The 70463-nt window shown below is 53.4% G+C and overlaps 1 protein-coding gene across 3 annotated transcripts; it reads left to right on the top strand.

Moving 5' to 3' along the window:
• The first annotated feature begins 10997 nt into the window (after positions 1-10997).
• On the top strand, positions 10998-51125 carry ANGPT4 (angiopoietin 4). 3 transcript variants are annotated; one of them, XM_005304910.4, is made up of 9 exons: positions 10998-12060; positions 38033-38188; positions 39044-39165; positions 41372-41604; positions 43913-44028; positions 44412-44513; positions 45360-45526; positions 48141-48271; positions 50637-51125. In XM_005304910.4, the coding sequence occupies exons 1-9, from the start codon at positions 11746-11748 to the stop codon at positions 50795-50797; spliced, it is 1503 nt and encodes a 500-aa protein (XP_005304967.2). In that variant the 5' UTR covers positions 10998-11745; the 3' UTR covers positions 50798-51125. The 3 variants fall into 3 exon arrangements, with proteins under 3 accessions (XP_005304967.2, XP_065422348.1, XP_065422349.1); XM_065566276.1 differs by lacking the exon at positions 10998-12060 and adding an exon at positions 37592-37659; XM_065566277.1 differs by lacking the exons at positions 10998-12060; positions 38033-38188; positions 39044-39165 and adding an exon at positions 39789-39926.
• The last annotated feature ends 19338 nt before the right edge of the window (positions 51126-70463 follow it).

Genomic DNA, 70463 nt, shown 5'->3' on the forward strand with positions numbered 1-70463 from the left:
AGGTGACCCAAAAGGAAATAAACAGCGATAAAGGCAAGGTGCTTATGTGAGGCTAAAGAAGAGTGGCTGGAACTTCTCCCTCTGCTCCAGTCAGGGGCCCTGGCTTTTGGAAGCGTCACTGATTTAAGACTATTCTTTATGCCTAAATGTTCCTTTCTGGTCTTTCCTGCCTGGGAAGTTTCAGTAAGGGACCTGGAGACATTCTCCCTCCTTGCTGCAAGGTGTGATCTGTTCCACAGACTAACTTCAGAGCCCAAGGAAGTGCGGGGGAGGGTGCCCAGGTCTGGCTAGCTACAGCCAGAGAAGTAGGAAGGTTGCACCATCAGCATCCAGGATGAATGGTCCCCACAGAGCGGTGGGAAAGGATTATGTTTGCTTTGCTTTGATGTTTTGCGGAGCCCTTCCGTCTCTCCCGAGGCAGCCTGCTAATCCGGCCTCTGGGTGTGAGAGCAGAGGCAGTGGTTAACCTAGAACAAGGATACACATAACTGCATTCAGTGGGACCCCTTAAGGAATCCATGAGCTCTGGGAAAAGAGTCACCCTTCTGGGCTTTCAACTAGACCTGCCAAAAGGTGCAGGGAAGTCACACAACGTGGGCCAAAGTTTACACCAGTGAGGAAGTTTCCAGGGCATCAAAAGGGAATGGACAACAGAAGGGTCGCTTGTGAGAGCAATAATAATGCGAATCCCCCTCGCCCTTTGTGCTCGACTCTCCCCTTACAAAGCCTTGCATCCTAGCCAGTGGGGCACTCGGCCTACACTCAGTCATACGCCCGTGCCACCGTGCGTCCTGGGATTAGAGAATTCTAGAAGTGTTGGGCTGGAAGGGACCTCAAAACGTCGCTGAGTCCTTCCCCCAGGACCAAGGCAGGACCGAGCAAACCTAGACCATCCCCGATAGGAGTTTGTCCAAACTGTTCTGAAAAACCTCCAATGACGGGGATTCCACAACCTCCCTTGGAAGCCTATTCCAGAGCTTCACCACCCTTAAAGTAAGCAAGATTTTCCCAATATCTCCCCTACCGCTCCCTTGCTGCAGATGACGCTGAATTACTTCATGCTTGTAGAGTAATATGCAAATTAGGCTTCCTCCGTATTGCGCCCCTTTGCATTTTATCCCCGGTTCAGGTAGGAAAAGCCCGACAGCCAACAACCTCTGTGTGTGAGAGCGTGTTTGATGTGCAGCTTCTAAATCATCCTGACTGTCCCTTGTGGGCCTGACCTCTGAGTGCAAATCTTTCCTCCAAATTCCTATCTGCTACTATAACCCCGCAGATTCCTTCAGGCTGTTTTCCATGCGCTTTCCTGGAGAATTTGCTGCGGAAAGCAAGAGAGTTTTCTCTTCCTACAGCTCCCAATGCAGAGCCGAGAGGAGCAGCCAACCCAAATATCCCCCACGGGGCAGATGAATGAAGCTGGTGAGGATCTCTGCTAGCCAGCTGAACTGTGCAGGGCCGACAGGATGGGGGCAGGCAGTGTCTTGTCTTGACACATTTCTGGAAATATTCCTGGTAGCATTCGAGCCCTGAACAACCCCTGCTGCTAACATAGACCATGTAACGGGAAATCTTTGACTCCAGCATTTTTTTCTCACTTCTGTTGCAATCTCTGTTGACAGATTAGATGCCTAGGGCCAAGTCTGCTCCGTTTCCCACACATCCTTGCTGGAGCCCCCGGTGCAGTTCAGGTGCAGCTGGGAGAAGAATTGAAGTCCGGGGGGCGGGGGGTGATGCTGCAGCATTTGGCTCAATGTGTCCAAACCGGAGCAACCGTTAAAAGCTTTTCCTGCCCTTGAGCTTTCTAAGCGTCACCTCCCTTTTGAAGGCAGAGAATTTCCCCATGACCTGAGGGAGCGACTCTAGAACGAGGAGTCGTAGCCCGCACGCTCTTAGCCGCGCGGGCTAATTTTCATGAGAAGAAAGTCAAATAAGTCAACACAACCGGCAAGTCAACAGAAAACTCCCCGGCTCGGGGGTCACCCAGCCCTGTGGACAGAGCCTGACCATTCCCCCCAGGCCTCTCCAACAGGCCGTCTTTTCCCCTGCTCCTCACTAACTGCAGGGGCAGAAGGAAGCTCAAGTCAAGTTCGTCCCGCGGTGACCTGTGACTAGGCACCTCATCACAGTCATCTCTAGGGCCACGGTCCTGCAAACAGCCATGGCTGTGAACAGTCTCTCTGAAGTCAAACGTGTGACGTCAAGCCCAGGCGTTGTCAGACCCTACAGACCTGCAGGGCACCATTTTGAGACATTTGCTCAGAATAACCCTGATCTTTGCTGTGCCTCCTTCCACAAAATGCACCCGCCTTCACTTTTGTTGTCCCAGTCTGACCCTCGGAACGGTGGCAGCAGCCGGTGCCGTTCCCCATTCTGTTCTCCTCAAAGTCGATGGGAGTTTCGCTGTTGACTGAAATGGGAGCTGGAGGCAGCCCAGCAGGTAATGTGTTTCGGGGTTCAGACCATGTGACAGCCTGGATCTGCTGGGAGCTGTACATTTGGCATGGTTTGGATTACCCCATGGATTGCTTGGCCTCCAGATTGTTGAATTTGGGAATGGATGGTTTCATGCACACGCCAAGCCTCTGCCTATTTTCAGCCAATAAAAGCCATCGGTGTCCACAGTTTTGCCATCGCACCAGTTCTAATCCCACCAAAGGATGCCATCGGTTCTGCTCTTGCTATGCTGTGTCCCCAGCGTTATGCCCCTTTCCAGTACAGAACTGATCCATCATTCCCCAGCAAATGGATCCCCACCTACTTCCTGGTCCCGAGCAGCATATTTTTATTGCAAATAGCAGATGGCTTGGGTAGTATTTAAAGGATCGTCTCTCTCGCTTTGTAGCCTGGGAAGCACTAAAAATGGCTGCTTGGCCTGATTAATAACTGACGTGAAACTCTGTTGTATAACTCAGGCACAGCTCATCAGGCCCAGCAGTTTCCAGGATGAATAATCCAACTCATCGGATGTCACAATTACTGAGCACGTCAACCCAGCAGAGAGGCCAAATGGAGCCAAATTGGATTTTGCCTTAATTCAGCATCTTGAATTAATAACACTTAGGGTGACCAGATGTCCCGGTTTTATAGGGACAGTCCCAATATTTGGGTCTTTGTCTTACAAAGGCGCCTCTTACCCTCACTCCCATCCCGCTTTTTCACACTTGCTGTCTGATCACCCTATTAACACTGTGTGTTTTCTTTCTCCGATTGAAACTAAGTTCTTATAGACGACGTGGGAGCCTGGGGGTCGCTTTGGATAATATGCTCCAGTGCTTCCCAGTGGCAGATTGCAGAGACCTGCATGGTTAAGGTTAGAAGCCAAACAACAGCATCATGAGGTAGACGTTATCCACATGTGACAGATGGGGAAACTGAGGCATAGCTGGGCGTGGTGGAAGGGGCTAGTTTTCACATTGCCCCCAGTTTGGAAGCAGAATCCCTGCTGCTGCCTAGTGCAGGCAGAGCTGCCAGTGGCGTGATACCCCTCAGACCCTGCATGGCCAAGGCGTCCGGACCCCTCAATGAGCAGCATTTTCCTCACACCTGTGTCTGCCGGGCTTGGGATGAATCCGGCAATTGTTTGCATTGCTGAACATTTCAGGGGGCTCCGGATTTTATTTACTGGTCCATTCCGGCCCTTGTGCAGCTTGCCCCAGGTTTGCTGGGGGCAGAGACAGCCCCCTGCTTGCATCCCACTCAGGGAGGGGCCCAGTGCAATCCCTGTGAACAGGGGAGCATAGAAACAGCTCCTTCCTTGCACCCTGACATGGGGGGAAGCCCAGCGGAGCTGGCTGTGCCGCGGGGAGCAAGCTGTGCTGCCCCATGGGCCACATGCACTCTCCTGATCTAGACTGGGGAGGAGCTCAGGGGCTGCTAAGGCCCAGTGCTTCCCTAAGCCGCTGGACCCCAGACATGAGGCAGTGACTGGGGCTGTTTTGAATGATCGAGTGCAGCCATCCTGGGTCTCACCAGGGGAATGTTTACTGTCAGGTTCATACCAGTTACTCCACCCCAAACAGCCGCCCCCCTACTTGGCTAGCTAGACCCTCCCTGGGGATTGCTGGCGGATGCTGGAGAGCAGTATCGTTTTTGCAAGCATTCCACCCTCATCCCCTGGCCTCCATGCCTTTCCTTCTCCTGCGGATCACTTCTGACTCTGGGTCACTTCCCAGCTTTGCTGCGGGGTTGGGGTGTACTAGGTGCCGCTTCTCTCCTGAGCTTCTTTGCTGTGGTTAGCGGAGAGTTCCAGGCTGGCTGATCAAGGAGAGCAGAATTTGTCCCCGTGCGTCCTTAGGCGAGTAGCCATCCCCATCGAGTTGTCTCCATACAAAGCAGAATCACTTGATTCTGCAGGTCTATGACCCAGCTGTTCCCATCTGATTCCGATTTCTCTCGCCGGTGTGAGTGGCTCCTTCAGCCAGTCTCCGTTAGCTCTTCTTTTCAGCCCGTCATTCTGAAACACAGGCAGGAAGGAGGCAAAACCAGTAGGCTTTAAGGCAGGGTGGGCGCTCCGCCCTTGGCTGCCCCCCGAAACGAGGTCGTCATAGGTTTATAAGCGGCACAGACTTGCCCAATAAATCAGTGACATGCCTGCGCTGCAGCTGACTCTTGACAGCTTGTGAAACGGTTATTACAAGATCTGGAGCCAGATCCCGACCTCACTTACAGCAGGGTAAACAAGAGGTGTAAAATGGGTGGATGTAAGGTCAGAACCAGACCTGCTGTCCAGCCCAACCCGAGACAGTTTGGGACGGGGGGAGAATTCCAACCCTCAGCTGCTTTGAGGAACACCCAGGAAACGGAGGACGCTGTTATCCAGCACCACCCCGGGCCGATCCCCGCTAGGTACAAAAATGCATATGCCCCTATGTGCCTCATTTGGGTGTGCAATTACCATGACGACCACAGGCGCATCCTGGATTTTCATGGCTATTTACACATCTAGTGCGTTAGTCCATGCGTTGCGTGCCCCTACTGCCATGCAATTGGGTGCATGAGCTTGTGAGACATAGACACTGATTTTAGATGGGTCTGAAAGAGTGTCTGAACACAAGTAGTTCAGAGAGGCCCAAGGCGCCTCTGTTTACAACAGACTATAGGGAGAGAGAAAGGTGTTTAGGGAAGGGGTGCAGAAGTAGGCCAGGCATAAAGAGAAAGTCTGGGCTGACGAGGACCCAATCCTGCACTCCTTACTCTGGCAAAATTCCCTGGTCCAAATTCATCCCCTGGGAAACATCAGTGGGGATTCATTTGGCCCAGTGACATCAGTGGGCGTTTTGCCTGAGAAAAGGCAGATCAGGGTCTGAGTGAAATGACAGGAATCCACAGAAATGGCCAAGCACTGAGAACTGAGGCTGGTTTATAACTCGGCCCTCCCGCTCCCCCCCGGCGGTATTGACAGGGTCCTGCGACCAGAGGGAAACCGGGGGCCAGCTGCAGGTTAGGTGCACAGTGCTGTACACACAAGCTGGGTCGCTGTGTGTGCAAATTACCAGCACTGCCCATCTACTGCGCCATGCCCCGATATCTGTGCCTAAGGGCAGAGCCAGCACATGCAGACTGGGCGTGCAATCTCACAGGTTTCTGCAGGGTTAGCCTCACTGAAAACCTGGCCAGGGGTGTCAGATGAAAAGACAGACGGAGATTAATGCCCCTCTCCCTCGACTGGGAGGACTCAGTCCATTGGTCTCTGACAGCTTGGCGCTGTAAGGGGCCCTTTCGCCCCGGGGGGACGTGGTTTAAAAATAACCTGGCGCTGACCGCAGCAGGTGTCATTAATCACACGCTGGACTCCACTGCCAGCCCTGGGGCGAGGCAGGCGCCAAGGCTGGGGCTATTTTAACTCCAGGGCCGATCTCAGGCGTGGTCGGGGAGCTGTGACGAGGGGTCGGCTGGTTGCAAAGGATGCAGAGAAACAGGCTCCGGCCCAGCAGGTTCTCGGAGCCCAAGCTAGCACCACGCCTCATGCTGCAGGCGGGCGACCTGCTCTTAGTGTGGCTGGGTGGGTGACACTCACCCCGCTGGGCTGGCCAGAAAGAAAGGGGAAGATTCAGCATAATGCACAGAGGAGGGCAGCAAACCCCACGAAACTGCCGGCTGCAAGAAGGAACCGCTGTGCCGAGCATCTCAGAGGGTGCGAGGGCTGGGGTAGGGGGTGGTGCGAACATGGGGTTTCATCTCCCTCTCGGCACGATCTGCTCGTCTGCTCAGCAGAGTAAGGCCGGGACGGGGAAGCAAGGGGTTGCTCCAGCGCAGCACCCTTCGCACAGGAGCTCCAAGCCCTTCGTGGGGGGCAGTGGGTGAGCCCCCGGGGCTGAACCAAACCCCAGAGCTGGAAATCCTTCGGCTTGGGAGAAATTCCCACCAGGGTGTGAACTCTGTGGCTAGAGCGAGCTGAACCGGACCCCGGCAGCCCAGACACCCCTGCGTGAGCCTCGGGGAGCTGTGATCCGAACGCAGATCCACATATCACAGCTACGCCCCCCACCCCCACCCCCAGCTCTGCAACGAGCCGAACCAAACCCCTGGCTCTGAGCCTCCCGGGACTTTGGGGAAATTCACGCCTGGATCCAGATCCAAACTTTGCAGCTGGGGCCTGTCTCTAGGCAGCAGAGGGGAGGAAGAGATTGCTCCATATGGGTTAGCGGGCGGGAGGGGGGCAGGGGCCCTGCAGCAGAGGAGAGACGCCCCCTCCCCCCCAGCAATGGCAGTGGTGGAGGGTTATGTCCCAGTTGCAGAGCCAGTGAAGGAGGGATGAGTCTAGCTGCTCCCAGCACAGGGGAGGTCAAGCGTTTGCAATTCAAATACTTGTGTTTGCATTTTTGGTGGGCTTTTCTCCTGCCCCAGAGAGAGCTAGGGCTGGGGTCTGAGGGACATGAAATCCAGCCTCCCTAGTACAGAGCAGCTGCCGGACAGTGCAACTGCTGCACGGAGCCTAGATCTCGCCGGGTGGATCTGGCCGTGGCTCCCGGACCAACAAAGCCAACAGGGAGCCGAAAGCCGAGCCCCGGGGGCCTAGCAGAGTCTGTAGGAGGCAGAGCCCCGGTCACGGGCTGGCGGGCAGGCCGCAACCTCCTGGAATGATCCACTGCACCTTTCAGTGCGCTGGGTCCTCTGTGGCTGCAGAGCTCTGGGCAGGGCTAGCGAGAGGCTGGGAACGGGCGGCAGGGGATGGTCACTTGAGGATTCCCTGTTCGGTTCATTCCCTCTGGGGCACCTGGCATTGGCCACTGTCGGGAGACAGGATACTGGGCTAGATGGACCCTTGGTCTGACCCAGTCTGGCCGTCATGAGCGGTGCATGAACCGCTGGCTGGGGGAGGCTAGCCCCCCAGCCCCGCCCCACCCCTTCCACGCTCCCCAGAACCCAGAGTCACCCCACTGCGGCCGCCACCCCCACCCCAGGCTGGCTAGTGCCCACAGCTCCCACAGCCCCCCCCAGCCCGGGAAGGCAGGCAACGTGGCCCCAGGCCCTGGAGCCCAGCAGCACCGCCTGGGGGTGGGGGTGGAGTGTGGGTGGGGCCACACCTGGCTGTTTGGGGAGGCACAGCCTCCCCCAGCCTCCCTTACCTGCCACCCACGATGGCCATTCTCATCTTATTATCTGAGCCAGGGGGCTGGGGGGGGAGCTGAGGTCACTGCTCCCCAAGGCAGCCTGGGGTCCCCGCTACACAAACACCATCAGACGACAGCTCAGTTTGTTCTCCTTCCAGACACGGAGAGCCTGGCCTGCTCGAAGGGCCACTGTGAAGACATCTCCCGTTAGCAGAGGTCAGGGTCTGATGGCAGTGGGCAGGGGCCAAAAACACCCTCATAAGCTCAGCGAGAAAGGAGGCGAGGGCTGGCCTGGTGAACAAAGGGGCTTCACGCCACTTGGGCTACTGTTTCTGCCCGCCATGCCCATCCCTGAGCGAGGGCAGCTGGGTGTACGGGGCACTCTGCCATCACCCCAGGCCTGGGCCCTCGACGGCATGGCTTGTTAGTCTTCCACAAGGCGTGCATGGGCCAAGCTCCCCTGGTGTAAATCCATTCACGTCGCTGGCGCGGCTTCTTCTCACAGCCCGGCTGGGTCTGGCGCACGGTTTGTGATTGCTTTGACACACTCCAGTGCGGCGGAGTTGCGCCAGGGCAGGTGTATTTAATACCCAGGCAGAGCCTTGTGCCCTCCCGGGCCGGGGCTCAGGAAATACGCCCATCGTCGTCTGACAAGCAGGGAGGGGATGAACGCAGCGGTGGTGCGGGGCAGGCGGGAGGGAGCAGTGAGCAAGCAGCCGCATGTAACGAGGCACAGACCCGTCTCGGTGCAGGACAGAGGGGATTATGGCAGACGGCGGCACAGACGGCTCTTGTCAGGGATCTGTCCCCCCTTCTCTGGCCTGGTGCTATAGCTAATTACCAGGGAGCGTCACCTCCTGCCCATCAGATACTGCCCGTTAGGTGCCCTGGGTAATTTTCCCAGCAGTAATGCAAACAGGGTGCTAACAAGAGGAATTTGGGCCCCCGGCCCTGCCACCCCGTGTTTGTTTAAGGAGTGGTTTGAAAAACCGGCGAGGGGAGAAGGGGGACGAGTGGACCTTGGAGAGGAGGGAGGGGGCGAGAGTGAGGGGAGGTCTGATCGAAAGCTAGTGGGAAAGACACGTCAGGGCCCCGGGCGGGTCTGGCCCCTGCCGCCACCCCTAGCTAGAGCAAAGCCAGCTCTGAACTGCCTGAACTGCAATCACACCTCCTGACTGCAGGGTAGATGGACCCTCTCTCTCTGGCAAGACCAGCATCCCTTCCTCGGGGGTTAAACCAGCATTGGAAACCGCTCCCCCCTGCTCTCCGCAGCGCAGTGGGCCAGCCCCACCCCACTGCAACTGTTACGGTCATTCTTTCTGCTGATCATGCAGAGTGCCAGGGCGGAGCTGGATGCTGTACACACCCAGGGGGAGAAAACCCCCTGCCCCAAAGAGCTTACAATCTGCAAAGACAGCACCCCTTCCTTTGTCATATCCCCATTTCACAGACAGGGAACTGAGGCCCACCAAGCTTGCAGCAGGATTGCCAGGCGTTTAAGGGAGTGAGCTAAGAGCAGGGCTGATGCATCCCCTGCAAACGCCCGGTGTCAGTACAAATGGAGCCTGACTATGGGCAGAGCCAGCTTTAGGGGCGGGCGAACAGAGCGGTCACTCTTGTTGCCAGCTTCCAGAGATGGCAAATCAAGATGTGGGGGGGGGGGGGGGGATTTCCCGGCTGCTGCTCGGAGGAGGGAGGGGGGTGTGCCCTGGGCAGCAAAACACCAGAATACCTCGGCCTGGTGCTGACAATGGATGTTTAGTACAAGACCAAGCACACGGGCTGGAGTGGTTAGGACAAGACTTCAGCAACATAAGAATGGCCACACTGGGTCAGACCAAGGGTCCATCTAACCCAGTATCCTGTCTTCCAACAGTGACCAGTGCCAGGTGCCCCAGAGGGAATGGACAGAACAGGGAATCATCAAGTGATCCAATCCCTGTTGCCCATTCCCAGCTTCTTGCAAACAGAGGCTGGGACACCATCCCTGACCAGCCTGGTTCATAGCCATTGATGGACCTATCCTCCATGAACTTATCTAGTTCTTTTTGGAACCCTGTTACAGTCTTGGCCTTCACAACATCCTCTGGCAAGGAGTTCCACAGGTTGACTCTGCATTGTGTGAAAAAAATACTTCCTTTGTTTGTTTTAAACCTGCTGCCTATTCATTTAATTTGGTGACCCCTAGTTCATGTGTTATGAGAAGGAGTAAACAACACTTCCTTATTTACTTTTTCCACACCAGTCATGATTTTCTAGACCTCAATCATATCCCCCCTTAGTCGTCTCTTTTCCAAGCCGAAAAGTCCCAGTCTTATTAATCTCTCTTCATACAGAAGCCGTTCCATACCCTTCATCATTTTTTTGCCCTTTTCTGAACCTTGTCCAATTCCAATATATCTTTTTTGAGATGGGGCGACCACATCTGCACAGAGTATTCAAGATGTGGGCGTACCATGGATTTATATAGAGGCAACATCATATTGTCTGTCTTATTATCTATCCCTTTCTTAATGAGTCCCAACATTCTGTTGACTTTTTTGACTGCCCTGCACATTGAGTGGATGTTTTCAGAGAAACCTCCTTCCCCAGCCACCACGCCGGCTCCTCGCTCCCAGCTGAGATAAAGCAGGAATCCTTCTAAACATCCTGGATTACAAAGTGCCCTCAAAGTCCCCAAAGCAAAAGGAGACAAACAATATCAAACAGAGGGATCAAACTGCTGCCCCATGCAAATAAGCAGAGTCATTGCGGGGAAAACAGCTGGCAGAAGAACTGGGTCACTCGAGACATGGGGCTAGGAGGAGTCCTGGGCCCCCTGAATCCAGGGCTATGTGGTGGCAGGGCAAAGGGGTAGTTTGCCTCGTTCCCCCCCATTTGAGAGGGCCCCACACCAAGTGATGTTATGACCTGCTGCATGGGCTGTGGCGCCACCCAGGTTTGGCCTGGCTGCCCCTCCATGATAGCCCAAATCTGTGTGGCTTTGTGACCCTCGCGATACTCAGAGCAGGGACAGCACTCCCGCTGCAGGGTGAGTCCAGGGCGGGTTTGCTCTTCCCCCCAGGACATCCCCTCAGAGCTCGGGGCCTGGTTTTGCCCCAGGCACCCAAAATGTGCGGCCCTTCCTGAATCGCACAGCTGAGCGTTCGGAGTTCTCTTGCTCATGCCACAGGGACGAGCTGCTCCTTTCTCGTTGGTTCCTCCAGGACAGGAGTTTTACTTCTAAAGAGGATTTGGCAGCCCCGGGAACGACCTGAACGACATCTCTAAGGGACCCTAAATCACTGGTGAAGTGCCCTCGCTGGAGTCCGTGTTCCCCTAAGCTCTAGGGCGAGCTCTGGCCGGGATGTATTCCCAGCGGACTTTCCTTGCAGCGGATTCAGTTAAATACAGGCCCCAGCCTCCTCAGATAGTATAAATAGAAACAGGCAGGGAAATATATTTGCCTCCATGTCACTTCCCTGCACCCTGCAGGGTCACAGCTGGTGCTGATCAGGGAGGGACAGACTGGGAAATGCGGCTGTGCTGGGACCATGGGGGAGAATCTGAAGTGGGGGCTGGTGGGGTGGGATTCGGGCTGGAGCTGAGCAGAGACCTCATCCCTGCCTGCAGGATCGGAGAGTTTCTCTTCTCATTTCTTGCTGGGGTCACTCCACGGGTCCTCAGAGGAGCAGGCAGATAGCCAGGGTCCAGGCAGAGGGGAAGGGGGGGGCAGCTCAGGGGAGGGACAGAGGCAGGGTGTGTGTGTGTGTGTGTGTGTGTGTGTGTGTGTGTGTGTGTGTGTGTGTGTGTGTGTGTGTGTGTGTGTGTGTGTGTGTGTGAACATTGATGATTACATGTGAAACTTGAGCTCCCTGCAGTGGGCTAAGAAAGAAAAAAGACAGAAGTATTGTTTTCAAACACTGTTTTTTCCCGCAAGAGGGCCAAGGCTGCTGCCTAGCCAGGAGAACGATAAAAGGGCTGGGAGGGCTGGGGCTGCTTCGAGGGGCGAGGACGGAGGAAGTGCCAAAATTACATTATTTAGACTTCGTTTAAAGAGCCCAATAACTTGTTCTGTGCAAACAGTGGCTTGAAAACTGCAGCCGGCAGAGCACTGGCCCGTCCCGCTCTGCAGCTTTCGGCGAGGACCAGGGAGTGTGGGGTCTCGCCGGGGCAGGGTGTGGAGCAGCTGGAGCAGAGGTCTCGGAGCACCATGCACTGTGTAAATCTCAAGCTGGTGGCCTTTGCCTGCGTGACGGTGGCTTTCTGGGCGGAGGGCGGCCAGCGGAGGGCGACGGGTGGCGGGAGCAGGCGGCGATCCCACCGGGTCCAGCAGGGGCAGTGCAGTTACACCTTCGTCCTGCCCGAGGCCGAGCCGCAGCCCTGCCCGCCGACGAGGGCGACTCTCCGCGCCAACACACTGCAGGGGGACTCGCCCGCCGCCACGCTGCAGACCCACAACTGGTCCGCACAGCGCGTGCAGCAGCTGGAGAGGGTCCTAGAGAACAACACCCAGTGGCTGCTGAAGGTAAGGGGCGCACCTGGCCAGGGGGGTGGAGGGGCCACAGTGGGGAGACAGTTCTCACCACCACTGCCATGCCCCTCGTCTCGTTGCCCTCAGGGCAGGCGCCCTGACGCTCTGGTGATGGGCAGGGAGTGGAATGGTGAATGGAGGGATGATGGGCAGAGGGAGTTTGATGAGTCTGTGGGCACAGGTTTGGGTCCAACTTCCAAGCCCTTTAATGATCTGGCTCCCAATCATCTTCCTGAGCTTCTGCCCCCATGAATTCTAGCCCATGCCCTGAACCTCGGCGGGATAGGACTGTCGCTACCTGGGCACCACCAGAGCTATGGGATAGCTCCTGGTTTGACCCCCAAGTTAGCCCCTTTCAAGGCAGGTTGGAAACACTGGGTTGAATTCTGCACTGGCTTATGCCCCTTGCCATCTCTCTGGCCAGGTTCATCTCTTGTGCAATTTCACTGAGCGTAGTGGGGTCTCACGGGGGAGCACTCCGATCAGAATCGGGCCCCCTTGAGTCCAGAAGGCTTGTTTCGTGCTTTAGTACTTGTTTAATGTTTCATCTTGATGTTGACTGGTGCTGGATTCTCACATGATTTCTGTCGCCTGTAGCCCGGCCATGCGTTCATCGTACCCTCGGCTCACCTATTGATTTCATGCAGGATCTGGCACCGAGTCTATTTGGTTTATTGTAAAACACCTGGGGAATTCTGGCAGAGCGAGGGACGGGGGCTGGGTCAGACCTCTGGAACGTCTCATTTTTTTAAACGCGAGGTTTTGCAAAACGTTGTGGAGCTCCGTGAAGCTTTGCTTTTTGTGAGAACAGCCAGTGCAATAAACGTGGGTCTAGCCCAATAGATGCTTGTGTCAGGCAAACAATAAAGGCTGCGACTGGTCAACGTGGACACCAATTTCCCACTAACATTCCTGGCCATGAGGCAGCCGCATCCCCGAAGAGGCATTGCAAATCACAGCCAAAGGGTTGTGCTTGACAGTCCCTCCTGCCCAGGGAATGACATCGACCCGTCCAGAACCCGTGTTTTGCCAGAAACAGGTGGAACTAGAATCGCTAGAGGCTGGAGCTCTTTCCGGATCTCTAGAACCCACTGGGTTTGGAGTGGGGGTCAGAACTGAGATTTTTTTCCCCACCCACCAACTCTTAACTCAGAGGCAGGACCAGCTCTGGCTTTTTGGCCGCCCCAAGCACAAAAAAAACCCAAAAAAACGGGACAGCAGAACGGCAAAGCAAAAAAAAACCTGCGGAGCGCAGGTGCAAGGGGACCGGCTGGGGGGGAGAGGGAGGGAGACAGAGCGAAGGGGGCGGCCAGGGCTCCGCTCCGGTCGGCGGGGAGGGAAGGAAGAGGACTGCCCTGCAGGGCGCTCTGGTTCTCCGCACCGCCACCCCCCTACAGGGCGGCCGGAGCGGAACAAGAACAAAACAAAAACAAAAACAAGCGGCCGTGCCGCCCTAGGATTGGGCAGAATGCCGCCTCCAACCATCGGCCGCCCCAAGCACCGGGTTGCTCAGCTGATGCCCGGAGCCGGCCCTGCTCAGAGGAGCGATAAACCCGGTTCTGATTCCAGTTTCGGGCTTCCCCTCCTCACACCGCTGTCACTCAGCCCAGGGGAGCTCCCCACTCCAATTAGTCCAGACAGCCACTGGGGGATGAGCAGAGAGCCTGTCACAAAGTGGAAACGGGCTCGCGTGACCGAAGCCAGGCAGGATGGGAAATGCTCACACTCTGGCATGGATACTGCAAGCGCAGCTGTGTGTGGTGTGGGTGTACTGGGCTCTGGGGAAAGCGCAAGAAGAGGTCACATGACTAAGGCTAAACTGGAGGCTTGGTCCTCTGCCCGGAGGGGCGGGGCACCTCCTGTCCCCATAGCCCCACTGCCGTACTCACAGGCAGGCAGGGGAAAGAAGTGACTGAATGCGGGCGTGTCCATGGAGATACGCGCCCACCTCGTGCTGACGGGACACTTCATGAACACTCCTCTCTGTGCCCAGGGTGGCCAGTACTCCACACCTGCTCTGTGCCGGATCAGCCCTGGGGGTGTCACCGCACATCAGAGAAGAGGTGCGTGCCATGGGATCCCTCAAACCCTCCTGCCCATTCAGAGCAGGACAGGATCTCCAGAGAACGACGGACAGCAACCTGGACACTTCACTCCAGATCTCAGCTTCGATGGGGAGGATATTTGAAAACAGAACTGGATCCAAATGGCCCCAAATCTTTCTACTGGGCCAAACCCAAACCCAAGGTCTAAAACAGCAAACTTCTGGGTGTTTGAGATCTGGCTCCAGAGGAGAGCTCTGTAGTGAGTGCCTCTATCGACCCGTTACTGCTTAACCCCCCCAGGGTGACGTGAGGGGACTGAAGGCTGTACTTAGGGTCTGATTCTCAAGCTCAATGTGGGTGGCAAGATGGCTGGAATCCCAGAGCAAAAGCCAAGCCCGGAACAAGATCCTCCCTGGTTAGCAAAGGAGAGCTCTGAGCCACCCTCACCCCAGAAAGCTGACTCTGGTTTCCTCCTCCACCCATTCAAGTCGATGCCAAAGCTTGCGTTGATCTCCAGGATTAGCCCTGGCACACAACAAAATCTGTCCACAGGAAACTTGCTGCAGTTTCATGTTGACTCTAACCCTCAGGGTGGGAGGATCCACCCTTGGAATAGCATATGAGAATGCTGTGAAATCCACATACCTCGTCACGTGGGAATGCTTGCCTGGGAAATGGGCAGAGGTTCAAGATGCTCACTTGTTTGATGCCCTTTCCCCAGCCGTCAGACAGTGACGGTTCTCTTGACCCTGTCAGGACTCGGTTTGTCTAAGCAGAACTGTCAGTAAAGTCTCCAAAGCAGCAACCCCCAGCTCTGAGTCACTGCAGCCCTTCATACGGCTGAGACAGGCTCCCTCATGGCGCCAGGCTCCAGAGCTGATCCCGGCAATTACAGGCCGGTGAATCTAGCTCCAGCCCCAGGCAAACTGGTTGAAATGATAGTAAAGAATAAAATTATCAGAAGCAAAGATAAACACAATATGTCGGGGAAGAGTCAACATGGCTTTTGTAGAGAGAAATCACGCCTCACCAATCTATTAGAATTCTTTGGGAAGTCAACAAGCATGTGGACAAGGGCGATCCTGTAGATATAATATACATGGACTTTCAGAAAGCCTTTGACAAAGTTCCTCACAAAGGCTCTTGGTAAGCAGACATGGGATAAGAGGGAAGGTCCTCTCATGGATCAGTAACTGGTTAAAAGATAGGAAACAAAGGATAGGAATAAATATAATATTTCACAATGGAGAGAGGTAAATAGCAGGGACCCCCCAGGATCTGTACTGGGATCTGTGCTGTTCAACATATTCATAAATGATCTGAAAAAAGGAGGGAACAGTAAGGTGGCAAAAATTACAGATACAAAATTACTTAAAGATAGTTAAGTCCAAAGCTGACTGCAAAGAGTTACAAAGGGATTTCACTAAACTGGGTGACAAAATGATAGATGAAATTCAGTGTTGATAAAAGTAATCCACATTGGAACACATAATCCCAATGATACATCCAAAACGATGGGGTCTAAATTAGCTGTTACCTCTCAGGAAAGAGATCTTGGAGTCCTCATGGATAGTTCTCTGAAAATATCTTCCTAATGTGCAGTGGCAGTCAAAATGCTAACAGAATGTTAGGAACCGTTAGGAAAGGGATAGATAAGAAGACAGAAAATATCACAATGCCATTATATAAATCCATGCTATGCTCACACCTTGAATACTGTGCGTACTTCCGGTCACCTTATCTCAAAAAAGCTATATTAGAATTGGAAAAGGTGCAGAGAAGGGCAACTAAAATGATTAGGGGTATGGAATAGCTTCCATACAAAGAAAGATTAAAAAGACTGGGACTGTTCAGAGAAGAGAAGACTAAGGGGGGATATGATAGAAATCTATAAAATCAGGACTGGTGTGAAGAAAGTGAGTAGGCCAGTGATATTTACCCTTCCCATAACACAAGGACCAGGGTCACCTGATGAAATTAAAAGGGGCAGCGCGTTTAAAACAAACATAAGGAAGTATTTCTTCACATAATGCACGGACAACCTGCAGAACTTGTTCCCAGGGGATCTAGTGAAGGCCAAAAGTATAAGTGGGTTCAAAAAAGAATTAGCTACGTTCTTGGAGGATAGATCCACCACTGGCTATTAGACAAGATGGGCAGGGATGCAACCCCGTGCTCTGGGTATCCCTAAGCCTCCAACAGCCAGAAGCTGGGCCTGGCTGACAGGGGCTGGATCACTTGATGATTGCCCTGTTGTGTTCATTCCCTCTGAAGCACCTGGCACTGGCCAGTCTCAGAGACAGGCTACGGAGTTCCATGGACCATTGGTCTGACCCAGTATGGCCATTCTGATGTCACCAATGAGATTTCAGCAGCAGGGATGAAACCTCAGTCCCGCTAGCAGAGTGCCTTCCCTCTCCCCCACCCCGCCCGAGATTCCCAGGCCCTAGGGCTATGTCTGCAGGCACTAAACCACCTGTGGCTGGCCCCTGTCACTGACTTGAGCCTCAGCGTCATCCAGGCTAGGGTGACCAGATAGCAAGTGTAAAAAATCGGGACGGGGGTGGGGGGTAATAGGAGCCTATATAAGAAAAAGCCCCCAAAATCGGGACTGTCCCTATAAAATCGGGACATCTGGTCACCCTAGGCCTGCCCCTAAATCCAGGCCCAGACTGTGCAGTTTCAGAAGGGACGGGTGACTACACTCCATCTGCAAAGCCCCACCCCAGCAAGGCATCGGACCGTGCCTGGAAAAGCACTGTGAAAAGCAGGCCCTCTCAGAGGCCTGGTAGGAAAAGGAGACGAGATTCCATGCAGCGCCCCGTACAGACGAACCCCCCATGTGCACACTCAGTTCCCACTTACCTCCAGGGCAGCACCCACGGGAGCGAGAACCACTGCAGCCGATCTCACTCCCAACCAGTGGCAGCACCCAGGTAAAATCACCAACGGACGCCCTCGTTCACTTGTGCCTGCTGAGCCAGCAAGTGCAGACCGAACCCAAGCCCTCCAGAAGCAGGAAGGAATGAGCCGGATGCAGAGGGAGGGGACAAGGCAGATGTACCCCAGGAAACAGGCAGCTCTGCTACTCTAGATTCACATGGGCGTGGGGGAGATCAGGCCCGTGGTCTCTCTTGAGTTCCCATCGCGTAGTGCTGCTTGCCTCTGGCATTTGGAAGCAGTTTGGGTGTACTCAGTGCAGATGCGTGTGGATGGAGGGAGAGAATGAGAGGAGGAAGGTGAGATAGGAACAGCGACCCCAAAGATTAAATTACAGCCCCCCCTTCCCACAGCTAGGGATGGGCCTACACCAACCCCCCCTCCCGGACCACCCACACACACACACACACACATCTGGACACCCTCAGACTCTGGCTGGGGGCATGAGAATCCAGCCACGGATCCTTCCACATCTGAGTTTCAAGCCTAGTTCCTATCATGGGTCAAACCAAAATCTCCGCTCCAGGCGGCTGGGGAGGGGGTGAAATCTCTGTGTGGATCTGAATTTTGCAGCTCGGGTCCCAGAGAGACCCAAAAGTGGGTGACAGGAAAGAGCGACCCAGCAAAGAAGAGACTTTTCCTTTCAACGGTTTCTCCAAAGAGCCATCTGACCCCCACATCTGTCAGCAGTGCAAACGGCTGCCTGCGTCAGACCCAAAAATAGCTCCATCCCTTCTTGGCCCAGGGGTGAGGGACAGGTCCCTAAAGAGCTGTAAATATTGAGCTGCAGCAAGGGAACAGCGAACAAGGTGGGGGATCTTCTGGTGAGAAGAGGAAGAGGGGACGGAGGCCGTCTCTGCGTCCAGAGCCTTTCTCCAGCTAAATCTGAAATGACTGCCCGGAGTGCTCCAGTCAGGTTCAATAAAAATACCTGCACATCCTCTGCAGTTGCCTCTGCCAGACTGCACAGTCAGAGGGAAATTTCTGCTTCCGGACAACACGCACAGAGCTTTGATCTTCTAACACTTTAAGGTTGTTCACAAAATTCACTTGTTTTCCTCCCTGTGTCTTAAAGCCAGAGTTCCCAACCTTCCCTCCCACCCCATTCAAGCAAGCCAACTGAACAGCAAACATGGCCCTTCATTCCAGAAGGTTGGAAAGTTATTAATAATTTTTCTGGAAGAAAAAAAAAGCTTTTCCTCGGAAAGCATCGTGCGCCACGTGATCTCTGTATTTACGTGAGTTGCTGAATTCGGGAGCATCCTTTCAAGATGTGGCACATTTATTTTCTTATTTTCCTGGAAGACATTCCCCCAGCAGTTAGCCAGCCCAGACAAAACTACGGGATGGAGTCTAAGAACCCGGGGCAGAGAAAATACTCCAGAGTCTTAAACCAGAAGAGAATATGCACTCTCAATGGAACGATTCCTTTGCTTCGCGTTTGCTTGAGCTGCGCAGTTAGGACCCGGGTCTGACATTTCCCAGCATTAGTGGGCGTGTGGACGTAGGATTTTGATTCAGGCTTGACACTAGTTAGCTCAGGGTGCATATGGTGCTACACGCTAGGAATGTCTCCCTGATTCGGAATTCTGGAAACAGATGATGAAGGGAATGGTGATCATTCAGCAGGGTGAGGTGCACTGCTCTCCCTGAAGCACTGTGCACTGGACATTTGGAGCCAGACAGTCCAAGATTAGGTGCATGTCAGGGGATCATCTCTTCAAAAAATGTAGGTGGATAACTAGGTATCAGTGCTTCAGCACTTCCAGTATTCCCTAGGTATTCTTTATATTTAGTATCTAGGTAAATGAGGCAGGCGTTAGCCCTGTTTACATGCTACTGTCATCTAAGGCAAATGAAAAGCTCTGGAGAACCACCATACAATGGGATTCTACATTTGCTACTGTGAAGGGATCACAGTACTGGGACTCAGATTTCGGGTTCTGGTCTATGCCCAAGACAGGAAGAGACCTGGGGTTGAGATTTCAGTAGCACCCACCCATGGCAGGTGTCAGCAGAGGGGGCTTTTACTAAACTTCCTTCCAATCACCTGTGAAATTCCTTCAGGCTTCCAAAGGTTTGGCCTTTCTCCAGCTCTTTCCAGCCCTGCATTTGAAAGCCCTTTTCCTATCGCTTAACCAATCCTCCCTAAACCCAGGGTTGTGAGTTCAATCCTTGAGGGGGCCTCTTAGGGATCTAGGGCAAAAAATTGGCCCTGCTAGTGAAGGCAGGGGGCTGGACTCGATGACCTTCAAGGTCCCTTCCAGTTCTAGGAGATAGGATATCTCCCAGCACCCTTAGGCCAAAGAAGCCTGAGTCAGACAGAGGTTAAGTAACTTGCTCAGGACCATGGAGTGCAGCTGTGGCAGGGATTGAACCCAGGAGTCCTGGATCCCAGTCCCCAGCTCTGACTGCTGCACCCTAATTTGGGTGTCCTAACACGATGCCACATCCAGGGAAATTAGGAAGCACTGTTTCAGAAAGTTGTGTTATTAAAAGGCTTTTTTTCAGACTTTTCCTTCCCCCTGCGCATGGTCAGAGACTCTTGGGGCACAGAACATCCTGGCACACTGCTAGCTTGCAAGGGATCTGGGTAAGGAGCAGAGACTGGCCTCTTTCTTTCCTGTTTACATTGGCGCCGCGTGGTGTTTGCCCGTTGCCAGTGAGGTGAGACGGCTGACGTTTGTCGGGAGCGGTTATTCCCACAGCCGCATCTTTGCTGCGGGCAAAGCATGTTCTAAAGTACTCCAGCAAGATCGTGTTGGGTTCTTGGGGGGACACGGTTCTTACCGAGATCCTGGTTCCCAGGGGCCGCGTCTCCCGCTTTCTTTGGCTACACCTTCCCTCCCAGAGTAGGAAGCGATGCCGCAACCCATTGAGTGTGAAGTGGCATCACTGGACCTGGACAAGAAGCCCTATAGATGCCCCAGCATATTCCAGGCCGTGGCTTGTCTCTGAATTTCCGGCCTTGCCTGAAAGTTTCCCGTTGATCAGAGGCAGAGGGGCCCTTAGCATGTGGGTAGCTCCGATCAAGCCGACCCTTTAGCACAGCTGCGGCACTGAGGATGCTGACATGCCCTGGGGTAGGTTATCACGCTGCTTCGATACTCAGGACACAGCTGCTTTGTGAGCATGGCCCAGCTTCTGTGCCGCCACACTGTTCTTCTGTCATCACAAGCCAAGTGTCGCCTCTGACCCCTGGCTCTAGGCTTGGCCAAACCAAACTCCCGGACTTGGAGGCATCCCAGAGGTTTGGATGTGGGTCCCCCAGCTGTAGTTCAAACCTGAGCTATTCTGAACTGAAGGGGGTCTGTGAACCAATTCTCCCCCGCCCCACACTCCCCACAACTCCATCCTGCTGCAAACCTGTTCAGAGCCATCCTTGGAAGGGTACCCACCGTCCTAGCTGGGAACTGAAATCCCCTCTTCCTCTGGAGACATGCAGGCACACCTCTCTCCCCTTGTTTCTAGCCCTGCTCTTCATATATCCACACAGCAGCAGCTGGCATGGCCACATGGAAAGCCTTGCGGACACATACCGGTACAATGGATACATACCATTGTCCAATTATCCTTTAGAACTCATGTCACTGGATGCTGCCCCAGCCACTCCCCTCCACCTCACGGGGGTGTCTGCACGCTGGCCTGTGTGACACGCCCTGCAACTCCCTGTCCTCCGGTTGGAGTCACATCTCCGTGCCCGGCCCTGGACTGCTGCCTGCACTGCTCATGTGCCTGACCGCGTGTGAATGGATCAGTCAGGGCTCCTCCCAGCAGAGCTCAAACTAAAGCGCTAGAACCGAGGCGAGCTCAGGGCAGCCGGAGCATGGGGGCAGGCGGGGCAGTGCAGCTGGAATCTGGCCCGCGAGCAGGGCCAAAATACTAGCCTTGGTGAAGATTCCCGGGGGGGACGGTGCAGCTGCACATCTGGGCAGCTGTTGGGCAGCGGAGAAGCACCCCATCTGGGAACCCAGATGCAATCGGTGGTAGGATGAGCGTGGTGGGGGGCACCAACCCAACAGGATAAAGGGAAAGACCCTCCCCCCTTCCTTGAGACCTTAGCCGCCGGATCAGAGGCTGCCCAGCCCCGTGCGAGGAGAGAGCTGAGCTTGCGGTGAATGCACGCTGTGCCTCAGTATCCCCTGGGCAGATAAGACGACAGTCTTTGAGAGGCTTTGGGGGCAGGGGATTCTCTCCCATTCCACGGCTGCGTGGTGTCTAGCACAGCGAGCCTCGATCTTAGCCGGGGTCTCTGGCTCTCGTGTAATGCTAAGAACTGCTAATAGCAGCGGGGGACAGAGGGGAGGGGCCTGCAGATCTCCGTGACCTCCCAGGTCGCTTTGCAGAAACGACCCAGCCACGGAGGGGAGGGTGGCAGGGCCTGAGCGAGGAACTGCAAAGGCCGGTGCCCGTATAACCTCGTCCCAGCACAGCAATTCCCGGAAAGGGTCTGGGTTTTGGGGTTGTTTTTTTCCTCTCTAATTTAACTGGAACCTGTTTTGATTGGATCCAAGGCCTGAATAAACAAACTGGGGGTAGAAGGCGGCACTGGGTTTTGAAAACAAAACACACTGCGTCTGCCAGTTACCCAGAAAGTTCAAGGCGTGCTTTGGCTCGTAGGTCCCTTCAGCTGCTATCATGAGGGCTCAGTTCGCAGGAGGGGGATCTGGCGCTCTGCGCCTGCAACTGTGTGCAAAGGCACTAGTGACGGATACCCTTAGTGTGGATGAGGGGGTGCCCAAACCACGCGATTCAAGGCACACTCAACGGTGCACGGCATGGGAAGAAGGATCACTTTATTTATTGTTTGTTATTTACAGTGTGTAGGAATAGAGTTGTGTTCTTTTAACTAGTGTGTGACCCCTCTGGTGGTGGTCACTGTGTTCTGCAGGCCAAAGACCAGCTAGAGCAGCAGTTGTGTGTTGTGTGTATTTAGTAAACACAGTTATTGGGACCCCTTGCGGTACCTCTGTGGTGGTGTGTAAAAAGCAAAAGACACAACATTTTCTAAAGGCAAAATGAGATTTCAGAGCTCTTTGTATTTTAAGTGCAGATTCTCAAAAACGTTAGGCAGGCAGGTGCAGAATGCATGCACGTGACCTAATCTGCACATACACAGTTACTGTGACTGTATGCACCAACTGGGGAATTGCACACGAAAAGACACCTAACTAAACATGCGTGTGCAACTTCCTGACTGCGTGTACACGTACAACACTTGCACGTAGCGGGGCCAAGGGTGAGATTTTCAAAACTAAGAGTTTCAGCCATACAGCTCCCATGGACATTAATGGGTTTTGTGGGACTCTGGTCAGCCTCGCAGATCTCAGCCTAGGCACGTAAGTGTGTGCCTCACATTTTGAGCAGGATTGTCAAAAATCAATGTCTAACGTTAGACTCCTCCGTCCATACCGAGGCGTAATTTTCCTAAGTGCTGAGTCCTGCGGTGCTACTGGGTGCACTCAGCACGCTTCAGATCAGGGCACCTACTTAGATGCCTAAACAAGGACCCAGCAGCCTAACGTTTTTGATCATCTTTCTTGGCCTTTTTACGTGGATGCTTAAGTGCCATGCGACCACCTCTGGGGTGGAGATTGCCAGCCAGCACACAGCACCACAGCACAGAAAGAGTCCATTTTGGCAAAGGACACTGGGGCAAACCTCAGCTCTTGCCACGTCTGAAAGTTGTCCGGTCCCACGGCTGCTACTAATGGAGGGAGAAAGGGATGGTGCAGGCGCCCACGATAAGGGGTAATAGGAAGAGACAAGAACAGGTGAGAGGAGGAGGTCCTGGGAATGAATGGATGGCTGAGAGAAAGCCCATCCCCCTTCCTCTCTTCCACTGCTGGATTTACCTTCTCCCTTGTTCTCTCTTTTGAATCAAACCCCAGATCCCTATAGCGTCCATAGAGGCAGACACTGTCTCCTCATTAGAGCCTCTGCATCCTTCTTCGTGGGCATTTAGCTATAGCATCTCCTTTAAACAACCGTACCTTCTCCTGCAAGGTTAACTTCACCGGGTCCCGGCCCAGCTCTGAGATCCCCAGGAATGCTGGACATCACCAGGAATAACACACCACTGCTCTCTCAACGGTGCTGGATGTGCTGGGTTTGTTATTCTTGCTTTATCTGCCGTCGGAGCAGCTGGGCCCTCCTTCCCATCTGGCTATTTTCAGTGCGGGAGAAATTAATTTTAGTTCAAACAAAAACATGTAGTGGAGCCTGTGCGTGGAACGAGTGGGGGGATTGGGGCTAGGACGGGGCGTGCTCGCCAACAGGAGGCTGAGTGATTAATGGCTATTGGGGCACCGCAGAATCATAGAATCTCAGGGTTGGAAGGGACCTCAGGAGGTCATCTAGTCCCACCCCCTGCTCAAAGCAGGGCCAATTCCCAGAGACAGGGAGAAAAGCCTGCAGCTTGCCCAGCTTGGGTGCATGCGGTTCCTGCACAGCGTCCATCAGCCAGAGTGGGTGGGAGAGGAGCAGGAAGGGGACTCGGCCAGAATGAGCTTCTCTGGTGCATAGCTAGCTTTCGTGGGAGAGGGCTGGGCTCCAGGGCCCGCAGCAGTGTTGGGGTTACTAGGCCTGCCTGAGCCAAAGTTCTTCCATGTTTAAACTCTAATCGACCTCAAAAGCCAAGGTCAGGAATTGGAATGGGTAAACAGTCAGCTAGCAATTACGACCTTGCTCATCCCAGGTACCAAACGATAATGATGAGGTTTGCATGTTTCTAGCTGGGGAAGGGGTAATAAACTCAGGGTAAACAGAACCAAATAACAGTTTAGAGGAGTGTTACTAACAAGCTAGATTGATAGCCCTAGAATGATTTAATTGCTTAAATGTATAAACATGCCTTCGGTAAAGAGGGATGGGGAAGTAAAGGGAGAGATAGAGGGGTGGGTGGTAGAGAGGGGGGGCTTAGTTGTAAAATGTATAAAGAAGAGAGAAACTGTTTTTGCTGGTGTGCTTGATTTGAGACTTGCCTGTCTCCTTGCATCACTTTGAGATCTCAACTAAACTTTGATTGTTTCTCCACCCCGGTATGTTTATTGACACGAAGCACACCGGGCCACGAACCCCACTGTTGCTGTCCTCGGGCCTCTGTGCCGGCAACAGGCCTCTCAGCTGCTAGGCCTGGAGCGTGACACTGATCCGAGGCCCGAAGCGACTCAGAAGCAAAGCTCGCAGTCCAGAGCCATGTCCTTGCTGTTGGGTGTCCCCTACTGGCCAGTGGGGGGCTGTCTCATCCCCTCAGCACAACCCCGTGAGTGATGGCCAGAGGCACAGGGCTGCTTCCCGGCCATCGCGGAGCTGGCTAGGCCTGGAGGAGCAGCACTGGGCCTGGCGCAGTGGGAGCCACACTTTGCTTGTCTTCTCATTTCCTCCCCTTCTGGGAACAGCACGTGGGAGCCGCTCCCATCCTGGTCACCACCTGCTGTGTCTCTCAGTTGGTGGCCAGACACTGGAGCAGATGTAACCAATTAGCTCACTCAGCGGCTGGACTTGTGTGAGTGTGCTGGGTCATACCACGGTGGGGATTCGAACCGGGAGCCTTGCAGCCTGGGGGCTAAAGCCTGGCCTGGTGCCCGGAGCGGGCAGGAGCTCCCAGGCACACTGGGCGGAAGAAGCAGCAGAACGTTTCCAGGTGCTGGGCCCAGGCACATCTGGTGTCTTCACAGAAGGGACTTGGCACCAGGCTCGATTTCCAGCTGCTTCTTAGAGGACCGAGAGAAACAGCCACCGTGTAAAGGCAATTTAAGGGAAAGAAAGACTGAAATTCCTACAGCGAGGCCTTGCCCTGCCCTGCGGGACACACACTGATGGTCCTACGGAGCTTTTTGCCCTCTATGCACCGCTCCAGCTCAGCCCTGCCAGGGGGATTGAATGAGCCCCTCTGCCTCTTCCATTTCTCTGCTAGAAACACGATCAATGTAGTGCACAAGAAAAGGAAGTGTGTGTGAGGGGGGACAGTCTAGTTTAATCATCAAGAAGCCAGGGATTCCCAGCACCTCCTTCCCTCTTCTTACCCCAGCTCTGTTCATCAGTGCAGAAGAGTCGGTTCTCCCCTGCCCCGCCCCACACTTGTACTGTGGACAGTCCCGGGTTCAGACTCAGGGTCCAGGCTACAGCATGGATGCTCTTCCCTGCACCCCCTGCCCCCGCTAGCTCACGGTTAGGCCTTGAGTACTGGGCTCCTTAGTGCCAATACAGCCCGAATGTTCTTTCACCCTGGCGGAGGGGAACCATCCTGCTCCTCTGGGCTCCAGTCACTTGCTGTACACAATGGCCAAGTACATTTCAGCAAAGGACGTGGGAGCATTTGCAGAGGCACCAGCCACGACATCTCAGCCTCGTTTGCTGCTTCAAGGCAAGTGAAAAACAAACCGTGCCTGGTTCTCCCCTCGGGCAACAGGCTGGAGAATGGGGCCCGAGAGCGGCCAAGCCAGGGAACTCACTCAGCGCCATCCTGTCCCATCTTTGCAGCTTTTGGGCATTTCCAGTTCGGCTGTGCCCTGTCTCTGACCCCACAGCTGCCTCAGCCCTTTCAGCTCCGCTGAATCCTGGTGGAGAACGTCATTGTCCCACATTCCCGCTTGACCTTCCCTGCTTATTGTCTGGTTTCTTGGCTGGCCAGCAGCAATTCTCTCTGAGGTTCTGAATCTTGGCAGAGCGTGTGCTTGGACTCCAAAGTCTGCCTTGTCTGCAGCGCAACCCTCAAGCCTAAGGGCAGATTCTGGTGTCCTGTGCGCCCATGGACGTTGGGAGGAGTTACTCCTGATTTACACAAGAAGGGCTAGTGGAACCAGTAGCTCGGGTTCCGCACCCGTGGCGCCAATCCGAGCTCTAAAAAGAGTAAACAACAACTTCTAGGTCCTGTCCCCAGTGCACACGCAGCAACCTGCCAGCATACAACTAACTCTGAGTCACACTTTCTCGTGGTGGGGATTGTTTTGTTCAGCTACATGAACCCGGCTCCTGTAACTCTTTGGGTGCCACAGGCACAACTTCTGAAGTATCCATCTAAGTTGTAATCTGGAAAATTAAGCACCAAGCACGTTCACAAGAACATAAAACATAAGAGCAGCCACACTGGGGCAGACCAATTGTCCAATAGACCAGTGCCAAATGCTTCGAAGGGAATGAACAGACCAGGCGAATCTAAAAGTGATCTATCCTCTGTTGTCCAGTTCCAGCTTCTGGCATTTGGAGGTTTAGGGACACCCAGAGCGTAGGGTTCATCCCTGACCATCTTGGCTAATAGCTATTGATGGACCTACCCTCCATGAACCTAACTCATAGCATTGATAAGTAATAATCATGGTTATCAAAAGCCAGTTTTCTCTAACTTCCCCTTCCACTCCCCACCTGCCAAGCACCCATCTTCGTTCCCCTTCCACTCCCCACCTGCAAGACCACTTCCTCTGTGAAGCCTTCCTGGGCTGGGTGGCCCCCCACCCCCACCCCCGTGTTGTTTGGCTTGCACCATAAACCCTGCAGTTATCGTAATGCTCAGACCTGCCTTCTGATGGTCTTCACAGTTTGGGCTCCATCCTTTGGCTTTTCTAACTCATTGTGATCAGTGTGTTTCATTGTTATATCATGGCAGTTCCGTGCTGATGTTTACCCTGGGTTGGGGAAAAACAGCCTGGATTTGGGCCCTTTGAATCATTCCCTTTGCCCACCACACTTGGTCTTGTATCCGAGGCAGCTACGCCATTACGGTTGTCTGGGACGCTACTTCCCTTTCCAATCTAGACCATTTGCTGCACACATTGTTTCCTTCTGCCCTGGTCAGTTCCCGTACACCGTTTGCTCTACTCTTTCACTGGGAGTGATAGTGATGTTCCAGAATTGGCTTCAGATCCTACATTCATAACCCTTGGCTTGGGACATCAAAATTATTCCGACCATAACCAGCTGTGATGACCTCACTTGGGACGGATCAATAGGAGATGACCCAAAACACAAAGATCCAGCTGTCATGCACATGAGACTCTTGGATTCATTCACTATTTTCCCTTTTTCTTCTCTGCTCCTTTCTCCATCACTGCTGGTCCCTTGGTCACTAAGCTTGCCTCTGACCCTTCTCACATGCAGAGGGAAAGCAGTTTGACATGCCAACACATGATCCGTTTGTGGTGTGTTACGGGAAGGAAGGGAGCCCTTCGCAGGAAAAGGGAATTTTCTATGAAAGATTCTCTTACAGGGAATCTATGGAAAGTGAAGGAAATATTCCCTCTGCGCCAGGAACCATGCCACATGGAGCACTGGGGGCAGCAGAGCTGCCATTACTCACATCAGAGCAGCTTGCTGAAAATAGACAGAAGCTTCGCCATATGAGACTTCTCTGCACTCTTCAGCTGGTGCCCACCCACCTCAGCCAGCTGTGATTGGCAACGACACTGTGCGTTAACTCACCGCAGCCTAAACAAAGTCAGGCTGGAGCAAGAGAAGAGAAGAGAAGAGAAGAGAAGAGAAGAGAAGAGAAAGCTCTGATGCAATCAGAAGGTTCGACTACATGACTAGATGACCCTCGTGTAGTAGAACTCAAACTCCATTGGCTTGTTCTGGGGAGGGGGGGGGTTCAGATAGGCCTTCCCGGTTGGTGGGATTTATGCACACAGGCTAAGTCCAACCATTTGGACAGAGGTGCATTATAATCTGCTCTTGCAGTTTGATTGTTCCACTAGCAGTAAGGAGCTTAGAGACCACAGATTGCTTCTTATCCTAGAGTGGAAAGTGATAGAAAGGTAGAAAACCAGTCATGGACAATACACACACACGCATCGTCTGGCCTCTTCCAAGACCAGCAGAACTGGTACAATACCATCTATAGGCCAGATCTAGCTCCTCTTACACTGAATTGCATCTTACCCCACAAGTAATTCCTTTGAAATGAATTCCTGGGCCACTGCCTTGCTTCTTAAGCAGTCACACAGCTGACAGGCAGCATTACGGGAAGGGGTTCGTGTCTCTCCTACTTATCAAAGAGTATTTTGGTGAGAATTTCTTGCTGCCCAGCTCAGCACAAACAGTGCCTGACTTCCAGGCAAAGCACAGTAGATCTTTTTGGCTCGGGTGGACAGAGCCTCCAGGGAGGTTCTGATAACGCACTCCTACGCTTTTGCACTCTCCCTGGCTTCTCTCCAGCCAGCTGTAAATCAGTGAGAGGGTCTGAAATTCTGATGCAGCTGAGCCTCTCCCGCTCCGGTGGCTTGGGAAGTGCTTGGCAGTGCTCAAGGGCAGCCGCTCCGTCTCTCTCCGGAAGGAATTACACTGCCCAGGTGAGGCACACCCACTTTTGAGGAGTCCATTCGGTACAACCTCTAGTGTCCAATAGTTTTCCTCGCTCCCCGGCCCACTGGATCCTGCTGGTTTTTATTCTATTGGTATCACATTTCTGCTTCCAAGAGAGACTGCTTTACAAAAACCACAAGAGTGTTTGGTTGCTGTGGGAACCCCGGTGCGCGCCTTCTTAACACCATCTCCCCGGCAGACCTCAGCCCTGAGCTAAAGGACCCAGCTCCTCCCACTGGGGGAGAGAGGAACTCGGTGCAAAACCCTGAGCTTTGGTGCATGGGCCCGCCAGCATGCCCCAGCTGCTTTCAAAGGCAGGGATCTCAGCCTGCAGGGCCAGTTTCTCTCCTGTCTTCTCGCCTCTGGCCTGTGCACGGAAGAGCCTTTTCATGCATTGCATCATGCAATTCCTGACTACCTACACCCCTTGCAACAGGCAGTCAGCAGCAAAGTGGGGGCAGACAGGAACATGTTGCTTCTGTGGTTTTACTCGAGATTTCTTTGTACGGGAAAAACTGCAGCTAGCCAGATCTGAATGAGACCGAGTCAAGCCTCGTACTGCGTTAGCCAGTTACTGCTACGCTGCCTGCTTAGAGCAAGGGGTCGCTTCCATCCTCTGCCAAAGCATCTGGGCTGGTTCTGCACGTTGGCATTCCTCCCTGGAGTGGTGGCATACACCCATTTCTGGTTCCCCAGCTCCTCCCTGGAGTGGCGGCATATACCCATTTCTGGTTCCCCAGCTCCTCCCTGGAGCGAAGCTTCAAACTGGGCCCAGGGTCAGAGTTTACCCCTCTGGGCGGTTGGCTCTTCACTGAGTGAGTGTTCCCCAGACTCCTGAAATAGACACCAGCCAGTACGTGTGCTGCCATCTCCCCCAAAATCGTGCCGGGGCAGACGCCAAGGGTCTCCCGCAACTTCCCACTCTGAAATCGGCCATTGTTTCTGCCCCACTGGCTTTTCCCATGTGGACGTATTGTACTTCAGCTAAGATAGCTGTTTATTCAAAACCCCAAACCAAAAACTCCCTAGCCCTGTGAAGCAACAAGATTAACGATGTGGTTGAAGGGACTCTCTCCAGAAATCATTCAGTTTCATTAAATGTTTTCCAGACATGGCTCTCCGGCTTCTCTTTGCTTCCTGGCTATAGGAAGCTTCTTCCCCCTTAGCACGTATGCAGCCTGGGGACGCCTGTCCAAAAGCAGTGGTCCGAGAGGGCGTCCCAGTGGCCCGAGTTAACATCGCTCTGGGATTTCAATAGCCTTTGCAAAAACAAAACACCCCTTTGCTCGTGTCCCCAGGCTTCCCCACCCCGGGATTCCAAAGCCCCGTCATGAATATCTGCAGAGGGATATATCAGCAAACAAAGCCAAGAGCTGGAGTGGCTGCCAGCAATATTTCTTCACGTAAAAACAAGTGCAGAGGGCTCAAAACAGAGGAATATTCCCCTCACTGCAGCTGCCCTGTCCTCTCCCGTCCAGCAAGCGCCAGTGTAGTGCCCGTTACCAACTCCTTACCAGTCCCATCTATTCCTTTGGGGTAATTCTTCCCCAGCAGAGCTGAGTTCACTTAGCGTCCCTCCCTTTTCCCACCTGGTGGACAGGGCCAGGAGATGGCCAGGTGACTTTGCCCAAGATCACACAATGAGTCAGTGGTATGGACAGGAGGGCTGATTCGGGGGAATAAGACCCCCTCTTCTCCCACCCACCTTTTGGCCATTTCCAGACCTGAACTAGAAACAACCCCGCTCTATTAAAGTTCTGGGATTTCACTCCCGGGTTGCAGCCAGGGCTAGAGGTGGAAGTGTTGAAATACTGCGAGGAAGGATACTCTCTCACTGGCGCCGGGCGACTCACCAGGGCCCGTTCTCATGGTCATTCCCAGGCCAGTTTGGAGGACTCAGGAAGTCCAGAGAGTTTATTTGAGCACCTGAACTCCACCTACCATAGGGAGTCTCTCCCTGCAGAGAAAGGACAGATCTCGGTTATGTATTCTTCACCATGTATTCTTCAGCAAGTGTGAGTCTGTATCAGCAAAAACAACGAGGAGTCCTTGGGGCACCTTAGAGACTAACACATTTATTTGGGCATAAGCTTTCGTGGGCTACAGCCCACTTCAACAGCTGCATGCAGTGGAAAATACAGTAGGAAGATAGATATACACAGAGGACATGAAGAAATGGGTGTTGCCATACCAACTCTAACGAGACTAATCAGTTAAGGTGGGCTATTATCAGCAGCAGAAAAAAAAGATTTGTAGTAGTTGACAAGAAGGTGTGAGTAACAGTAGGGGAAATAGTTTTTACTTTTATTCTTCCTAGCTATCCAGCTGGAAAACTAGTTAACATAGCCTCTGCCTCCAAGAGTCAGCAGGGTGGAGCGGTTCTAAAACCTGGCTCAGACTCCGCCAGGATGGAGGGGACTGCTGACTACGCTGCAGGGCTTGTGGTCCACACATGCTGCGCTTCACCCATCAAACTGCAACAACCCAGGCAGGATCAGCGTCCCGGGGAAACTCCCATTCAACGAGTCCAGGGGACATTTTCTAAAGCACAGGTGGGAGTTTGGCACCTAGCTCCCAGGATTCTTCTTCTTTATTGTTTGCATTGCCGTAGTGCTCCGGGGCCCGCGGCGCCAGGCGCTGCACAAGCACAGAGCTGACGAGCGAAATAAATCCCATCGACTTTCAATTTCTCTCTGCCCTTGCTCTGCCACGAGACGCGTGAACAGGAGGAAGTGGGGCTGATCCGCCAGCACCCAGTTTTCCCCATGCCCAGCGGACATCCCCCATGGATGAGGAGGAGGAGGAGCTGGAGGAAGCTAAACCCAAGCACGATGGAGGCTTATGCTAATAGGCAGAGGGGAATATTTCAAAGAGTTTGCTGCCACCAGATCTCCTCCAGCCTCGGTCATCTGTCCCCAAGTTTTCAAAGAATCCTGCAGCGTAGGGGTCCCTTTGGGCTCAGGACTCTCCCATAGCATTGGCTGCCAGGCGCTTTGTGCCATCTGTGGCTAGCTGGGAGCTTGCACGCTGGCCTGTGGGATGATGACAGGGTCTCAGTCATACACATGTTCATTACCGCCAGGCTTAGGTATTGCAATGCTGTGAGACTTGGCTTGAAAGCAGCCGCCCGGACAGATCTGCATCTGCTGCAGAATGTGCCCGCTGGTCGTATCCTCGACAATACGACTGGGCTCCCGAACTTCTCTCACCCTTGGAGGGGGCTCACTCGGCTGGTTCCCTATTAAACTCCAAGTCAGGTTTCAGTGCTCGGGCCTGATTTTCAAAGCCATCCAGGGACTGGGCTCAGGATACCTAAAGGCCAGCCCACCTTCCAGAGCCTTGACTGTCCTCAGCAGCTCTGCTCTACAGAACCAATGGGAGATTCCTTCACAATACCGTAGCCTGCTAGTCCCCCAGGCTATCCTGTCTGTGTGACTTTGCAAATCTGGCTCTCTCCCAAGAGAATTCCCTTTGCCTTTTTCATGAGCTTGGATTCCTTTCACACCAGGGTAAAATTCCCAGCTCTGTGACCACAGCTGGGTCGAACACATTTCCGATTTCGCCTTCCCTTTGGCCTAGCAACTTTATGTTTGATGTGCCGTTTCTGATCACGTCCCTGCTCAAAACGTGCACCCTGGAATTCATTTGAATGGAAACCTCATGTGAAATCCTCCTCAGAATAGAAAGCATTGGGGAGAGGCATTTCCCCAATGGATTAGGAAAGAGGAAGTAGCATCTGATTTTTATTTGTAGCGCAAACTCCACGCTTCTTCCCAGCTTTAAACAGATCCCCACAAAGGAATTGTGCAGGCATCAGAGATGTGGCTGCACCCTCGTTCCTGGCTGGATCATGTACAGCTGTTCAGGATAAATGAGCTTCTTTACAAGGGGATTAAGAGATCTGTGACAGTGCTGGCCAGCAGGGCAAACATTCTGCATATGAACTTTCCACACTCCCTTCCTCGGCCCATAGCCAGCTAGAGAGCTGGGAATGACTCCGAAACTCACATGGAGATGAACATGTATGGAAACACGTCAAACACGCATGGAGACGTGTATATTTCATCCATTCACAGGATGACGCACATACACATGTGTGTGCTTAGTATGACGAGCTCCAGTGGTTTATACAGGACTGAACTAGAGTGAAATGAACTGGAATGAGGTGTATTAGCCCTGTCTAGCTTGGGTTTACTCACACTGGGCTAGGGACACCAATCTAGTTACAAGTCACACCAGCAAACGCTCCAATTGCCCCTGGGCAGGGTCTCCCCATTAGGGGTTGGCCCAAATATAACAACGCTGCTAACACGGGTGCCAACTTCCCTGGTCTAGACAAGCCCTTGGCTCGTAGAATGGTCTCCCGGGGAAGGGGGTGGAAGTTGATTTGAAAGAGCAAGAGGAGACATTCTGTAGGGAACGTCCTGCACTATCGAGAAGTGAGATAGCTGACAAAACAGCCCCGAGTTCGTGTTTCCAAAACAGAGTGTGAGGTGGCTAGCTGCTTGATTTGCATATGCAGATAATAAATGAACTTGGCTCAGAGGCCGCCCGCTCAGTTCTGTGTCTCTCCGCCCAGCTGCCATTGTTCGGCGAGGATTCAGGTGCCCAGATTTAGTGTCCGCTTCTGTGACGTTGGCCCAATCAGGGCTTTTCCATTTCTGCCTTCCATGTTCCCAGCCCCCGGCCAACTGTGAATCCTGCCTCTGCTCCCACCTCACTGAGACACAAAGCAAACCATCCTGGGTGAAACCCTGGCCCCATTGATTCAATGGGGGGGAGGGTTGCCATTGACTTCAGTGGGGCCAGGATTTCACAGCAAGTGTTTAGTATCTTCTATCCAGTGAGGCCAAGGGGTCCCTTTAGAGAACCGACATATTTATTTTACATTGGCAAAGACCATCCAATGCCTGCGGGGCTGGTGTCACCTGATCTTGAGTGGCTAAAAAGAGACATTTCCCAGCTGTTCCCAGAGTGATTTCCGTTTGTTTGATTTTCCCCAAATAGATCAGTCACCAGTGAGATGCAAGCACAGCGGCTCCCCTCCTGGAGAGTCGCTGTTCCCCCCTGCACCAGAACCGGGGCTGCAGGGTACACGCTGCAAAACAGTGACGCCATCGGGGACTTGGCTCAGTCTGGCTCGCTAGGGCGTGGCACTGGAGCCGAGTGCAATAGCGAGGGTCTGCCACTCTGCATCTGCTTAACCCACGGAGCACAGACGGTGGGGAGGCGGGGACAGAAAAACTCCAGCCTGGAGGGCGGGTGAATGGAGGGCACTTTGGCCTGCTTGGGGCACATGCTCCGGGAGGAGAAGAATGGGGCTGGCTTGATTAAAGAACGGGACAAGCGGGTTGGGGAAATGTAACCGGCAGCTTCTCCCCATTGAGATGTAGCACAGATTGCGCCTGGTCATTTCTAGAGCCCGTCTATATCGGTTTGTTTGGCTTCTCTCTTCAGACTTAACAGCATCCAGCAAAATGGGGCCCTGATCCCTGAGTCAGGACTTTAGATGCTACTGTAATACGAACAACAAATAATTCCTAATAGTGCTGGCGCTTGTTGCATAGCAGCTGGCTCTAACGGTGCGTTACCTCTTGACCTCCTAGATCAGTTCTAACGGTCTATTATCTATTGACCTCCCACATCTGCTGTATCTACATCAGTGGGATTTTTAAAGGAACCCAAGGGAGTTGGGTCCCCAAATCTCATTGGATTTCAATGGAACGTGGCTACCTAATCCCCTTAGACGACTTTGAAACCCCCAGTGACCGGCATGTCGAATGCACCCCTGGGTGTAGTACTCCCCTCCGGCCCTGGAAACCCTGCCTGGTCAGTCCCCCTGGTGATTTCCCAGCACATACTCCGCCAGGGCACCCTCACTAAGCGTCTTTACTATTATGTCCTGCCTGGTGATCCAAGCACAGTGCAGCAGTTAGAAGGGGCCTTCCCCCCACTCCCCCCACTCCCCCCCGGCCCCGCTCAGCCTTTTATCCCAGCTAGCCAGCTGATTACCTCCTTAACTCCTTACCCTCCCTGCTGGTGACAGTGATCCCCACTGTCCTTCCAAACCAATCAGACGGCCCAGCTCCCTTCGACTCTAGCCAGCCCCTGTGTTCTGCGGGTTAAAAGGGACCAGGCTGCAGGATCCCCAGAGGGGTCTATTTATAGCTGCCAACACCACCCCGTCACAGGTGTCTAAGAGCCAAGAATCACTAAACGCTAGACAGGGAGAGATTCTACCATCCCCTGCCTGTCAGCTCAGCTCCCAGCACTTTGATTTCATAGGTGTCCTTTTCTCATTTCCACTTCTTCTCCTGTCTTCTTCTTCTTCGTCGCCCAGGGCAGAGTGGCTGGTACATTGCGCTATGAAGATGGGAAAGCCGAGGGTCAATCCCATTTCTTACACTTTTCCAAATATAAATAAGTGCAAGGTGGTCCAGCTGGGTAACTCCCTCGCACCTCCCAACACCTACAGAGAATCTCCTTGAAAAAAGCCCCAAAATCTCCTTGGTAATTTAAGGCAAAATCCAGCACTTCAGCTCAAACTGGAAACGAAAGGGTGAACGGCAGCGGGAACAGTCTGAACCGCATCTCCGAGCTCCAGCTGTACCATTGTCTTCTCTTGTTCTCAGCCCGTCAGTGGAGGAGAACGAGCAATATAAACAAAACATTCCACGCTCCGTTGGCAGGGAGACAAAAATAAAATATACCAACCTCCTCGCCCCAAATAAAGAAAGTGTGTGTCCAGCCCTGGTTTGCTGGTAATTTAAACCGTGGTGATCCAGGGAGCAGAGCCCAGAGTGGGGGCAAAAGCCAATGTCTCAGTAAGCCCGTCTCTTCCACATGTCTACCAGGCGCCGTGTTTCAGCAAAGGTCATCGAGGCCCTTGGGTGCCAGGTTAGCCACAGGGAGCCCTTAGGCTGGCGTCTCACCGATCCTCCCCCATTATTAGCATTTGTATCACGGGAGTGGCTAGCAGCCCCAGCCAAGATCTGCGCCCCACTCTGCTAGGTGCTGTCTAGGGCTTAAATTCAGCCGGAGCTGTCCGAAGCAGAGCCCCGGGAAATATTTTCAAACCCGCGGAGCTCCAGTGTGCCTTGTGGGGCAGAAGCCCAGAGCCTCGGCGCCTCCCTCGGGGCTGAAACCCCAAACCCTGGTGCCTCCCATGGGGCTGAAGGCCTGAGTCCTGGTGCCTCCCACGGGCTGAAGCCCCGACACTCCGGGAAATACTCGGTGAGAATTTAAGCCCTGGTGCTGTGCATACACAGAGTAAGAGAGAAGTCCTCGTCGGCAAAGAGCTCAGACCCGGCATACACGAGACGGACAATGTGTGGGTGGTGCAGCAGGGACCCATTCAGTACGTCTACACAGCAAGTGGCAGTCTCAGAGCCTGGGTCGACAGACTGGGCTCCCGCACTACCACCAGCTGTGTAAATGTTACGGCTCTGAAGCCCGGGGAGGGAGCGGGACTCCAGGCCCTGAGCTGTGACATCTACACCGCCGTCTTTACTGCAGTCGCCCGAGCCTGTCGGCCCGGCTTACTGCTGGCTGTGTAGACCTGCCTATGGGGGAAGAGACTTGTCCAAGGTCAGCCAGGATAGACCCGTGGGATCCGAGTCCCACGCCAGGGCTGGAGCCACTAGCCCACGCTGCTTCTCTGTCCACACACGTGAACACCAGCGGGGGCACCGCCGCAGAACTAAGCCAGCAGAGTTGGTCCTGTCGGAGCTGGGCACAGTCAGCAAAAGACAAAAACAAAAGGGGGGAGGTAAAATTCCAGAGCTTCTGCTCATCTGTGCCCTGGGAAACCTGCCTTTTCTTTGTATGCTGGGTGACCCCCTGTTTTCCCAGCTCTCTTCAGGAACCCCCTCTACCTACAGACGCTGCGTTTAACACACACACGCAGAGGCATGCCGGGAGGCCAGTCCATGCTATTCCCGAGGGATCAGTGCAGTCCTGCTGTGAGCCAGCCCCATTCCCATGCAGCCGGATGCAATGCTTTAAAATTGGATCTCTTTTTTTTTCTCTCCCTCTCTCTCTCACACACACACACACACACACGCTGCGTTTTTTTTAAAAACTTGGTGGTGGAACAGGAAGGGGAACCACTGAAATATCGTTAGACAGCCTGGAAATAAACCCTTCTCCCCGGGGCCGTGTTGAAAAGATAAAATAATGAAACAAACAAGACCTGTGTAGGGTAAGGCCATACATTCACGGTGTTGAACAATCCAGGTGTGGAGACTGCTGATGGAGCAGCGTGGGAGCTTTGAGGGCTGAAATCCCCACCCAGCCCTACAGAGACAGCGGCCCTTCCTCGGTAGGGTTGGTGAAGTGGTCGCTCCGTATTGCCAACCCCAAATGTTCCAATATGGTGAGTCAGCCCCTCCCCGCCCCCAATCATGAGAGTTAAAACATAATCCATGTGACGAGCATTGTCCGTCGTCAGGCCTTTGTGGCGCTAGGGTTCCTGTTTTCCAGCTTCTCTCTCAGGGTTCCAGCATGGCCAAGCAAGCCTACCATTTACATGGGGGCCAAATATGAGCCGCTTCGGAGAGCCCAGAATCACTGTAGGTGGCTACCCAGGCCTGGGTCTCAACGCCTCGTGAACATGTATCCAGCTTTCTTTCCAAGAACTCCTGGGGATGCATTTGCATAAGTGGACTTTTGTTTTCAACTCACGTTTCCGTATTGCCCAACTTGCACTCCGAGAAGCAGGGCTGACGTGGCGTGAGGCCGCAGTAGTGGCAGGACTCTGCACCACCATCACGCGAGGCCAGGATGGGGCAAGGGCGAGCACAGGGAATCGGACATCTCCCGGAGAATGCCATCGCTCTTGTGCTTCCAGTTTTCCACAGGCTGGTCGGCACTGGGCCGGGCCCTCAGCTAGGGTAAATCAGCGTAAGCTGTATGAATTTCAGTGGAGCTGTGCTGCGGAGGGGCTGCCCTATGTGAGTTTCACACACCTGACGTTGGTTTGTGGGGGCCTGAGCTACAGACGTGCCGAGTGCCCACTCTGCCAGATGAAGCCGAGGACGGCCCCAGACCCTCAGCACGTCTGATCCTGCATCCATCGAAACCCGTTACCAATGTTCCAAAGTCATGGAAGAGCCGAGACTTCCAGTGTGTCACCAGGCTATTGCAGAGTGCGAGCACGGGGGAGGGTAGATCTGTGATCACAAGTGCACATTCCCTCCTTAGCACAGAGAAGGGGCCCTTCTTCATCACTCAGAGTAGTGAGGGGAGCGGGGGAGAGAGAGATCTTAAGGACACAGCAAGTCTCCAACAATTCCTGAGCCAAAGTATCTTGGTGAGATTAATTTTTCCAAGGGGACCTCCTCATGCCAGTAGGCCAGGCTGCGGCCAGGACACACTGTCCTCCTGATAAACATCACAGGGCAAAGCGAGTTTATGCCAGGGTGAAATGCTTGTGACAGCCCCATGTTCTCTCCTCCCCAAGGCACCATTCTGAGGAGTAGCACCAGGGCTGGCTTAACACCAGCTGGATGGCAGGGAGTCGAAGGTGTTTCACGGGGCTGGGAGTGATTTCACCAGAGGGAGGGAAACGTTGCTGCCATGGAATGAAGAGAGGGAGTGTCTGTGTCAAGCTGGGCTGGGGATAAGGAGAGCTCTGATACTATGTAATAATAACAGACTGTTTCCCCCCCACGCCCCCGGTCTAGCTGGAGAGCTACGTGCAGATGAACGTGAAGTCGGAGATGGTCCGGATCCAGCAGAACGTCGCTCAGAACCAAACAGCCACCATGCTGGAGATTGGTACCAACCTCTTGAACCAAACGGCGGAGCAGAGCAGGAAACTGACGGTTGTGGAAGCGCAGGTACAGCAGGAGCATTCTGGGAAATGGCTCATAATAGATACACACATGGCTGCCCTGAGGGAGACACGGGGCTGGGAGCCAGGAGGCCTGGGTTCTAATCCAGCTCTCCCACTGACTCCCTGCGTGATTGGCCTTGGGCGATCCCATCACCTCCTGCCTCACTTTCCCTACCTGTAAAAGAGGGATGCTATTTCTCCCGTCTTAGTTCAGTCACATTTGTAAAGAGCTTTGGGCTGCTTAGATAAAGGGTGGGGGCGAAGTGCAAGCCATGACATGTGGCTCGCATGGCTGCAGCGTGCAGGACTCGGATGGCCAACAGGGCAGCTCAGTCGCAAAGAACTCTTGGCTCACGTGCTTTAGGGGTGGGCTGAGATTTCTGAAGGGATTTGGCTGCTCAATCCCCATGAAAATGAATGAGAAGGGGACACCCAACGCCCCCCACAGGGTTCTGACAGTCCCACTCATGGAGTTGATGTGGTCCATGTAAAAGAAGCAGAGACCATGGATTTTGAGTGCGAAGTTTTTAGGCTAGCGTGACCAACAGGGATCACATAATTTGTCCAATCAATCTCCGCTCCCTATTACTCCTATGGCCTGTTGTGTTGGAAAGACCAGGATACGCTCTCCTCCAGTGTGGCCAGTATGGATGGTAGGACATTCTATTGGCTTGAATAGATGCTCCATCTAAACTGGTTTCCCTTGGAGCTGGTGTAGTGCATCAGTGGGGAAATATCATGCCGGGGCTGGTAATGCGGCTGAAAAATCAAGGCAGGTTAAAGTGGGGGGAAGGAGGGAGCATTTGGGAGACCGAAGGGGGAGCCCACTCATTATTCTTCCCAACTGCTCCTCGGACAGGTTCTGAACCAAACCGCACGCATCGAGATCCAACTGCTGGAGAATTCCCTGTCCACCAACAAGCTGGAGAAGCAGCTGCTGCTGCAGACGACTGAAATTCGCAAGCTGCAGCACATGAACAAGTAGGGTGCTCAGCCTCGGCCCCGCTGAGGCGTCACTTCGGTTCGCTTGCCCGATTCTTGTCTCTTTAAGATGTTTAAAAGGACGGTGAGGAAGGAGGGTCTTTTAATCAGCAGCAGCTCTCCTGGCCCCAGGGGTAAACGCTGACTTTTTATGGTGACCTCTGTCAGGGTACAATTCTTTTCAGGACCGTGTGGGAACCTGCCCCAGGCGGCTACCGTGTCCCAGTACCTCATGCAGCTCCTGTTGGTCTGTCTCTCTCTTCCCCTGCTCAGGGTCACACCCCACCATGGCCCCTTGCGTGCTCCACATGCTCCCAGGTGCTGACTCCTGTTTGATGTCACTGCTTCTTTGCTTTCCCGGGGCTCTGAGCGCCCAGCTGATGCACACGGTGGGCTGGAAACCGCAATGGTTACCCGTGTTAGGTGCCTCGCTCCCTTCTCTGGGCTTTGGATTGTTTGCTCTTGGCTCGCTCCCGGACAGTCTCTCAGGGTGGGCTGGGCGCCAGGGCTGCTGCAGAAGGGGGGCTGCAGTCGCTGGTGGAGCCGTCTCATCTTCATCTGCTGCTGCCGCCGCCGCCGAATCCCTGCCAGAACCACCGAGCTCCAGAGCGAGGGTCGGTTCATGCTAACGGAGCTGGGGCTCTCTGCTGTCTCCTTTCCGTGTGAGAAAGGCCCAGCTGTTGTCAGGACTTTAGCCCTGTCCTGGAGCCGGGGGTCGGTGGGCCTATCGTCCCCGCAGCCCGAATCATCAATGAACAAGGGTGAGAACTGGGGGCTGGTGGCACTAACAAGGTCACTAGAGGGGAGATTTGCAAGCTACGTGAGCATTAGGCACCCATTTCCCAGGCACTTCCAATGGGAGTCGGGCCCCGCTGCCCTTTGGGCCTTTGAAAACCTGCCCCCAGCAGAATAGCTATCCCAGAGCGGGCGGGGCGAAGCCAGGCAGAAGCTCCCTACAGATCCCCAGAGGCAGCCTGGGTGGGTTCTAGCCATATTCCCGGCTTTAAAGACAGCAAATATCACTGGGGTGGGGAATAGCTTTAAAACCGGAATGAACTTTTTAAATGCACCCACTGCGCATGTTATCAAACAAGCCAAATGCTGGCCAGCTCCCTCGGTGTACTGCTGTCCGTTTTAAACCCTGCGGAAAATTACAGCCTATGGAAAATGACCTAGGGGGCCAGGTTTTTGTACTTTGTTCATCACCTCTGGCAGGTTGGTCTGAATAGTTTGAATCCAGATCAATGAAATGAGTCACCACGACTGATTAATCCAGGTGAGCTAGTCCAGTCACTACTCCTCGGTGGTACATTTCCATGGGCAAAGCAGGAGGCAGAGATTTCTGGGCAGGAGCCCTGGGAATAAGACCATGATTTGGGGCTACAACAGCAACTCCCAGGCCAAATATCAGCCCTTTCACTCGCTGGCATTCTCAAGGCTGCTCACTTCCTGCCGCCGCTTTGTGTCTTTCCAGCGCCGGCTCAGGTCAGGTAACATGATGTGAGATCGGATGATGTGTGATCGTTCTCTGCACAGGCTAATGAACAAGGATTAGAGACACATTTTTTGACATGACCAGGAAAAAATGCACCCACAGGTGGACCTTTAGCCAGGCATATTAGCTAGCTGGACACTCATCTACCACATTCGGAGGGTGCACGTATCTATTTGCACAGACAACCTGTTTGTGGGAAGCCAGAGCACTAACTCCTGGATGCACTATTTTACAAATGCAACCTTGGAACTTCTGCCTTGGCTAGCCGAAAGTTCAGCAGCTATTTCCATGTCCACCCAACCCATGGAGATCGGGAGTTCTCTTTAGTAGCACAAGCTCAGTTGAATATCCTCTCTCCACTGGTTTACAGGAAGAGGGAGGCACTTGGCTGAGTTCAGCGGGAGATCAGGAATGGTTTAGTGGGATGAAGAACTGCCTCCAGCTCCCATGATAAAGCAGCCTCGCCCCCCCCCATGGTCATGTTCATGAAAGACCATCATAGCCTCTGGGGTGCCCCACAAACCACACAGAGAACCTCAGTAACAGCTTGAGCCAAAACCATTTGAAGTCAATGAAAAGCCTCCAATGAATGTCAGTGGGCTTTGTCCCAGGCCCTAGCAGCTGTCTGACGATTAACCTGAGTGTTGTGTGGCTCGTGCGGTCCCCCAGGCAAGCACCTCACCCTGTCTCTCTCGGCCTGTCCCTTTGCAGTGTCCTAGAGACGCGGGTGCTGGAGATGGAGACCAAGCACCAGACAGAGCTGGAAGGGATCCGCACAGAGAAGGAGAAGCTGCAGCACCTAGTGAGCCACCAGAGCCACACGATTGAGGACCTGGAGAAGTCCCTCCACGCTGCCAACAGCAACACCAGCCTGCTCCAGCGGCAGCAGCTGCAGCTCCTCGAGTCAGTCCAGAGCCTGGTCCAGCTGGTCTCGCAGGGCAAAGGTGAGCTCATCCCACAGGAGTGCGCTGGGCTTGCCAGAGCTGCATAGACCTCCTGGCCTTCAGCCAGGGTGTCACTGACTGGAGAAGAAAGCCCTCCCGGATTCTGTGGGCAACTAACGCTCCTTGGAACTCCCTGATACCGGCCCCGTTCCCGGTCAGTAGGAGCTAGAACACGGAGTGCAAACTTCCCCACACTAGCGTCCTGTGTTAGGTGGGACCCCGCCCTGTGATGTTCCTCTGACCAGCGCCCCGTTCATGCAGCAGTGAGAGCTTCCCCACAGCAGTGCCAGTAGAACTGATGGCTAGACCGCTCGATTCAAACTGCTTAGTGACGGTAGGTGTTCAGAGAAGCTGGGTTAGAAACCTGGAAAATGTCCTCTCTCTGCTACCCCTACCCCTGCCTTGCTCGACATTCTGTCTGTCCAGCACCACCTTCCGCCTGGTCTCAGAACAATGCACCCCAGGCAGCGGCTGATGGAAAAGCCAGGGACCAAGGTTTCGGCTCATCCCATGACAGCAGGGCAAGCAAGCTGAGATGCTCAGATTTAAACCTGAATCTAGATCCCAACTTCCGTGGAGTTAGGGGCCCTTTCTAATAATTACGGTAGGGTTATATTAGAAGTGCCATAGATTTCAATCAATCAATCGATCGATCAATCGGACAGACAGAAAGCTGCTCTGAACTATCAGGGTTTGCTTTAAATATGTCCACATGTGGCACAGAGCAATCCAGTGCCCAAGATTCCAACAGCGAAAAGTTTTTGCACTAATCCATGTTGTTCTGTGTCGTCCCTTTCCGCACCCACGTTAAATCCTCAAGCTTAGTCTGGGGATCTGTGACCCCGAGGTGGCACAGACATTGTGCTCACCTAGATGTACAAAGAGACCACGAAAGAAAGAAAGAGAATCAATTAGACCCACAAACATCTATCCCAAGGAGAAAAGAGCAACAACCAACCACCCAGAGCAAATCCACAGTGCTACAGGGGGCCCAATTCTCACTTACACTAGGGCTCCTGTCCCTCCAGTCCCTCTGGCAGTGCAAAGGGGCATTCAAGGAAGCATGCGCACTTTAAGGCCATGAACGTTCCTTCTAACACACTTGCTTTCATGCTTCTTTTATCTGGTCTCCAAGAGCCTGCTCCTGCACGATGCAGGAGATCCTGCCTGCACTCAGCACCCGTTGCCCTCGGCGGGAGCACTCTGCATCTTGCAGGATCGACGCTTGTAGCTCCTGCCCCCTTTGCAGCGAGGCAGTAAAAATTGCACCAATGGGCTTCAGTGTTTTGACAGAGTCGCAGCCAAGACGCTAATGCCATAAGATGGTTTTATGGGGAAAGGGCTGTTAAGATTTCATCCTATTTATTTTTGAAGCACGCTGGCTTTTCCTGAGATGGAGCCAAGCAATCAAACGACACTTTCTATTTTCCAGTCATTACAAAAGAAATAACTTCACGTTATCTTGGCTCCCCCGGGAGGGATCGTTGGCTCCTAACGCTCTAAGTGAACCGAGTCTGACTCCAGCCCTTGTCTTGGCCGGGGAGTCAGCGCGGCAGAGGAACGCAGCTCGGAGTCTGCCTGCTGCGAGCATGGAGACGGACGCTAGGAAGGCAGCATCTGCTTGTAGCTCAGATGCCATCCAGCCAGACCCCACTGATGCATCGTAGGGCAGCAGGGGACAGCACCTTAGCTGCAATGGAACCTAGGGCGGAGGGTCATTCTCTTGACCTTCGACCTCCCTGCATGTAGACAGCACCTTTGAATGGTTCTTCCTGAAGCTGGTTTTGAGTCTGCACCTGGCTGAGGCCTGATTCCCCATTGCCCCCTGCGCTGTCACGCACACGGAGGTGACGTGGAATGTCAAATGCCGCCAGTCGGATTTGGAAGCATCTTTCTCCTAGTGCAAATGGCCCCCGGGGTACAATGCTGTGGGGGATGAAGCCATCGGCTCCTTGTGTATTATACAGACACCCTCCTAGCCCCTGTCCTTCCCCTGTATCGGATCTTGGTTCCTTTTAAAGGTGTTTTTACTCTTGTAGCAGCTGTTTGGTGACTAAGAAGGTTTGGGTTGCAACTGTGAGGGGCCCGGGAGGCTTTGAAGGGGCGATTAATAGAGAATATTGGTGACAAATTATTAACATACAAATAAAAGAACAATCTGGGGTGTTCCTGGCTCCCGGGCTTGTGCTCAGGGCATGAAATAGACGGAGAATCCCTCTCGCTCTGTTCCTTACCCTAAGCCCAGGAGATCAGAACCCATCACAGACACTTGCAGCTCACTCGCTGCTGCTTTTGTTTGCCTTGCCAGCTCCCCTCGCGAAGGAAGAGCAGGTGTCCCAGGACTGTGCTCAGACCCGCCGAGCCGGGTTTAACGCCAGCGGGGTTTACACCCTCCACGTCACCAACATGACGGAACCCAGGAAGGTGAGTGACTGACAGGCTCAGGCCTTGCACTGAAATGGACCTTAGCGCCCAAGAACGAGCGAGATGGGCCCTGTCAAAGGCAAGTCTGCCAATCTTCCCTACCTGCCGCCATGCCATTGCTCCTCAGTCCTCTCCCACGCCAGCCCTCGTGTGTCAGTACTGGGGCTCTCCAAAGCAAGGCCACTTCTTGGTCCTCGGGAAGTCTGCTCAATGCATCTCAGTCCTGACTCGCAAAACACCCTGTCAGCGGGAACGTGGCCCCACCACGCCGTAGCCACAAGACCTGTGTTGGCCTGACTCCCTCCCTGCACAGTACAACCAGTCTGTGCCGCTCCACCCCAGGCTCCCTCCCCTGCAGCACTGGCGGTTTGCGTCCTCTGCAGGTGTTCTGTGATATGGAGACAGACAGAGGCGGGTGGACGGTGATACAGCGCCGAGCCAATGGCAGCGTGAATTTCCAGAGGAAGTGGAAAGAATACAAACAGGTCTGACCTCATCCTGCCCCCCCCCCCACTCCCCGGCTTGTTCAATCACTGACCCGCTGACAACCCCGGGGGCGAGGGAGGGGGGGGTCGTGCAGCGATGGGACACTTGGACGTCAGGCATGCACTGGGTGGAACTAAAGAGCTCCCTTCCGTTTAGGCAAGAACAGACCCAGTGGGAAGAAAACCTAACCGTGTAACCAATAGGCAATGCAATCAACTCCCGGGAAGGCGGCCTCACCACTGAGCACATGCACAAGGAGAGGACACAAGACAGTAGTTGAGACGGATGTGGCAGGGCAGCGTTCTGCAGCTTGCAGGGGGGCAAGTTCCATGACCCACGTCAGGTCTCGCGGCTCTGCCATCTAGAGTCCAGAGAGCTGTAGCAGGAAAGGACCACAGACCTCTGGGGGGCGGGTTTGGAGATAGGAGTCCCAGGGCCAGGCAGAGAAGAGCTGGTGGGCAGAGGTGAATGGAAAGACCTGGCTGCCAGGGTAAAAGGAGAGAGAAGACTCCAGCTCTAGACAGGATGACAGAGGGGAATTTTGCAAACATGTCAACATTTCCCCATTTCCCCCCTGAATTCGGAAATTTCATCAAAACGTTGAAATTTGAAACATTTCTCCCAGCTCCGTGCTGGATTAGCAAGGGTCGATAAACGGGCCAGTTACTCCCATGCAGCCCTGTGACTTCACTGGGGACGCAGGGCTGTAACTGAGGGCAGAATTTACTCCGGTATTTCTAAACCTGATGGAGTTTTGCCTCCTCCCTTTGCTGACCACAACGGACATTGCATAGCCCAGGGACACAGTCTAAATCCTCCCCACTGTTGGCTCTCCTCTTCCCCAGGGCTTTGGAGACCCTGCCGGGGAGTACTGGCTGGGGAACGAAGCTGTGCATCTCCTGACAAACCAGGCTTCCTACTCGCTGAGAGTGGAGCTCCTGGACTGGGAAGGAAACCAGGCCTACGCCCATTATGAGACGTTCCAGCTGGGCAGCGAGCGTCATCTTTACAGGTGGGATATGGACCTTGACCAATGAAACGTTCCCTTGGGTCTTTCTTCAAACCCCACTTAGACAAGGAAACTCCCCCAGTGCCATCCTGGGATCGATGTGAATCCTACTCAAGCCGAAATCACAGCACCAGCTGGTGGTCCCCCAACGTTCGTGGAAGAGGCTGGGCTAGAGAGCACAGCTGGGCAAGGAACCAGTACATTGGGAGTGATGTTTCTAGGGTTTTGCATTCCACCTGCTTTACCAAGCTGTTCATCTCCGCAGCCTCTGAATCGAAGTGGCTGCAGAATGAAATGTTGTGCATTCACTGTTATTTTGCCAATTTGTGGCAATTTTGCAGTGATTTTTCTGTGTGGTCAGAAATGTTGCTACATTGTCATTTTTTCTCCTTTTGAAAACCAAAATAAATTTTCTTGAAGGAAAAAAAATGCATAAAATTGCATTAGGAAAAAATTTCTTTTTCTTGCTTTTTTGCAAAAAGCCACATTTGCATACCCCGAGGCCTGAGCCACGTGTGCAGTTAGTTGCACATGTACTTTTCCAGGTGTAATTGTGGTCACTACTTGCACAGCTGCGTTTTAGAGTTCAATCCTGCAAGGTGCTGAGTACCTGAAACTCCCAGGGCCTTCAACGGAAGTCAAAGTGCTCGGAGCACCTCCCAGGATCAAGCAATAAGCGACTGTTTGCATAAGCAGCTGCCAGTTTTGGGCACACAATTGTTGTAACTGCGCTTGCAAAAGAGAACAAATGTGTGTGCGAAAATAAAAGCCTCACTGCAAGAAAATCTAACGAAAGCAAGAAAGCAAATACAACTGACGTGCTGCTCCAGAACCACTATCACGTCATGAACAATGGCAACCTTTAACGCTCAGCTTATAAATCAATACAGTGCTGAGGCTTTGTGGGTTTTCACTGAAGCGTTGTGGGGAAAGCAAAGTGAGAAAGAGAGCAGGTGCCCTTTGACGGTCCTGGTGGGGAGCTGACCAACTCTGGGAGTCTCATAGTTCCCTCCCTGTCTAGGGGAAACTGAGGACAAGCCCCTGGCTGCCTCTCTCCAAACCCCCTATTATGAAAATGGCCCCAGCAGAACAGTAAAGTTGTAGTAAGTGTGAAGATGAGACACAAATCCAGCTAGCCCAGCCCCTGCTGAAGAGGGCCTCCAGGTCTGTGGTTTGTTTCTGGGGATCCCTGCTTCAGAGCTGAGCGCTGCCTGGATCCTAACCTCCCTCAAAATGTGACCCTACCTAGCGTAACTCCTAAGCCTTTAATTGTCCTAATACTATCCAGCTGCAATGAGGGATAGAGGTTGCCCCGGGCTATGCAGCTCTGGTCATGGGTGGGTCCATCGGGGTACCTGGATCACAGCGCAGGCGCATTCCAAACACAATCGACTAAAGATACAGAATGGGGGGGGGGCAGCTCGGGGGGATTGTATGTGCCCATCAGCTCTCTTCCCTTGTGACTGTCGCCGTCTCCACTTCTGCAAACAGCAGCAGAGAATACTCACCTGAGCTTGCCCATTAGAACAGCAGTACTTTGCGATTCTGGAACGCCTGTCACCAGAGGGGGTCAAAGGCAGGTGGCAAGGCAGCTGAGCGATGTAGGTGCAGAGCGATTGCTTTGCCCACCATCAAACCCCACCCCCTGAACCCTGCGCAGCAGGTTAGGACCGGGAGTGAAGACGACGATTCCTAAATCCAAGGCCAGAAGGGGACACTGTGATCATCTCCTCTGCCCTCCTGCATAACACAGGCCAGGCAACGTCCCCACAATCGCTCCCATCGCAGAGCTTGCGGAAAAACATCCAATCTGCCAGGGACAGAGAATCCCACACACACACACACCCCTTCGGTCAAGTGCTCCAATGGTTCATTAGCATCACAGGTACAAACTAGCCAGCTGAAGCTGCCGGAGCAGGGAGTCACAAGGCAGAGCACAACAATCTAGGCTGAACCTCAGCCAGGAGACCAGTATTAAAAGCACCATTAAAAGTATCACAGTATCTTCAGGCCTCAGTCCTGCCAGGCGCTCGGCTCTCTGGCCTTGCCCCAGCAAGACACTAAAATACACGCTTCACTTTAAAAAGCGCCTGGTCCCACTGGAGCCTCTCCTGTGCTTCAGTGTTTGGCTGGCCTGGGGCCAGAGCACGTGATACCTTGTGGGACTGAGCCCTGAAGAACTCATGGGACTCTGTATAGGACAGAAGGACCATAAGTGGGGAGGCCCTCTCTGTGCCAGCCCCTCCAGAGGCACAATGCCCGCTAAGGCGAGGGCTGGGTACCAAGTCCTTGCCGTAAGTTCCAGCCAGCCCGCCCCCGCTTAGCTTGTGAGCTCTGACAGCACCTCCCGATCTGGCAGCCGGCTGGAGCCTGTGGGGGTTTCGAACATTTGGACCGCTCCGCACTGCTGATAAACTCTGGGGTGGGATTGCTGCTGTATCTGCCTCTGCTTGTTTTTATTTGCAAGGACACAGGGGACAGTTTTCTTAAATAAATCCCAGGAAACGTTGACAGGAGTTTGAAAAGTAATTCTCGTCCTCTGCCTCGTTTTCTCCTCTTCCGCCTCCTCTCCTCGTTCTGCCTCCTGTCTCGCCCTCTCTCTGCTTTGGTCCTCCAGGATCTCCCTGAAGGGCTACAGCGGCACCGCTGGGCAGCAGAGCGGCCTGGTCCTCCAGGGAACCAACTTCAGCACCCGCGACTCGGATAACGACAACTGTCTCTGCAAGTGCGCCCAGATGCTGTCGGGAGGTGAGCGGGCCCTGGGTGCAGGGGGGGGCTGGGACCAGCCTTCCCCACGTGCCCTGTGTGCTGTGGAGGACTGGTGGGGGCAGAGTGTGTGGAGCAACTGAGGCTGGGTTCTTGGGAATGCTCCATTCTTATTGAATATCTTCGTTCAGTGTCTCAGAAATACAGCGTAGTGATGAGGGAGGGAGGGATGTAGACAGACAGACGGACGTCGGAGCGAGAGCTCTCCCTCGTCACTCTTCACCCAATTTTCCTAGACATGCACAGAGCCCAAGAGTCTGATCGCCTGCTGCAGCCAAGGGTCGAATTGTTGTCACGCTCTGTTCTAGTCAGGTTCTTACGCTGGGCCATCCCCGTAGTATCTGAGAACCCTCCAGAGGTGCCTTAAGAGACGTGACTAGTGTCTGTCTCTCTCCCCTCCCAGCAGTGGAGCCTTAGCTTTGGGCTTGTGCTTTCTGCAGGCAGTCGAAGGCTGTAGTTGTTAGCATTCCCCACCTGGCTTTATGCAGGGCTGCCAAGTCACCCGCATTTGGAGAGAGACACCCACAAACTCCCTGTCACCCAACTATCCTCCAAAATGCTGCCATCTCCCCCAGGGGCCAGGGCAGCCCTGTCCCAAGATTGCTTTCAGGAGCAGAAATGGCGAGGAAGCAGAGGGGAGAGAAATAAGGGGGGAAAGATCAGAATGGGGAGAGACCGGGACAGAAGGGTGGCGAGCAAGGAGGGCATGACACGACACGGGGAGAGGAATAGCCAAACAGCCTGAAGAAAGTTCATTTGCTGCAGATCACCAGGGCTCTGTCTGAGAAGGGCTGGGAACTTCATCTGCATCCTTCTGTCCCACCTGGTCCCCCCCTCCGTACAACCAGATCTCCCCCACATTGCAGCGGCAAATCCCTGTGGCCTTGGGCCAGCAGATCTGTGTATCAGACACATGCCAGGGCGACTCTGGGACTAGGAATCGGGAGAGAGAGAGAGAGAGAGAGAGGCCCGATACTTCTGGCCAACTGGCAACTCTTCAAGCAAATGAGTGCCGGGCTCAAGGCAGCCGTCGGTGCTGGGACGGGGCGGGGATCCTGGATCAGGGAATGAGCTCCGATTGTTTCAGCCAGGGGTCTGATTGCCTTGATCCGGGTTAGTTTGTCTGGGGCTGTTACTAAAGACATGAGCAGAGCCGGGGCCCTTGACATGAGCCCCAGGAATTCGTTTGGATGGATACGTACGTACCCGTCCAATGGCAGAGCCTGGGATCCTCCCCAGGCGGGACGCAGGGGCACGGAAAATCCCCATGGGCCAGATCCTGAGCTGGCGTAGATCAGCAGAACCCCACTGGCTGCATTAGACTTACAGCAGCGGCGGATCTGGCCCTTTGTCTCCTGCTGCTCTCTCGTGCGGGCACTGAATTCTCTGAGGACGATGGAGATGGGCCAGAACCCGGACCTCCCGCTCCAACCAGACTTGCCCTGGCACAGCGACAGCACAAGAAGAGCCCATGTCTGGACAATCTCAAAGCCAGAATAATCCCACCAGGATCGTACTGTCCGATGCCAGGCGGTTCTCTGAAGGCCATTGCCCTTATGACGCAAGAACACGCATAATCACAACCATGAGGCATAACCTTCCCGGGCCAGGAAAAATGTGCTGATTACTACACCCTTTAACGGCTGGAACATGGTCCGGGATACCCCAGGGGTTGGCATCCACAGGGCGAGGTTACCACACTCTGCCAGTGATAGGATACTGTCAGGGACAACCCTGTCCTTCCAGTGCCCAAGACTTTCTTTTTGCACAGTAGTTCCTGATACCTGGGGTTCTCGCATTTGCATTGCTGCTGTCCGTGTGTGTACAGCACCTACGTCCAGGGTGTTGTGATCTTAGCCACGGCCTCTCAGCACAGCTGTAATTCACACAGCGCTTCCCCGTTCCCCACTGACACCAGTGTGAGCAGGGTCGAGTTGCCGATCACCTGGCCTGAGGAATGGCAAAGCTGGCTTGGCTGCAGGCAGGAGAACTCAGGGCTGGGTTTCTTTTTTTCCACTTTCTTATGGTTTGATTTTTGAAAAACTCTCTGTCCAATATCAAGAAACATTTTTTTCCTAAAATCACCCAGTTCTTTTTGACAAATTGAATTTGAAAAGTCCCCAGGGCTGTGTATTTCTAACCAGGCGGAAGCCTGTGCATTTTGTTTTACACTGTTCATGCCTCGCGGCTAGGCCTACCGGGGAAATGACGACCAGGCACGCTCCCAGGAACAAGCCTTTGGCTAGAACCAATCTGAACTCAGAGCCCAGAAGTTTCACGCTCTGTCCGAAGTCCAGACTCGGTCTGGCGAGTTCTCTAACCTTTCTCTTCTATGTCCCCCACTCAGGTTGGTGGTTTGATGCCTGTGGTCTGTCGAACCTGAACGGCATCTATTATCCCGCCAAGCACAATGTCCGGAAGCTCAACGGGATCAGGTGGCACTATTTCCAGGGGCCCAGCTACTCTCTAAAAGGCACACGCATGATGATAAGACCTTCAGACTTCTAGCGCCCCAGAGCGTGGTGGGGCAGAGGGCAAGCCAGGCTCCAGGCCTCCGAACTGGCAGGCAACAGTCCATCATGGAACTGGTAGGACCATTAGACCAGCCACAGATGGCAAAGGAACAGGGACACATCCTAGCAGGAGCAGGCTCTTGTAACCCAATGCCTGGGGCTCCAGAGCAGGGGAAAGGAGGAAGACCTGGAGCTAAGCGGAGAGATGACTCTGGGCCTGGACTCTTGGGCCTCCAAGGAGGAGGAGAAGAAAGAACAATCAGAAAAACAAAATCTAAAAACTAAACTGTCCCATTGGTGTGAATTACAAGTATTGGGCTTTTGTTCCGGACCAGTGTGATTCTTTTCTATGTTGTATCATCTTCAGGGAAATCGTCTCTAGACCACAAAGGGAGCCTGCTGCACCCAGGGCCAGTGGGACCTTCCGAGCGGCAGCTGGGAATAGTGCGGAGCATGCAGAGTTATTGCAGTGAGGTCTGGTTTTCATTGGTTTTAGCATGTTTCTAGGAAACACTCCACCCTTTTCCTTCCTTGTTTTCCCCTGCTTCTGAACTGCCACATGGCCACCCGGCTCCTTAAGGCAGGTGCTTGTCTGCAGAAGCTGGCTGATGAGGAGAAAGCCGGCTGGTGAGATAGCCCCGTCAGCATCTGGATACTAGGAAACACTATGTCACTAGGAGGGTGGTGAAGCACTGGAATGGGTTCCCTAGGGAGGTGGTGGAATCTCCTTCCTTAGAGGTTTTTAAGGTCAGGCTTGACAAAGCCCTGGCTGGGATGATTTAGTTGGGATTGGTCCTGCTTTGAGCAGGGGGTTGGACTAGATGACCTCCTGAGGTCCCTTCCAAGCCTGAGGCACCATGGCAGAAGAGGCGGACGATGAGGTAGCTTTGGTGGTGGTTACGAGAGCTGCTCCTCAGCTGGGGGCAGCACCGGAGAAAGCACCCGGGGGGTTGTTTGAAGACGTACCGCTGGAGGGTGGCGGCGTGGGCCATTCGGAGGTGGAGCTGCCATCTCAGTGGTGTGTGAGACAGGCCAGGTGGGTAGGGCTGGACTGAGAAAGGCCTGGAAAGTGAAGCCAAGTAGTTTGCGTCTGATGTGCTAGAGAAGGGGGAGCCAGCGGAGGGATTCACGGAGAGGGACGGCATGGGCGAAATGAAGGGCTAGGAAAGCGATCCTTGCCCAAGTGTTCAGAACTGGTATGAGCGGGACAAGCTGGGATCTGTCCGTATCAGAGAGGAGGACGTTGCAGTGAGTGGCAGGTGAGATGCTGAGAGCCTGGACGAGGGTTTCAGTTGTGTGGATGGCTAGGAAAGGCCGTATCCTAGAGATGCTCTGCGGAAAGAATCAGCAAACCTGTCTGTGAGGATCTAGAGAGAGCCCAGAGTCAACACCAATGACACCCCGGCTATGGGCCTGAGTGATGGGGAGAACGGAGGGGTGGAGCAAGTGACTGAGGAAAGAGGGAGCAGGTGGGGCTGGCGGGAAGATTCGGAGTTCTGTTCCAAACTGAAACAAAACATTTTCCGTTTTCCTTTTAATCGCTGCCCCCTTTCTCTAAAGAAACCCAGAACACCACCACATTGTTTTGATGAAAAATAACAAAAAATTCCACGATACATTTTTAAACAAAGCAAAAAACTCATTTTGTTTCCTTCAGAAGTTTTTGTGGAAAACAATTGCCGTTTTCTGACTAGCTCCGGTGGGTAAAACAGGTGAGCTTTTCCTAGGGGCTTTCTTTTGTTTCAGTGTTTCATGCTGGGAAAGGACGTTAGAGGTCAAACCTGGAGCATGCTCCCCGGGAGGGCTGGAATAGGACAGGACAGAGCGGCTCACCCAGCGTAAGGAAAACAGACCGAAATGCAACAGGATCCCCAAATCAGAGACAGCCAAGTCCTATCAAGGCATCTCGCCCATTCCCTGCACTAGCTGGCAGAGCTCTGGACCCACAGTTCTCCAGCAGTTTCACTCTCGGCGTCCATGACTGACGGTGCCTTTGGGGGATTTGACCATGGGGCCCGTCGCGTTGTTTAGAACCAAGTCTTGCTGCAGCATTATTTCACACCAGCAGCCTGGCCTCACAGGGACGCTGCCCACCCCTTCGCTCCCCTCCTCCCATGCTGAGGAACAGAGGGCGCTGGGCCGGGGAGGGGGTCACCGCTGGCGTGACAAGCTGCCCTAGGCCTGGCTTGTCTTGTGCGCGGTTATTGGCTCGCCCAAGGGGAGGGGGCATTAACAAGCATCTTCCCCCCCTGGTTCGAATGGAAACGCTGTCTTTTTCTATTAACAAATGGGGCATTCGGAAGCCCCACTGTGTGAGTTTCTGTCAGGCTGAGACAGCCACCCAGGGCTCGACACCGCCAGGACGGACAGCCCCCCCGGCACTCCTTCCCCTCGGCCGGCTGCAGAGTGCGGGAGGGCCCATCCCCTCCCCTCCCCTCCGCCGCCCCAAACCATCACAAAATCCCCCTCCAGCCACGTCCCGCTCCCTCCCCCATGACCCCCACACTCCTGGACTGGTTAGCAGCAGCGTGGCCCAGGGTCGGTCTCTGCATCTGCTTGCAGTAGCTCCGCTCCCCCAGCACTGCTGCAGCGCTAACAGGGAGCCAGGCAGGGAGGTTGTCCCTAGATTACCTGTCCAGCCGCTACAGGAGACCTGTGACCTGGCCTGCCCCTTTCTGGTACAGAGGGGCCGTGGAAGATTTCAGGCACAGATGGGTTTGCACAACTGGGGCCAGGGTCGAAGCTGAACATCGGCATTCAGGGCTATTCAGAGCTAAGGTTTTGTTCCCCTCTCTGTTTTCAGGGAAACCTCTTCCATTCGAAAGCCAGAAGCCGTTTCCCTGTTAGTCACAGTGCTCCCCACTCCTCCCTGCCCCAGATCTCTCCCTCCCCTTCCACGCATCTTGATGTTCAACAAGCATCAAAAGCGTCCTGGCTTTCTGCACACGGCGCGTTAAACCCAGAAAGCTGTGCTGCTCTTGAGCGTGACGCCAGCCCACCGCATGGATGATGAATCCACCCCAGGCCCTCTCGCTCTGGGCAAGCAGAATTCCTTGAGTTCACATGCAGACATTCTCATATTAATAGCACCCGAGCCCTGTCCCCCATCTCAGTCTGACCGCTGAATCACCCCGGTGACAAGTGGTCTGACATTCCAGCCAGCCCGTTGCAGTGCATAGTTTGTACATGTATCTGGGCTGGGCTTTTTAGATCCGGGTTTTGATTATACAATAAGCAGTTTAACAAGTTATTAAAAAAAAAAAAAGGTTTGGGAGCAGTCCAGAGCATGGTGTAACATTCCGATTTATTCGAAGGGCTGACGGTGTTTAAAGAGCTGCTATGCGAGTGGAGAGGTGGTTTGCCTCTGGATTCTAATGCACGTAGTATGTTTGAATGCCATATAAAAGGATTTTATAATAACCATCAATAACCCTCTTGCTCTTCTTTGGGTGAATTACCCACTGTCCCGGTTGTCCTGTTTTACTATGATCAGCGTTGTCTCCAGCAGCAGTACAAGCCCTGCTTATTCCCTTACTCCCCATCCCTCCGTAGGAGGCTCCATGTCTCCGACAGGTCTCTGGAAAAGTGGGTGATAGCGGAATGGTCGCTGAGTCCCCCGCGCCGCTCAGACTAATCTGGGTCCAAGCTCGAAGTTACAGTCTGAGCAAGGAAGCAGCAAGAAGACGCCTCGTGTTGAATGAGTAGATCCCATCTTACTCCAAGGAAGGCGGATCCCATCCCAAGGATGAAGTGGGTATAAGGAAAACGTGGTCTCTTGCTAAACCGGCATCTGACCCTCCGATCCTGTTAGACTGGTTGTTTTCCAAAGCTGCTAAGAGAACCGGACGCCTAATTCCCATTAGAGCAAATGGGAAACTGGTATAGTAATCCCAGAGGTGGCTTTGAAAATCTCCGTTTGAATCCCCATGACAATAGTTCCAATGGCAAGTGACGCTCCCAGCGGGCGCCAGGGATGCCACTACATCAGCTGTCTTGAGGAGAGTGGCCGGTAACTGGAATCCCACCCCAGCGCGACGTACCGATTCTGGGGACTGTTTTGGTGGATGTTGTTTCATTTCCCCCCCGTTTAGCCAGACCCATTTCAGAGCCAGACGTTTAAACTGCCCTTGAGAAACGGTTGCAAAGCCCACTCTTGGCCTGAGACGTTCAAACCCAGGGACTAAGATGCCCCATAAAATATGCTCCTGCACCCATCTGTGCTTGCCAGCCTCACAGCTGTGCATGCAGCCTGGGACCCTCCACGTGAAACACTGGGACTTATTCACAGTTACCTGGTTTGCCTGAGCAAATTCCCATTTGCACAAACAAATGCCAGGCATGTGCTCACAACAGCGGCAGGTACGTTTTCTGCAGACCCAGCTCGGGCGATTGCAGTGGCAAATTTGGCCCTTGACTTCTCAGATGATTCCTCCTGTCAGAAAAGGAAGAAACTGGAGAGTGAGAAAGGGCAAGAAATGGGCTCTTCAAACCACTGCAGCAGGGTCCTTCCAGGAGAAAACCCGCAGCACCGGCATCAAAATCTGGCCCCAAACAAGCCCAGTCAGCAGAGCGAGCCACGGGATGAAGGCAGCAAGTTTGCTCGTCCCCTCGAACTCAGTCCTATTTCAGCGATCAAGGCATTTCCCCTCCACTTCACCCTCCCCCCCACACACACACAAACACTCCCCTTGGCTAATTGAGTTTTAAAGGTTACAACTATTATATTACCAGGGCTGTTTATTTTGTTTCAGCCTCTGTCTCTTTTCAGGCAGTGTCATTTCTAATCAAGCAGCTGTAAGGACTCAGATCAACCCTATTCCCGCCTCTGCTCCATCCCTCCCGAGCCCCCCGGCAGGGTGGGGAGAGGATGGGACACGGAAAGGCACTTGGGTTTCTTTTCGTCTGCACTCCTTTGAGTCCGTGGATTGGGCGAGTTCCGGCTCGTTGGGAAGCCTGGGACCTGCTGAGCGTACGTGGGAGGGCAAGTGCTTCCGAGCAATAATGTTCTGAAGCCAAAGGGCAGCTTTGCTACCCCAAAAAGACGGGAGGGGAGACAGGCCCACGCTCCATGGACCCTCCGTAGCCCCTCTGCCTGCATCATGAGATGGAGGCACAGCCAGGGGGAGGAGGAGGGGGGCAGGTTTATCGGAGGTTAGTGGAGACCTTAGAGCTCAACAAGGTCTTTTGGCTTCGCCACTTCCCTCGGTCTTTTGAAGGGTCTCTAGGGCGTCTCCATGGTGGGCCACGTTTTCTGCCCAGGCCCCTGTGTTTTCATGCCACTCCCAGCTGTTTGCATATAGAAGTCTTGTAAAACTGGGCACCCAACTCAGCAGCGGGCATGGGGCCCACTGGCCGTTCGGCCCTGGGTAGCCCCTGCAGTCCTCACATTTTCTCTGGCGGCGGCCTAACAAACTAGGGATTCTAGCACGGGAAGGGCCCGTGGGACTTGACACCCACAAACAGCATTCCCCATAGACTCAACGGAGTTACAGCTGGCTCATGCCAGTGTGAGAGGAGAATCAGAATCCATCTGCTGCTGGCACCCACGCTGCCTTCTGCGGTGCCTGACTCGTCCCACTTCGCTCCCCCCGTCCCCAGCAGGGTCAGCACCGCGGATCCCTTCGCTGCCCCCAGCCAGACCGGAGTTCCCAGCTGCTCACCCCCAGCAGTTCCACAGCAGCAGAGATGGGCGGTGGATACTGACGCAACTTTTCTAGCCCATATACTTCAGCAGCTCCAGACTAAACCCAAGTAACACTCTGGCGTTTGGGGAGACGCTGCTGCATCCCAGGTTGTTATGGGAGGCTAAGGCTCTGGGCTATGGACCATCGGCCCTTGCACTGATCCAGCCCTGACGTCCAGGCCCAGCAGAGATGGAGGAGATGCACCAACAACACTCATTCCATCAGCTCAGCCCATTCCATCCTTCCACTACAGTCTCTGCAGCCCCGGCAGCTAAAACCACATCTTGATGTACCCCCCTCTCCGCCTTCAGAGTCCCCTGTGCAGACCGGGACCAGTAAGCGTCAGACGGAGCTGCTGTCTCGGTTCTCTGCACTCTCTGATCCTTTAATGGAACTATTTCTGACATCTCCCCTTCCCCTTTCCATCGATCCGGCGGAGTCAGAGCAGTTCTGGTTCCGCCCGTTCCGAGTGCAGAGCAGACATCGCCCAACAGCAACGTTGCAGTGTTATATGCAGTGCTTTGCAAAGTCTCCCTTGCCCTAGAGATGCCTTCGTCCAATAAAATGCCAGGTGGCCCTCAGCTTGGCTGGTTATTCCATCACATTTCATGTCTCCTCAGTGGATGATTTATCTCCCAAGCCTTTTTAATGTGTCCCCCCATCCCCACCCTCCCTCATGTTTGCTCAGACCCCTCACATGGTAGATATTAACCACCAAAGGGAGGCAAGCTCTTCCCTGACAGAATTGTAGCCTGCCTGGGAATACAGGATGTCAGAGATTTATTACACGGCCGTGTTACCTCGTGTTTCATTTTCCTGATTCTGTTAAAGGTCGGCCGGACCCAGGATCCGAGCAGACGCAGCTGTGCTGGCACCCCAGACGGTGCAGTGCATGTCCCAGTAGGGCACTCCAACAGCGCAGCAGCATTTCAGGGACAGCACCTGCACTTCCCTGAATAGCCCGACAGCCACAGCAAAGGCCCGAGAGGCACTTTCACCACTGACCTTAATTAATGGCACAGATTTAACTTTGTGTCAGAACAAGCTCCTGGAAAAGCTGAGCGCGATGGAAATGCTGCCAGGAAATGTGCGTTTGGCAATGTCCTGGAAACAGGTTTTTCAAACCATCGTCTCCCCAGCAGTGCAGCTCAGACATTGCAGCCCTGGGCTAGTGCAGGAGAGCCTAGCGTGAAACTGACCAGAAACTGACTATAAACAAAAGTGAAACCCACCAGACTGCTTCCATTGCCCCAGAGAGAGGCAAAAAGTAACGGGAGCATACACAGCATGACCTAAATCTGACCTTTCAAATTCAGATTCAGATTTCATACGCTAACATTGCTATTAAAACATGGCCAAGGAATTTCTGAAGACGATACAGGTACAGATTTTATTTTAATGACATGAACATCCCCTTAAGGAACACATGTGGAGCAAAGGAACAGCTAAGGGGGGTTACCAAAAATGTTAACTAGAGGCTAAAAAGAGTTTGCTGCAGACAACACATCATTGGAGGAATGGTGTGTGCACCATTTGTCACACACACACACACACACACACGTTAGGACTGGTATATCTCGTGTAAATACAGAAAATAAACGAAGAAAATACCCAGACTCCACATGACTGATCTCTTCTCCAACAGGGAGCCGCCTTCCAAGGCCATGAAATCTACCACCAATCAGCAAGAGGGTGTCAATATCAACTTAAAAAAAGAACAGGAGTACACGTGGCACCTTAGAGAGACTAACCAATTTATTTGAGCATAAGCTTTCGTGGGCTATAGCCCACTAGGCACTTCAATAGCCCTGTCACTAACATCTGAGCACTTGCAATGTTAATGAATTGATCCTGAAAGCACCCCTGGTGACGCAGGGAAGTATAATCAGCCCCGTTTCTCAGACGGGGAACTGAGGACACAGGGAGATTGAGTGCTTTGCCCAAGGTCATACAAGAAATCTGTGGCACTGCCAGGAACTGAACCTAAATTTCAGTCCAGTGGCTTAACTTGCAGAGCATCCTTCCTCTAGAATTTGCAGCTACTCTGCGCCTCAAGGGCTCGTTATACAGGGGGTTGATGAACAGAGCTACAAAGCCAGAAACAGGGAGACTAGGGCTTCCTTCCCTCCAGGACCAATCGGCCTCTCACAAGTCATTCCGTTTGCTCAGAGCCCTGCTGCTGAGAGTTAGAGGGGAGGGAGAGAATCGCTGATCTGTGTTCGACAGAGCTTGCACCTTTCATTGTGTGCAACAGCCCAGCTGAGACCTGGAGATCTAACTAGGAGCTTGCAAAATAAACCATTGAAACTGTGACTCTAGGCACTTTGCTGGAGGAGCCGGGGTGAAGGGCGGGCGGGCAGGGGAGGCAGAGGGAAGTTCTGCCAGAGATGGACAGTCATTGAAAATACGCCGAAGCCGGTTATTTTGTTAATTCCTACCAAGCGCCCCAGGGAAGAGAGGGGCAGGGCCTGGATGGAAAGGGCAGCTTGGTGCAGAGCCAAACACAATATCGTACAAATCAGAATCGGAACGTGGGGAGGGGAGAATCCAGGGGACTGGAGCACAGGGTTTTGCAGCACTTCATCACGATACACAAACCAGGGAGGTTTCCCTTGAGGACTTTCTCCTTGGACAGACCCCCCCAGCCCAGGCCTGCAGCAGCCAAGAAAGAGAAATAAACAGAGTGCAATCGAAGGCTTTGGAGAAAGCAGCATACGGGATTCTTGCTCTCGTTCTGCCTCCAAATCTCTCTTCCCTTCTTGCATTTCTGCTCTCTGTCCCCTCACTGCAGACAGTTCCTTACTTGGGCCTTCACACAGCGCCCTTTGATTCCTCCTCCCCCCCCCCCACCCCCGGGCTGGGGGCCCCCACCCAGGTAGAGTCTCACACAGTGCTCTGTGTCAGGGCGTAGAGACAGGAGACGGCAGGCAGATGTTCCGGCCCCTCCGTCCTGTTCTTCTGAGACCCATTTTAACCCCTCTTCTTCTAGGCCTCTCTTCAGACTCGCAGCAGCCTTGAAATCAAACCCCGCTCACCCACGGGAAGGAGCAGTGGGAGCCGGACCCTCGGCCTCCTCATCCTCGTGCTAACTGATTGAGGCGGGACAGTTACCGGTGACATGGCCGACTGACGGGGCGGGGGGATATTTATGGATATCTGGTAAGAGAGGGCCTGATTGTCAGAAATGAAGCCATGCAAATACAATGCAGAGTCTACGCTAACACAGCTGACAGAGTGGCTGCTAGTCCATCATGTTTAGGGGTCAAATATCAGCACTCCCCCCCTTCAGATCTGCACATAAAAACGATCTCCTTTAGAGAACTTGCTTTGACAAATATCGAGTCAAAAGCCACGTGGGTTCCAGATTTAGAAGTAAACATGCTTTCTGAGGTTCACGTCCATTCAGCTCCAGCAAAACCCACCTGCTGGGCTTTTCCCATTGTTATTTGAATTCCCCACGTCCCTCTAGAAGTGGGGCCAGAATCGCTGTCCAACTAGCATTTCACTTGTTTGCACAACACAGACGGGAGAAACACACATGTGTTTGGGATTAGCGACAAGCCCAAGCTGTGTAGTTTGGATCCAGAACAGAACCAGAACTTCCCCAAAGTTCAGGCATGGGGGTTCAGATTGGATGCTCAAGTCCAAGCCCATCTCTAGCTGGTTAATTACGTGTTCCGAGAAAAGCAATGGATGAAATTAAAGGAAAATGGGTTTGGTGAAACCTGTAAAAGTTTTGTGAAATAAAAAAATATATATGTGTTTGTTTTTTAAAAATTGAGGTTCCATTAAACCCAAAACATCCCCAGGATCATCCCTTCCCCAGCCTGGGGCCTCCCCTCTCCTCAGTCTCATTGTCTTGCTAAAATGTATTTAGCACAGATTCACAGTTCTCTTTCCCAGAATAAACAGCACTTTCTATTTCTTCTGTATTAAAAACATGAGTCCCATAACCTCTGCCCTCCAGCCCCAGCCAGGCTATTTCCTGAGACATGTCAGTGACATACTCTCCCCTCTTCGCGCTCTCGCAGTTTATAAAGTTCTGAGCCCATCCAGATAATGGCTTGAGTTAGCAGGAGGCTGATGCAAACTTTTTCTTTTTGGTTCAAGTGAGTGTGCACAGCCGGAGTTCTGCCTTAGCAGGAATTGTAACTCTGCATTGAAGCGCCTTTCATTGGAGGATGCCAATATGTGCCACACACATTTTCATTTAAGATCACAGACCCCCTTGGAGGTGGGTATTTTCTCTGTTTTACAGATAGGGAAACTGAGACACCGAGGGATCGAGTGACCTGCTCAGGGTCACACAGTGAGTCTGTTGCAGAGTCAGAAACAAACCCCAGGTCTCCTGATTCCCAGCTAGGTGCCTTGTTTGCAAAACCCTTAGGACAAGAAAAACCTGGCTTCAGGATGAAGCCACCAAGTTTCCATTCAAAAGCATAAATCCTTTCCCAGCCCCTGAAAAACCGCCCAGGTTTGTTCAGCACCCCAGCTGGGTTCCTGCAAGGCTCCCAGAACACAACGTGCAAAGCCACACACCTGGCTGCAGGCTTAGCTCTAGGAATTACCCCAAGAACTCAGACTTCCAGGCAGCCGGGCAAGTGGATCTGAGCTGCATTCAGGCAGCCTAATCAATTGCTAGCCAGGCAGTCAGCCCCTGGGGAGATCACACCGCCAGCACTGGTGAGAGCTGCAGGGCAACTTTCTTTGTTTAATAAATAAAAAGAGAGCGAGTGACCAAAGCTTGTGAGACTAAATAACCCAAGACAAGGCTTCCCGGGCTCTTTTCTAATGGACCATCCCAGGAAGCATTGACCCTCCTCACGGCTAACTCTCCATTAGCCTGTACCTCATGTAGTCATTTACCCCAGTGCAACACGAGCACAAAGTGTGCCAAACCCCACTGCCCACCTTGGGAGCATTTTACCTCCCCCTTCGCACTAGTATAAGTGACAAGAAGATCACAGAAAATCCACCCTCTATGGTAGAGGCTACTGCTACATCCCAACCCAACCCCACTACTGCTAACAGAACCTCAGTTGTGCTATCAGGGGCCCGCCCCGGCTGATCAGCCCTTTTAAGAGGAAGAAATTGCCCATAATTCCCCACCCCCAAGAATTAAAATCGCCGTCTCAATTAACAATAAAAAATCCAATGAACTGGTTCATGCTGCAGACAGACCCAGTCGCTTCCCCGTCTTTGATACAAAAATTCACTTAGGAAAACCTCGCTTGTTAATTTAGCCAATCACAACAATGCCTGCAACAAAATGGCCACCTGCCTACCAAACTACATCTCCCAGATGGCCACAAGCCTAAGGGCAAAGGTCAAAATAGCCACCTAAGTATAAAAAGCTCCAGCTTCTGCCTACACCTCTCCTAGAGAGACTCACACCACTACCCACATACACACACCAACGTAAGTCAGAAGCAATAGGAAGGAGATTGCTATTGCTCTGTGTCTAGAAAGTTATCACCTTACAGACACGGTACCACGGCGCTCACCAGGGCATGGGAAGAGCTGTCTGGACAAATCGCCGTGTAAAACCACAGCACGCCACATTCCGAGTCAGTGACTGTAAACCCGAGACGGACTGTGGCAGAGACCCAGTCGGAGAAGAACGACTGTGCAACAGTAGGGCAGGGGAAATGCAGAAACGGAGGGACGTGTCCCCCTCCCGAGTTCAGAGCGCGAGGAGAAAGATTTCCTCACGTTACCAGAAACGAAAACAGAGTCTTGCAAGGAGGCAAATCTGTGCCTGACCTTAGCAGAAAGGGAGGCGAGAGCAGACGCAGCACCGGTCCATGTACCAGTCAGTCCCCGTGTGCTTGTTACAATTTGTATTACAGTAGGGCCTAGAGACCCCAGCTGGGCCTGGGCCCTGGCCCCATGTGCTAGGTACTCTACAGACATAGACTACAAGCCAGTTGGTTCCAAAGAGCTTAAATCTACAGACTACCTGGGAGCGTTTGTGACAGCCATGTTTGAGGGGGAAGGAGTAAGAGTAAACAATGCCTTAAGATGGGGATAACCCCCTGGGCTGCCCCACCCCTGGTTGCTCGGATACCTGCGGTAATCGTCTCTCCCTCTGACAGGGAGCCGAGGGGCTGCCCTGCTTACACGTTGTGTCTAGCTTGGCGTTGCCAAGGGGATAATATTGAAGGGCCAGGGGGTAACTTGTGTCCTTCGCTCCTTACGCACCAACACTAATGTGACGCAACCCCATGAGCACACTGGGTTTCAAACAGCCAACGCCTCCCCCCCCAGCCTAGCTGCGTGCACCCTGCTAGGTTCTGGTGGTGCCCCGAAGACACAACACAGCGAGCACCACTGCAGGGCTCACAAACAAGCTAAAAGGATGCTGCCCATTTCTGCACACTGTGGGGATCTGCCTTCCTGGTGTCTCGCTAGCCTTGCTGTTGCATAAGCAACCACACAGCATTACAAAAAGCGAAGGGGTCTTTAGCAGTCTGTAACTCATTTCAGCCTAGCCCAGTCCCACGGGCTCCGTGGATTATATAATCAGCCTTTTCGTTTTTTATTCTCCATGTCTGAACAAAGCTCTTCTCCTAAGAGCCAAAATCCTTGTGAAGGTCCAGAGCTGTGGACACATCCCCGCTCCCCAAGACTCCCTGACACAGGAGAAGACTTGTGCGGTTTGGCATTACTCCAGGACAAAAAACAAAGGCAGATTCTGCCAGAAATAGCAAAAAGGACCAAGTAACTGGTTCTCGGCCACAGACAGCCCAATGCAGGCTCAGGCCTCCAGGCTAAGTGGTGATCTGTGCACAGGTGCTATCCGTCAGTAAGAAAAGGGACTACGTCACCCTTACTGGCAGTCATATTTTCACTTGTCCCGCAGTTTTTGTTCTCAAAGCGCTTGGGGGTGGGAAGAGATGGGTTCTATCGTCCCTGCTGCACGGATGGGGAAACTAAACCGGTTCAGTGACTCACTTCAAGACCCCGTCCAGAGTGAATCTGTAGCAGAGCTGGGGACAGCCTGTAGGTTTGGCGCCCAACTGTCTGCTCCAACCACTAGCCCACACTGCCTCTTTTGGCTGCTGTTGCTTGCAAAAGTTTTGATTTGCCAGCTAGTGCTTTTTAATGCGTTCCAGAAATGACAGGCCCCAATTTACCCCCATTTCCACTCCCCCAGACGGCTGAGGGTGCTGGATAGCGATCTTCTCCCACTGGCAGAGGCCCAGGTGGCTTCATCTCAGAACGGCCTGTGCGGCTTCAGCCAGTCACTTGTGCGCAGTGTGATCACTGGGCTGTAGCTCACTTGCACCCTGAACAGAATTGTCGCCAGAAAAGGGAGCAAGCGTCTCCCACCCGTCCTGCTGCTCACCGGGATCTAAAGCTGGAAGGGGAGAGCGCCTTACAGGTGCGCCGCTGCTCCTGCTCCGCCAAATGCTTCATTTCCAAAGCCAGGATACAGCTCAGAGACTTCTCAGCAGGAAGATACCAGCGGAAGAGCCACCATGTGTTGAACTCGTCTCCAGGGCTTGCAGGGTTCCCCGTCCTATTAGGGGAAGAAAAGTAGCCAGACAGGGGGAAGCGTCCAGGAACGTCCCAGGAAACATAAATTCACTATCGAATCATTCTGCAGGCTGGGGTCCAAGATTAAGCTATCTCCCATGCACACCCTGTCTCACCACAGAGCACTCCAGGCTTTGGTCCCTCTGGCCTCTTCGAGTCGGTTGTAAATTTCAGGTAGTAAATTTCTTTTGACTGCTGGCCCCTTATTCTGCCAGTAAGTGTGCTGGGAGAGAGACTCTCTGCGGGTCTTCGAGCGGTAACACAGCCGCACTACAGAAACCGTCTGACACCAAGTGTTTGCAGCATCCGTCTCCTCTTATGAGCTGTCTAGACTAAAGAAGCAAACCACTGGCTATTCCACGCACCAGCAATACAGGGCGTCTGCACGAGCCAGCCTGTTCCAGGTGCATTTTCACTCCGTTTCCACTGAGCCACGCAGCACACTCCTGTGGGTGTCACCCTGATCCCCACAATGATCGTTACACGTTTCTATGTGCGCTGGGGGGTGATAGCGAAAAGGGATTGTCCACCCTTGATTTTGCCTGAACAGAGGCTAGCTAACTAAGTCCATTGCGGAATGACTTCCTGTCCTGAATGCTCTCGGGACGTCGGTGCAGAAGGAACGTCTCTTGCCAGCTCTTTCCAGGGAGTTGTTTCTCGAGGACAGCTGGCACAGAAAATCAAACCAGGACCCAGCGGAGCTCAGCTCAGCAGTATTCTAATCATTCAGCGTGATCATCGCACCTAGGAGCCCCAGTCGCAGACCAGAGCCCCATGTGCTGGGCACTGCACCGCCAGACAGCCCCTGCCTCCGGGAGCTTACAGGCGACATATCAAACAGATGGTGGGGGGAGGACAGGACACAATGTTGGACAGCGCGCTCAACGTACCAGCAGCCTGTCCAGTGTCGAGATGTTTGTAGGCATCCCAGCGAAGGAGAGTTTTAAGGGGGTGATTTGAAGGTGGAGGAGGGGGCTTTGTGGGTGTTTGTGGGGAGCGCCTCCCAAGCGTGGGGGGCAGCCAGGGAGAAAGCACGAAGCGGCTACTTTGAAAATGGAAGAAGTGGGCGAGGGAGGCTGGCGCATGGGCCGACCGCAGACGGGGGTCGACCTTTGTACGGAATGAGAGGGGAGATGGGGAGGGGGACTGGCGAGTGAAGCTTAGGTTTGATACAATCGAGAAGAGGGAGCTAGGGCAGGGGTGCAAAGAGGGGCTGACAATTCCTACGGCCCTTTGCCCAAGAAAAAGAGAACGCCCCGCACGGCCCACACAGCCTGTCTCTAACGTCAGCAAGCCCTCAGCCGCTCCCAGAATGGCTGGAGATCAGCACAGCAGATACAGGGAGTAACTCCAAATGTTGCCTGTTAGTCGTTCTCTGACCCAGCTGCTTCCAAGGGCTTTACTCTCAGGGGCAGGGGCGGGGGCACTTGTGCTGGTCCCTTCCCCCCCACCACCCCCCTTTGCTGGTTGTGCCCTGGCAATCAGTCTCCCTCCCTATTTGCAACACTAGCTCCCTCTGTAACATCTGCCCCCAGAACTGCAATGTCGACCTGCCGTCTGGGGCCCTTTTCAGACTCCTCGCTGCCACGGTAGCAAAATGCACCACGTCCAGCTGGACCTGGCCAGCCGGCTCTGCCTTGCACCATCAGTACAGGCCTGGCCACGGTGATCACACGTCCGTGAGTCCCACACTTCCTCACTGCAACTCATCGTATGGAGGAACGAAGCCATGGGACCTGAACAAGCTCTAGCTGGTGCAAAAGGCAGCTGCCCATCTGCTCAGCAACACAGACAGCTGGGAGCTCGTCCCCTGGTGCCCGTCTCTGCACTGGATTCCTGAAGTAAAGAGTCCTGTTCAAGATCTGTGCCCTGATACCCCTCCTCAGGCTCCGCCCCAGTACCTCAGAGCCTCCTCTCCCTCTGTGACCACAACCTCCCACGATGGGGGGGAGCTTGAGTGTGGGAGACAGAATTTCAACATGGTCTGGACTCTGGAACTCACTGCTACTAGAGATAAGAGATCACAGCCTCACTGAACGTAGAACTCAGTACAAAACTCCTGAGCTTCCGTCAATAATCACTTCACCTCCACACCCACTTCCCCCCCCCCCCCCCCCACACACACAGAGCAACTAACCAGCCTATGACTGAAATGTTGAAATGACTGACATGCTGTCCTGCAGGCTGGGAAGGAAAGAAGGGGGAGAGATTGCTATTTCTGTTCCTAATACCTGGGAGATGCTCAGAAACCACAGGAGCGTACACATTATGTTAACCGGGCACAATCTCAGTGGTGGAGCTTTTGCTGCGTACCATGAATAAACCAAGATGCCCTCTGCTGGCATATGTTGGTTTTACTCCCTTAAAAGATTAAAAAGTAATCTGAGTTGCTGTGGGTTTTAAGAGTGTGTGTGTGTGTGTGTGTGTGTGTGTGTGTGTGTGTGTGTGTGTGCGCACACGCACACCTGCCCATCTGTAAGCTCATGGATTAATGCCAAGTCAAAACAATGGGTAACCCTACAAAGGAACAATATAATAATACAGGGGTCGGCAACCTTTCAGAAGTGGTGTGCCAAGTCTTCATTTAGTCACTCTAATGTAAGGTTTCGCGTGCCAGTCATACATTTTAACGTTTTTAGAAGGTCTCTTTCTAGAAGTCTATAATATAGAACTAAACTATTGTTGTATGTAAAGTAAAGAAGGTTTTTTAAAATGTTTAAGAAGCTTCATTTAAAATTAAATTAAAATGCAGAGTCCCCTGGACCTGTGGCCAAGACCCGGGCAGTGTGAGTGCCACTGAAAATCGGCTCACGTGCCACCTTTGGCACGCGTGCCATAGGTTGCCTCCCCCTGTAATAATACCAACACATTGCACATCGGCGGCGCTCACGGTGCATTACAAAGGTGGCTCTGGCACTCACATGTTACTGGGCAAACTAGGCCAGTGAAGAGATTTCCCCAGGCAGCCAGTGGTGAATCCGAAACAGACCCCACCTTTCCCAGCTCCCAGTCCCCTCTTCTCACCACTAGCCTGTAGCAAGGCAAACACGTGTAGCGCACGGTGCTGCATGTGTCCGTGTCCATCCGTCTGTATATTCACATGGATGTACATGCACATCAGCTCGACCGCTGCAGACCTAGAGACTCCGGGTTATTCAATTTGCTCGCTGGATTTGACGCCCATCTGACGCACTGTTGGCTTGTGACTTGGAATGGGTTAAACCAGGACGGACAAAACCCTTTCCAACCCACCCTAGCTCCTCCTGAGTCGGAACAGCAGCAGTGACGGCCCTTTTCCAGGCCTGGGGTGCTGGCTGGCAGCAGCAAGCGCAGAAGAACTATTTTTAAAAATGTACACGCTTTTCACTCCCACAGCTGGCAAAATGTGCTCTGGTTTGCTCTCTCTGAGTCTGCTCCTGTGTCTTAACATGAATCTAAGAGGGTAGTAAACTCATAGGAGCGCAATCCATCCTATTCCTGTTTGAAATGAATCTACAAGTCACATCCACTGTGGAAAAACCCTCCTTTATATACTTGTGATAGGTGACTAACTAATGCTGTGCTGTCAGTCACACACGCGGCGGGCTCTGGACCAGGTGAACTATCTTCCCCCCCCACCCCCAGCCCCCACCCAAATGTTATCCCTCAATTCCGAGGCATGGGGCAGCCCTGCCAAATTATTTTGAATTCATTTAAAATATTGCAAGCGTCTCCCTTTTGCATTGGCCTTGAAACGTTAGTGCTAAAGACCATCCCTGTGATACCCCTTTGAGCGGATGCAATGAACCTGTCTGAGCACTGGATAGCAGCGGTTTCACACTGGATTATGTTCAGACCATTGTTATAAACGTGAAAGTTGAACTCTTGCCACTAGAGGGCCCCAGAGGCCCAGCAGAAAGTTTCAGCGTTGTGATGCCCATGGGACTTATTTGACTGAAATACTTCCTTGATAGACTGTATTTTCTAAATGGACAACCTACCCTAAATTCTCAATTACTGAGGGACAATCTTCACTCACTGATATATTTTGCTTTCCACAACCAAATCTCTGTACAACTTCTCACGAGTGATGTACCCGAATACTTGGATGCTAATATCTAAACTGTATTCTTAAATTTATTCACCTAAATATGGGTTATTGCTGATTATGCACTATATGTATCATATGACTTTTAAAAACAAACTCTGTATTTGTGGATCATCTAAGCACTTTACCCAGATGTACAGACACTCTTTTCTCAGCCTGTGTATTATATAATTTTAACATTCACTTTAATAACATTTTAAAATCTGTATTATTGTTGTTTGCATTGTGGTAGCACCTAGGGGCTCTATGCAGGGATCAGGGCCCTTTTGTGTTAGGCGCTGTACACACTCACACACCAAAAGATAGGCTCTGCCCGGAAGGGTTTACATCTAAGTTAAGACAAGAGGCAACAAGTGTAGCTAGCCAGACACACAGGGGAGCGCAAGGTAACATTGCTGTTGTTGTGAACAGCGTGATGAGCAGTGGTTGCATCGCAGGGTGAAATCAGAAGGGGATTTCTCCCTCTTTGGGCTCTGAGTTCCATGAGTTGGGATCCACCTGTTGAGGATTTGGGAATCTGAGGCTCATCATTACCTCGACATTCAGGAAACAGCAACATTGGGGCTGGTTTGGGGCTCTGGAAATCTCACTGCTTGGGTGTCAGTTTTGCAAAAAAAAAAAAAAAACCACCCAAGCCCCCGGGATGATCCTGACCTGTGTCCCGTTTGAGCCGTAGTTTAGGGACATTTGGATGAATGGATGCAGCTCTCAGGCCATCTCTAGCTGCAAAGTACAGTGCGGACTCCCACCCCAGCAGATGTATCTGCATCACGACCGCTGGGTGGCTTCATTCATGATCAAGTCTCAATAAGGCCTGAAAAGCCAGGGGAGCGGATAAAAATCCATGAGGGCTACAGCTCTCCCCACAGGCCCTACGCCAAGCACTGGCTGTCTGGGGGTAGGAACCGTGTGCCCTCGGGCACATGCTATGGCATAATTGCCCATTACAAGTGTTTTACGTCTTCCTCTGAAGCAGCTGGTGCTGGCCACTGCTGGAGACAGGACAGCGGGCGAGGTGGCCCACTGGTCTGATCCCTCATGGCAATGCCCAACATCACCCTGTGAGAAACGGCGCTGCTGCAGTGGGAAGCCATCTCTCCGGAGATCGAGTTTTACCAGTTCATCTCCCCGCTGTCAGCCCCTGGCACTGAAACTAAACAGCCCTAAGAACTTGCTGCGGGGTCTGTGGGCTTCTGGGCAAGTGGAAAGACCCAGCAGGGAGCAGGGGCTTCTGTGCTTCCCATGCTGCGCGTAATAGCGCTACTGCCCCGTCTCACGGGCGTGATGCCAGGGGAGGATCAGGGACAGACACGGACTCAGCAGAATTCGTTTTCTTGGCTCAGTCTGGATCTCTGCCATTCCCCACCCCCTCCCTGCACTGGGCACCCACAAGCCTGCAACTCTCACCGCCGAGTTCTCGTGCGGCCTGGCAGAGGCCCAGGGGGATGCAGTGGCCCGGGACGCTGCCAGCCGGAAGTGACCTGTATTGAGCACAGCGGACAGGCCTGGAGGTTGCAGCCAGCATGGGCAGCGCTGTGTGAAGTTGCCGCCCGTCCAGGAGTCTCCAGGGATTAAAGATTAAGCTTTAATTAAAGACTGGTATGTCACGACACCTCCCGGTTACGTCCACCCAGAGCTGGCAACCCTGGGGCAGGAGCACTGCAGGGTGGGTCTGGAGTGGCAGGGACCTAGCAGGGTGGGGTGTGATAGCTGAGCTTGGTGTGGGGGGGAACAACGTGGGCCTGGGAGAGCACGGAAGTTGCAAGTCAGCAAAATGAGCCACGGAGCCAGGAGCCTGGGGTCAGAGGGGATTTCCCCTCATCCCTTGTTTTGCCAATTGCGGATTAGCTGATAAACTGGGGCCCGGGCAGATCCTGTGACCTCAGCAATGCGGTCTGACAGGCTCTGCAGTTGGAGCTGAGATGCGGGGCTGGGACCAGGCTACCCATCCCCTCAATGCTTATCAGCCTTATGCAGCACATAAAGCCCCCCCTCCCAGGCCTGGTCCAGGCCTGCCCCGGCCCAACGTGACCCTGGCAGAACGCCAAGCACTGGATAGCTGGCTCCTTCCCAGCTGCTCAGCACACGAGTTTGCTAGACCCCGGGGGCCCGCCGGCCCCGGCCAAAGCCCCAAGCAAAGTGCGTAGCACTGCTCACGAGGCCACCCTGCTATGAGCCGGAGTCCCGATTCGGCTGTGTCTGGTCACGGCAAAGTTCTAACTGTGAAGGGTTCCACAGCTTGATGGAAAACAGGAAACCTCCCGGGCAAACGGCTTCCAGCAGGGCTTGCTTTGCCCTTCGCTGGCCTTTGAAATCTGTCACAATTCGGAAAATTTCAACACTGAAAGTTT

The sequence above is a fragment of the Chrysemys picta genome, chromosome 13 (genome assembly GCF_011386835.1).
Source record: "Chrysemys picta bellii isolate R12L10 chromosome 13, ASM1138683v2, whole genome shotgun sequence".
Lineage (NCBI taxonomy): Eukaryota > Metazoa > Chordata > Testudines > Emydidae > Chrysemys > Chrysemys picta.

What these genes read in the sequence shown, in the direction of transcription:
- ANGPT4 (XM_005304910.4), top strand. Translation starts at nt 11,746, where the DNA reads ATGCACTGTGTAAATCTCAAGCTGGTGGCCTTTGCCTGCGTGACGGTG. An exon ending in ACACCCAGTGGCTGCTGAAG is followed by an intron (nt 12,061 to 38,032) that starts GTAAGGGGCGCA and finishes CCCCCGGTCTAG; the next exon opens with CTGGAGAGCTACGTGCAGAT. An exon ending in CGCCCAGATGCTGTCGGGAG is followed by an intron (nt 48,272 to 50,636) that starts GTGAGCGGGCCC and finishes TCCCCCACTCAG; the next exon opens with GTTGGTGGTTTGATGCCTGT.